Here is a 72,089-nt window from a genome sequence, read left to right on the forward strand (position 1 = left end):
GAAGATTATTTTCCTTTGCTCTTCCTTTTTGCTGCTTTTTGTCTAATTGGGCGAGACATGGGCGATGATGTATCATATTCTTCGACTTCAATGGGTGTCTTTGGGTTAGAAGACGACGAGTAATTTTCAGAAGCAGAAACCTTTGTTCTTTTTGAACACTTTGACATAAATTCCGCACCAAATTTTGGTTGATCTTTCAATAATAACCAAGCATGTTCAACCCCAAATTTTGTACCTATATCTTGTGAGTAAATCATATGAGCATCAGCCAAAACATCCTTCTTTGAAATTCCACATCTCCTATGTCTATCTCCTTTTTTGTAGAACCTGTTAAACTTTTGAACTAGAGGATGGATGTTGTTCCATCGAGATTTTAATTAAGTCCATCTTCTTTCACAAAATTGTCAGCTTTGATGCACATCGTCATTGTTGTATGCATGTTTTATCCTTACCCAATATTTCTTTGATGTTTGGTCGACTCCTATAATTGAATCCTTTGATACATTGAGCCACGATCTTTTGTCACTAAGAATGTGCTACAACTTTTTTTCCACCTGAATTTTGATCTTCTTCATCTAGTTGAATATTATCTACACCAATTGGTGATTCAATTTCATCTCTAGGGGGCTCAATATTAGATAAAGAAGGCCTATAACACGTGTTTAGGTTGGTGAAGGTTGATGGTTAACTATAAATTTATGGATTTTGAGAACTATCATTGGTAGGTGGCTCTGTATTGGATGAAGGATGCATATACCACATGTGTGGGGGTGGTGGATACATAACATATTATGGTGGATTTTGAAAATTTTCACTAATAGGGGATGGTGGTGGATACATAATATATTGTGGTGGATTTTGAGAATTCTCACTAGTATGGGGTGATCGATACATAACATACTGTGGTGGATTTTAAGTATTTTTACTAGTAAGGAGTGATTGATTTTGTAAATAACTATAATAACATTGATAATTATATTGATTGAAATCCATTTTAGAGAGAATAAAAAAAATTAAGACTTGATAAGAACAAAAAAAAAAAAAAAGTAGTAAAAATGTTGTGTGCAAAACTCCATCAACAATACACAAATTTATAGTGAACAGTATGTGTATAACAACACAATGAAAAAATGGGTCACAACGGTCATGTCTGCATATCTAACGATAACATTTTCAAATCAACAGTAATAATCAACGTAACATTTTGATCAACGTTCTAGATCCTTCCCCATTAATTAACTGTGCTAATCAACGATCAAAATTAATCCACACTAAATAAAATGGATGTTCCAAATCATTCTGCACCTTTCTATCTTCCCCGCGTTCCCCACGTTCACAAAAAGTGTCCAGAAGCTTCCTCACCAACCTCAACACCTTTCTATCTTCTTCAGCATCTTTCTATCTTCTTCTTGAGAGAAACTTTTCTCTCCAAAACAAAAAGTGTCCAAAAGCTTCCCTCCTTGCCATTGCAGCCTCGGTCGCGCCGCTCATTGCCACTACAACCACCGACGCGTCATTCCTTCACCTTTCTATCTTCTTCAACATCTTTCTATCTTCTTCTCAAGAGAAACTTTTCTCTCCAAAACAAAAAGCGTGTCCAAAAGCTTCCCTCCTTGCCATTGCAGCCTCGGTCGCGCTGCTCATTGCCACTACAGCCACCGACGCATCATTCCTTCCCACTTGCGGCTTGCACCGTTCTTTCCCACCACGGCTTGCACCGACACTGGTCATCGTGCGTCTGGCGCCAACACCTCCAGGCATGGTTGCATCTCCATCGCGCCACCTTCGTTGGGCTTAGAAGTCTCCATCACCCCTCTGGCCATCTGGTTTTCCCCTTTTCTCTATTTTTCCTCTTTACTGTATTGTTTGAATCTGGATTTGAATGACATTTTTTTTTCAAATTTTATGATTTTTGGAATTTATTGTGGTTGTTCTTTGATCAATGAGTTTCTATTCACTGTTCTTCTCTTGGGATAGTTATTTTCCCTCGTATTATACCTATTCTGTTTGTGAAAATATTTTTTTAATGGTTATATAAGAAACGATTCTCAAGAGTGAAGGAACACACCCTACCACATGGATTTGTTCCAGTGTCAAAAAAATTTAAGAAACGGTTGCTTCCCAATAAGCACCTGAAAAGAAACCTACACTACTGGAGATGCTCTTATATAAGCAACTCCACATCATATTCTTTGATAGGAAGAAAAAAAAAACTTAAACAACATTATTTAAAATTAAACAACTCATATAAGCATCCCATTGGAGATGCTCTAATATTAACCAAAGTACAAAAGTAGCACGCAATGGAGTAGATCAAGAACTCTATTGATGTCAATTGTTTGCGAAGAAATGGAATATGATACTTTCAGAACCGATAATCGATGTTTTGCTGTTCTGCCTGTAAAGGTGTAGCTGTAAGTGTTTATCAATTATTACAAACTTATTTCATGTTTTTCTAATTATAAATATCATATATATTAAAAGCACAAAAAATGTTAATGACATTTGATTTGTACAAACTGTTATGCATAAGCAATTTTGTGGTCCTCTCCTCCCAGTGGCAATTTATAGGTAGAGTTTCAGTACTACCATTACTTTAGAACTTCGAATTGCTTTATAGACCAAATTGGATGAAACTGCATGTTCCCTCAGCATACCGTATAAATCCATACTAGCCCGAGATATATCTCTCATCTTCCAGAGAAAAATATAGACACAAATTTCTTCAGCTCGAATATAAAATAGTTTTAGCAATTCTGAACCTACATTATAGCTTTGCTGCAAAATGGTTAAGACCTAGGGTCCAAGAGTACACAAGATGGAAACTGTGAGAATATACATAATCTATCAGATTCTATCTCCCTATTATTAATTATGCATCTAAACACAGTGGCGACAAAGGGGGAAATCGATTGAAAATATTAGCAAATTCTGCATAAGCTATATTATAGGCAATCACAGAATCTTTAGGGATATCTTTAAGTATGGCAGAAACATTATAAACACTGGATTGGTATGTGAACTGGTTAAACGAACTGCAGGCAAAATCGGTATATATCACAACTTGATTAGTTACAGACTTACGTCCCTTTCAAACTTAATCCCTTGTATTTGTTCCCAGGTGATTAAGATCAGTGACATCTCCACAAATTCAAATCAAAAGGTGCAAAAGCACATTAACTTATTAAGACCAGTAATTGTTTTTACTATAAAAAAACCTAAATACTGTCAAATAATCAAATAAGTAGGCTTGAAAACTATGTAAAAGAGCATAAGAGAAACAAACTGCAAACATAATAACATTAGAAGGAAAAAACATACAGGCACTAAATAGCATGTACAACTAAGATTTGCAAACTTCAACTTTAAAATACAGTTAAATTGTAACGTCTGATGACACTCCAACTTTACTGAAATCACTAAAACAAATACTAGTTCTGCACTAAACTAGATGATTTAATATCATAAGAGCCATTCTCTTCCAAATTGTATGCCTTCTGGTGGCATCAAAGTAATTGTATATAGTATTGCATATTTCAGGGCCTGCAGGAAACATGAGCTTATTGTAAGTTTTAGAATGTTAATTGGGCATTCTCTAAGATTTCAGCAGTAAAAACAGTGATATTGTAAAATGTCAAGGAAAATCTTAACTGTTTCACTGTCAACATTAGTCGCCTTCCTTGTACAATTTTCCACTCAAATTGCCTTTGATTATTTTGGCTTTTGTGTAATCAAGACATCAAATATTTTATCTAACCAAACTGAAGCCAACACCAAACCTCATCTTTCCATCCAATCTCATGTACCATTTAATTTTAATATATATATAAAATAAGTACCATTAGCAAGGATGGGGATAGTAAATAATAGGTGAAAGAAAGATTTTTCACATACTGCTCATTCTGTACATAACTTTTCAATTCTCATAATGCAAGGTGGATAACAGTATAATGGCGAAAACAATTGGAGAACAATTCGTACCTGTTTGTTACTGTACTTGGTCATCTCCACCTCTTAGAACAAATGACAGTTGGGAGCGGCATTAGACTCTCTCTATACATAGCAACCTGTAGGTTGGCTTTGTAATTGTATTCATCTCGACCAAATTTGGAATGCTCAAGCAGCTCTCCTTTATCATTAAGTTTCTCTAATCTTCCCCTCCTATTTGATCCCAAAATTCCACCATCTTTGGGGATGCATATCGGGGAAAAGAGATTGTGAGGAATGTTATTAGTTACGATAACAATGGACCTAGTTTAAGATGACTGCACTTTATATTCTTCCATCACCCATATTTGAGTCATTGCATGGCGTTGGACGAAGCAACACACACAGAGACATTCCCCGTTAACCTTAAACCATAAACTTGGTATCTTTTCCTAGTGAACTGATCAAACAGAGGAATCTCTGATAAAGTCCTTTGTATGAGATCAAAGGAAGCAAGGAAGGGAACTTTTTTATCATCGCAGAAAACCAACCAATGAAGAGCTACATTCAAGAATGACCCAGCTCCGAATTCCAGGCCGAGATGCTTATATGGAACATTAATATTGTATCTGCTCCTTAAATTGGTTTTGAATGAGAAAACTTGGATTTCAGGTTTGCATTCATCAAGAGAATCAGAGAACAGTTGAAATAATAACAAGCAAGTAGACTAATCATCTGTTAACTCATCATACACTAAACCATATTGAAACTTTTTGGTTAACATAACTTTAAAATCTGATAATCATTTGTAGACACGTATAATTGGATTCCACATAATGAGATCACCACTTCTCTCGTGGTATAAAAGTATGAGCCCTCTGCATGAACTCAAAATATGAGGTTGATTGTTAAGAGATTGAACAAAGGGATTGCGTGGGGGAAAGGAAACGCACGGGAACAGAATCTTTGTTAAGCAGTGCTTCTATATCAATGGATTGAGCATAAACCGTGTTTGGTGTGAGAAGGAGTCGATGTGTTGGTATGCCAGCTATGTCATAATGGGAAATACCAAAATGTAGAAACCAAAAGGTGTGGGAGAATTAAAGTTCAGTCTTCTCAATATAGGACATAGATAAAAGCTGATTTTACACATACCACTTATTCTGCATATATAACTTTTAATTCCCATAAGACAAAATGAATAGGAATATAATGGTGAAAAGGATTGGAGAACAATGCATACCCTAATTCTTCTGTTAATGTTGGTCATCTTCCCTTGTTTCATTCCGATTGGCACAGGGGAGGGACAGTAGACTCTCTTGATACATAGCAGGATTGGCACAGTACAACCTTTGACCTTCAGCACTGATGTGATAGTCAAACAGCTCTCCATTGTCATCGTGTTTCACTAATCCTTCACAATTTGATCCAAAAATTCCACCATCTTCAGCGGCGCATATCGGGTAGAAGTCAAAAGTAGGGATAACAGTGGACTTAGTCCAAGATGATTGCATTTTATATTCTTTCATCACCCATATCTCAGCCGCTTCGCGGCCTAGGACCATGAGGCAGAGGCATCCTCCCACTACCCTCAATCTGCAGACATGATAATTTTCCGTAGTCAAATGATTGAACAGAGGAATCTCTGAAAAACTCCTTTGTATCAAATCAAAGGCAATAATCACGGGAACCTTTCTTTCCTTCGAGAAAACCAGCCAATGAAGAACCCCATTGAGGAGTGACCCAGCTTTGAATTCATCCCCAACACTGAATATATCATCGAGATCGTTGTATGAAGCACTAACAGGAATGTCTCTTTTCCACGACCCAGTTTTGAAGGAGAAAAGGAAGACTGCAGTTTCGCCGAAGCTAAACTCGGGAAATTCAATAAGAATTAGCCCGTAGTCATCTGTTGATGCGTCAAACCCGAAACCATATACATATTCGTCGTGTATCCCATATGGAAAGTATGTTTTTGGGAATCGTTTGTGGACGCCTAGTGAGGGATTCCATAAGATGAGTTCTTCGCTGCTCCCCCAGTAGTGTAAAAGTACAAGCCCTCTGCAAGAACCCAAAATCTGGGGTTGATTGTGAACATCATAATATTCACCATCATCATGGTGGTCGCGTGGAGGTGATGGAAAATACACTATGTGCTGGCGACATGTTTTAATCAGACTTTCAATATCAATGGATTCAATATAGTTAAAGTTATCATAATAATTTGATCTGAGAATGAGTCGATGGGTGGGTGAGGCAGCTAGGTCAAAATGGGTAAATTGGGGATCTGAAATTAGGGAAAGCCATGACTTACAAACACACTTGAAACGAAGAACGGATCTCACCGGCGATCGCAGAAGAATTTCTCTGATCAATTCCAGAGGCAGAGTCACAGACAAAGTGTGCTTCTCCATGCTGCTTCTCTGCTACGAGACGGAGAGACAGAGAGAACCCGATATATGTAATGTAAGGATTCCGTAAGAGATTCTGAGCTTTACAATCGTCAACTTAATGTTATGATTGTTTGAGAACTTGAAATGCCACATGAGTATTTTTATTTTATTTTAACTTCAATACTAACCTGTTTATATTTAATTTTGAAATAATAAATATGTAAAAATAAAATATATTAAAATATTTTTAGTTAAGAGTAATACGAAAAATACATAATGACTAATAAAATTTAATTTTTATTATTCTAACATGTCAAATGCACATATATTATGTATACTTTTTATCTACATGATTTTGACATGCAAGTCACATATAACAGCCAATTAAGATTGAAGTATTTTAAAATCCAAATGTACACTAAATATTCTTTGTAATGGAAATCTTTTACATCTATAATATAATTTTTATCAATATTATTAAATGAAAAAATATAATTATAAACATTTTTTTAATAGTTATAGATTATGTTGAGAAATAATTTAATTTAAACAAACAAATAAATAAGCTACGTTGAAAGGAGCATGGTAAATAACTTCAAGGTTTTTCAACTTTTTACACTTGTTTAAAAACATAGTAAAGAGAGTAAGAGACAATTATTTTCATATTTTGCATTTCATTAGTCGGTCTTTCATTCAAAAAAGGAAGATACTCTCATATGACTTTATGTTTAGTCGATATCTTCTTATATCATCTTAAATTCTTAGAATGTAAATTTAAGTCTAACTCAACTCCAAAAGTTAGTTCAAGGAGTGTGAGGGTTGTCCCTCAGTTATATACTCTCATATGACTTTATCTTTAACCGATGTGAGAATTGAGTTTTTCCAATAAAGTGTTTGATATTTACAATTCACTTATACAAAGAAGGCCAAAAATTACGAAACTAGTTTACCAACAGGAAGAAAACAACCATAAATTACAAACAAACTTATTAGATTCTATCTCATAGTTGTCAACTATGTAGATAAATATAATCTTGACAAAGTGGAAAAAATTGATTCGAAGCGCACTACACCAAAATCCATGTCAATGGAAACAACGGTAAAAGAAGAATTATTTGATTTGATGAGGACTTGATTAAACGCACCGTTTCACTTTTTTTTATAAATATATATAAAACTAACCACCTTACTCCCTCACTTTTAAACCACCTGAGACCCCCTCCCCCATTTTCCAAACTTCCTCTTCTTTTCAATAACCCACCCCATCTCTTAAACCCTATCTCTTTGATGTGAACTTGACTAGGAGTGGATCGTTTGATATAGGCTACGGAGTTTTGGAAGACGCCACTTCCAGTGAAGGAAGATAAGTAAGGATAGACGCCACAAGGATTACCTTGATAAGTCTGAGATTGGTTCAACAAGGAACCTAGAGAGAAGCTCTCACCAAATTTTATCAAATGCCAAAAGTTTCTTTATTGAAAATAAAAACCAATACTTATAATGTATTTGAACAAAAGATAAAAATAGATATGGGTCTTCTAAACAGTTTGAGCCAAAATTATAATAAATAAAAATTATAACTAAAAAATATATTTAACTTGGGCCTTCAAATTAGTTTGGGCCTTCAACAACAATTAATAGTCTTGATAATGTCTTTGCCTCTGGGCCTTCATCCTTCTCCACTCGGGGGCTTTGTCTTTCTCCACTTGGGCCTTCGTCCTTCTCCACTTGGGCCTTTAGCCTGTATTTGACCAGTTTCATGATTCTCATCATTCCCTCCTTCTTGGAAAACATTTGCCCTCAAATGTCCAGGATCATCACTGGGTTCAAGTACCACTTCCTTCCTTTTCTTGTTGGCTTGCTTGGCATACTTTCATTCTTTTTGCAATTTGCACCTTCACTTGGTCATACAATCTTTTCACATACTCAACTTTGGCATGTGCATCCTTATGTTGAGTCTGTTGGGGATTGCTTTTGTAAGTTGGCCTGTTAGACAATGAAGCTCTAGGAAGGAGATCAACTTGATGTTCTATGCCTCTTGAAAGTGACAGTCCATGAGAAATCTCCTTAAGAAAGACATTTTTAAATTCCTGCAATAAGGGTTGAACACTAGGAGAAATAGTAAGCTCATTAGAATTATCAGTAGAAATTTTACTGTCTTTGCAATACTGTAGATAGAGTGGTTCATGAGCAGGTAACACTTTTCTCACTTCACTCGCCTTTGCAAAATAATTAAATTTTCTCTCATGTGTATCACTCTCTCTCTTATGTGTATCACTCTTTCCTCGGGTGCATCACTCTTCTTTTTCCTATTCCTCTGTGGTGCCTCACTATTTTTTTCTCTTGTTCTCTCTTTTCTCTCATCTGATTTGGTCATCACACACTTCTCTAGGGGATAGAGGTTTAAGAATAAACAAGAAAGATTTGACTATTCGCCTGTAGAGCTCTTCATTGTTACGGTTCAACAAACATTGCATTTGTGTAGTCATCGCGTCCAGTAATAAGCGTTGAGATCCGTCCAGTTGATGATATACACCACTATTGTCACCAGCTCCTGCCATGATTAAGGAACAAAGAATTTTGCAGTAAATTAAAAAAAAGATTCAGGACCTCACTACACTCTACTCATGTGTTTCTCTCTTTGATGGTAGTTCACTCGTGTTTGATGCTCTTAATATAGGCTTTAGTGTGATGCTTTCACTCTTGCCTTTTACCACTCACTCCATCTTAAGTTCCTGGATGAATCAAATTAGACACACAAAGTATATAACAGGAAAGACAATTTAATTATCACAAACTGTGTAGCCGATTTAATTTGGATAACAAATCAGATTTGATTTTGGTTAATAGATTAGACTGATTTGGATTTAGATTTGATTTGGATAACATATTAGACTTGATTTGGATAACAGATTGGATTTGATTTGGATAATAGATTAGACTTGATTTCGATAGCAGAGTGGATTTGATTTGGATATCAGATTAGATTTGATTTGGATAACAAATCTGATTTGGATAACAAATTTTGATTTGATTTGATTTGGATAATAGATCAGATTTGGATAACATATATGATAACAAATAAGATAACAGATAGGATAACAGATAAGATAACAGATATGACAAGTAAACTTCAAATGCTCATAACTTTTGCTACGGTTGTCCGTTTGAGGCCCACTATATATCAAAACGCTCAAAATTCAGAGGAGAATCTAGATAAAGGGATTTGATCCACGATTTTCTTTTCCAAAAAAACACCTCTAAATGCCTCAATTTCGTGTTCAAAAATCAAACACCCACTTTTTTTTTCAAAATTTCTGCAACTTTTTTTTTGACACAAAGTGTGAAAGACACAAGAAACAAGAACAAGAATGTGACAAGAACAAGAACAAGAACGCAAATAACAGAACACAAGACGCTAACAAGAACGAAACAAGATGTAAACAAGAATGCAAATAACAGAACAAGGACAAAACACAAACCTGGACAAATTACAAAGAAAAAAATAGGATAGGATAGGATAGAACCTGTATCAAGAGCCGAAGCTCTGATACCAGATGATGTGAACCTTACGGGCAGAACGTTTGATACAAGCTACGGAGATTTGGATGACGCCACTTCCAGTGAAGGAAGATAGGTCAGGGTAGACGTCACAAGGATTACCTTGATAAGTCTGAGATTGGTTCAACAAGGAACCCAGAGAGAAGCTCTCACCAAATTTTATCAAATGCCAAAAGTTTCTTTATTGAAAACAAAAACCAATACTTATAATGTATTTGAACAAAAGATAAAAATAGACATGGGTCTTCTAAACAGTTTGGGCCAAAATTACAATAAATAAAAATTATAACTAAAAAATATATTTAACTTGGGCCTTCAAATTAGTTTGGGCCTTCAGCAACAATTAATAGTCTTGATAGTGTCTCTACCTCTGGGCCTTCATCCTTCTTCACTTGGGCCTTCATCCTTCTCCACTCGAGGGCTTTGTCCTTCTTCACTTAGGCTTTCGTCATTCTCCACTTGGGCCTTTAGCCTGTATTTGACCAGTTTCATGATTCTCATCACTCTTCTTCCGAAATTTTTATCTCTCAACCTTTCACTCATCTTCTTCCATTGTTTCAAAATTTATCATGTTTATTGCATCCTTATATCAGTCCCAAGCATGAGAATGTGATTGGAGAAAAAGGGAACACCACTCATTTTTATAAATTTTCTATTTGATCTCTTTAAGCTAAAAATTTATAACTCATTGTGTTAGATTATTTTATAGCATAATTTAGTTATGGGTTGTGTGAAAAGGGTTAGAAAATTAAGTATTAGGGATTATTGTGTGTTTCCTCAAAACCCTAGGTTTGCTAAATTTGAGGATTTTGCCTAATCTCTTATTCCTTTATTTTAAAATGCGCAGATCTTGTGGAAAAGACGGTGGTTGATCCTCCCGACAGCATAAGAAGGCGTTGATTGCATTCTTTTGTGTGAGTAACTAATCTACTTATCGACATTTTTTTAAGTTCTTTTAGGAGAAGCAAGTAAACTTCAAAATATATATTCTTTTGTGATCTTTGAAGTTTTAGAAGTACTTGAGAGTAAAGGAAAAATATTTATTTTCGCTTGATTGAAATTTATTTTGAGATTTTTTATAAGATATTTAAGAATGAATATTGGATTATAGTTTATTTTATTTATTGTGAGTTCATGATTGATTTTCGTTTGCTACAACGAAGAGATAATGTAGCCTATGAGTCAATTACTCATAGTATATTTATATTTTCCGTTTTGCTGCAACGAAGAGATATTACAATCTATTGGTTGAATATCCATACTTCCTAAAGATTAGTTCGCTGCAACAAAGAGTTAATGCAGTCTACGAGCTAAATGTCGTAGTTCTATAATTATCGTTCACCACAACAAAGAGATAATGTGGTCTATGTGCACATAGCAGAATGAAAGTTTGATTATAAAGTTATTATTCTTAAATACAATTTTATATGTAGTTTTAAATTTTTTTAAGGGAGTATACAATAGTTTTTAAAAATAAGTTGTATTTATTTTTATTTATTTAATGTTATTTAAATTCCTTTGAATGTAAAGATTCGTGCTATGTTGTGTTCTCCTTTTTGCCTGCTTTGTATTTTATACTATCACTAAGTCTGTCTCCTGGTATACCTTGGCTTGTTATTGTTGTTTTGGTCTATGCTATGAGATAGATGTCAATTTTTGAGATGAATGTTCGTGATATTAATAGTCATTGGTTAAGCAGTTGGGAGCTGTGTGTTTTGGATATGATTCTATTTGTTTGAAATTTTGAACTTGCTTTTATGGGATGCTAAGGAAGTTGAAAGAAAAATATTTTTTGAAGCATTATTATCTATATTGAATTCAGGTGAGTTATTTTGCATCAAATTGACATGCTAGGGTGGTATACCTAAACTTATTTTGGGATTTAACTGTATTGGTGGCAATGTTGCTTCTCTAGTACTCAAAATTTTTAAGGTATGACATGAGATATTGGGCGAAGACTTTAAGAGTAGAAACATTCTTTTCTATTAATATATATCATTACTATGATGATAATTTGAGTCCATACCTTGCAAACATGGAGGAAATATGGTGACTTATGGTGGAATGTTAAAAAACATGTCAAGTGTGTCAACATCAGCCTTCATATTTAAGGTCAGGCAATAATTTTTTATCATTGTGAACATTTCACAAATATTGGATTTATTATATCCCTAAAATAAGTGAACGTTTCACAAATTATGATTGTGTGTTGTGTTTTGTGGCCGTGGTGTGGTTCTGCATCGTTTTATTTATTTACTTCTTTTATTTTCATTGTTTATTGTTTCTGATTTGCTGTGCCTTGTGTTGTATTGCTATATATAAGATTTTTTTTCTTTTAATATTGATAAAAAGTAATAATTAATTTTTATCAAAAATTACGGACATATATATTCTTATTATAATATAATTTATTTCATATTAAAAATAAGTGGATTTATTAAAAATATTCAAATCAAAAGAATATGTTATGTTATATTATATTGTAATTATAATAATATAATAAAGCTGTCTAGGGATTGATTATTTGATTTGCTCCTTGATTTTTTGCTTTTTTAAGTTAGAGTTTATTTATTTTTCAGATTTTTTTTATGCATATGTGGTTGGAACAGGTCTAATAATATGGAAGAGATAAAGAAGTAACGATTTTAAAAATTTATATAATATAAATTTTTTTAATTAATAACATACTTTTACTGTAATAATGTATTAAAATTAAACGAAATTTTTAATAAGAGTTTTCTATTATTATTTCCTTAGTTAGTACCTTAAAAATACGAGTTAAAAATAATTTTTATATTATAATAAGTACATTTTTTATGTTTTACACTGTATTGAGTTAAAAAAATTTAATTAAAATATTTTTCAATATTAATATTTAATATGATGATGTGTTTATGATTAATTAGTAAAATAATACTATGATATTTTTTTTATAAGAAACAAGTTTGAGGGTATTTTTACACTAAAACTTATTTGTTATAATAAAGATTATTGTGTTAAGTAAATTAAATTTTAAAATAGAAGAGATATTTGACAATAAATTTGTGCTTGTTTGAAGATATCGTCATAAATACTTAAAGTATGACGTTCTCCCGTAGATAAAATATTTATAAATTAAAATTTTAAATGCTTTGAATTTTATCATTTAATTTATACTTCATTGTATGTAATATGTTTTTTTTTTTAAAACTATGTTAAAAATAGTTATTTAATATAACTTGTAAAAAATAAACTACTCGCTTTTAGAGTACGTATGTGAGCACGTGGCACCTAGGCAAGTGTCTCTTTTTTTTTTTTTTTGTGCCGGCATGTGTCCCCTTCTTGTTAATATTGTAGTATCAATTATTTGACTTATGAAAGGGTTTTGCAGAGGAACATGATGTAGCCACTTATTTTTTTTAAAAAAATGTATTTATGTATTGTTTATATTGTTTCATTTAATCATTACAAGGTAGGTTTTCAGCTTGCACGGCCTCAGTGGATGAAGTGTACATTGCCATATTTACATAGTTATATATGCTTCAAGTTGTGTAGTAGAATTATGATGAAAAATCTTATGAGACGAAAAATAATTAGTTGTGATGGATCACGGAAGGGACAAGTTACATGATTAGCTTTGATAAGCTTTTGTTCTGCTTGTGGACCAAATAGTATGAAGATGAGGCTGTTTTCATATATCAGCTTTGTTTTTAAAATCCATATGAAAAAATAAAAAATATCATATACATTATATATAATATATGAAAAAATACATTCTAAGACGATTCTCTGAAAAATCGTTTTAGAATGTCTACATTTTAACACGATTTTTTGGTAAAACTTTCTTAGAAACTTTAATATGTTTTTTTTAAAATACATTCTAAAATGATTCTCTGAAAAATTGTTTTAAAATGTACATCTTTCTAATACGGTTCTTAATTAAGACCCGTCTTAGAAATATATCCTTCTAAGACGGTTTTGGGATAATAATCGTCGTAAAAAATATAAACTTTCAACGACATTGACTACGACGACGGTTAATAACTGACATAGAAAGTGCAAATTAACCAATGTAGAAAGTGTTTTTTGTAGTAGTGACATGTTATTTAATATAGGACAGACTAGTCAGACTCAGGAAATTATAGTCTATGCATTAGTCATTGTCAATAGTGGATCGTGACACTCGATAAGAGGGTGGTGAGGCAGCTAAGGCAAAAATGGTAAATGCCAAATTGAGGATTGGAAATAAGAAAAAGTCATTCTTTGCAATCTAAGAAGAATTTCTCTTATGAGCTCCAAAGATAGAAATTGGTTGTTCATGGTCCTTGGCATATGGGTAGGTGTGAGAAGTTTAGAATGGTGTTGAGAGGTGAGTGAGCAAGTCAGTGACTTCGGGGCTCAGTCTCAAGTCTGAACAACGTCTTCAAGGCTCGAGGTAACACTCAACTTTATTCAAATTGAGACACTACCAGCTGAACTCTGTCAAATGTGAGTTTTACTTCTATTCATATCAATTTTTTAATAGGAATTAAAATTAAAACTTCAAAAAATAAATAAATTAAAAGAAAAAAATCATAATTATCCTTATTTAAAATCATCTTACTTTTTACTCCTTTTCTTATCTTTTCATTTCTTTCCTTTCACACTACTAGAAATATGGCTTTTTACGATAATCATTCTACGACGGTTCTTTTAGAACTGCCTTAGAAAATGAATCGGTGACATTTTTGTAATTATCTTATTGAAAAAGCTTTATACGACACACATTCTAAGACGATTATTAATAAACGTCTTAGAATGTGTGTTGGTCATAAAAGTTACGACAGGTTCTATTAAAACACCATCGGTGGCTCATGGTCTTCAACCTTTTAAACCCTTCACTCACTCTCTTCACCATGGCCGAGTCCCGCCTCATTTATTCTCCCTCACCAAAACCAAACCCCTCTCTCTTTACACCCCCCTCCAAGCTCGACCCCTTTGTCGTCCACGGCGTCACCAAATTGTCCGATCACACTTCGACCAAGTTCCACTCGCACGTCTACATCTTTGGGCAGTGGCTTCTCTTGAAGTGGTTCTTCACGCAAATCACTGATTTCAGCGACTGAAACCGTTGGTGGAGCTTGTTCCGTTTGCATCCTTCAAACGGACACGAGAATCGCGTTGCGCGCCACTGCGTAATGGTCTCTGAAGGCTTTGCCATCGCCTCCATCGTCTCGAACTGTTCTCCGTGCGCGCGCATGTGCATGCAGAGGTTTGAGTCGCACAGGAAGCCTTTCTCGTAGAAGTGCAGGTGCTCGGTGAGGATTTCTATGGCGTTGAGCTCCACTATTTTGCTACCATCGTCGAAGTCTTCGATGCCGCCATCATCGTCGTCTTTGAGAGGCCCAAATTTGGAATCGAGTATTTGCTTCGCTTTATCGGTGACTTTAGTGGATGCATGGCTTCTCAGCAACCCTATGCGGTGCCCTGGAGCGCTTCATTTTTTAGAGAGAAACAACACCGTTATAAGCTACGGTCTTCAGACCAATTCCACCAGTCTTTAGTGGCGAGGGAAGTACAAGGGTCCTACGGGTTCGTTTTAGCTCCCTCTTCAGCTTGTTGCCGAGAGGGAAATTGTCAGGTACCTTATTGGAGGTGTGAAAATTTTCAAAATTACTCATTATATTTGCGATAATTGAATTGTGTTTGTGTTTCAGAGTTTGGAATTGGTGTGATCTAATTATTGATGGATTGGTGGAATTTCAAATGTGGATTTCTTATAGTCTTACTGTTAATAGATTTTGTTTGTTCATTACAATTTGTATGATGTGTAATATGGCTTCCCTTTTTATTTCAAGACTGGCTTAGCCTTCATGCTATCTGCTTTCATTCGGAAATCATCTTCCGCAACAATAGTGGGGTTCTCTATATATATTGTGGGCTTTGTGACTCAGGTATGAATCCTTTTCGTGCTTTGTAGACATGGCTTATTTAGAAGCAGAAAGAAGGAATGCTCATGTTCTTTTTGTTTGTTGTTTTTCTGTTTTCCGCTTGTGGTACAACAAGGATTTCCTTACACAAATAGCTTCTCCAAAACTATACGAAATGTGTGGTTGTTATTCCCACCCAATCTTTTTGCTCAAGGTATAAAAGTACTTTCAGATGCAGTTGCAACTTCTGAAGACAAAGGCATTAGCTGGAGTAAACGGGGAGAACGTGCTCTTAATGATACAGACTGTGTGATAACTATTGTATGCAATTGTCATACCCTAATTTCGTCTGGGGACCATCCGTTTGTTGGGATGCGACCCTCGTTTGACCACTTCGAGGTACTTGGCACCCATCATTAGGCAATTCGTGAAGTTCCGTGACATGCCGGAAGTCAAAAGAAAGCATTGTTGCACAATCCGTGAAGTTTCGTGACATGCCGGAAGTCAAAAGGAAATGTTAATGCGCAATCTGTAAAGTTCCGTAACATTCCGGAAGCCAAAGAAGGGAGGATTGCGTAATCCGTAAGGTTTCGTGACATTACAGAAAGAAAACGAGTATCATCGCGAAATTCGTAAAGTTCCATAACGTTACGGAAGAAGAATCAGCAAAAAAGGGCAGGGGTGTATTTAGTAAACAGGGGGTGCAAATAGCAATCAGGCCCACTTGGTCCTTCCAGGAAGTTCCCTAGAAGGCGGTGCCTTCTGGAGGAAGAAACCTAGCTCGCCTGGGCGAGCTGGGTGGCAAGCTTCTCCTTCTTTTCCCTGTAAATAGGGGAAGGAGGGAAGAACAAAAATGTTCAACCCTCCTGGTATTTGAGAATCACTTAAAATTAGTGAGAAAAATTGTTTCCGTGAAGAAAATCCGTGCCGAGGCGCTTCGTAAGGCTTCCGAGACATTTCCGTGAGTGATTTCGCGAAGATTTTCTGCCGTTCTTCGTCGTTCTTCGGTCTTCAACCAGTAAGTTCCCGAAATCGAACTTTTTAATTCAGTCTATGTACTCTTAGTGGTCCTCATTTGTTTCGCATGCTTTTATTTTTATTTCATTTACTTTCCGTACCCCCTTTTGACGTGCTTTAGTCATTTATTTAAGTCATTTTCTCGCCTAATCAAAAAATAAAATAAATTTTCACCGATCATTTGAATTGTAACATCTTTTAATTTCTGTTAAAATAAAATCTGACCGTTCGGTCATGCCGTAACCACGTTTAAAACAAAAAAAGAGGCAAAATAATAATATAATAATCAAAAAAATATATTTTAGTAAAATAATAAAAAAAAATTAATCGGACGTTTTTTCTTTGGGATTTTCCTTTCTTAATCGAATTGACTAATAACCAAAGTGAAACTAAGGCTAAAATCAATTCATAAATCAAACTTTTGTCATCACCTAAAAAAGCCATTTTTAAGGTCCAACACTTTAAAATGGTCTTTTCCGCTTTTATTGGTTAAACGTAGATTTTTAAAAAAGGCCTAAAATCAACACATAGCTTTATTACCTTTTTTCAAAAATAACAAAAGATCATTAATGGTCCAATGCCTTAATGTTTTCTTTCTTTTCAAAAGAATCGAAAGATTGTTTAATGGTCAAATGCCTTAAATGACCTTTCATTCAATAAAAACATATTTTGCGAAAGAAGGATAAAAACAATTTAACCAACGTTTGGTTCTCAAAGAACTACGTAGGTCTGATTTCCTTATCACAATTGAGGAATACATAGGAGCAAAGGAAACACCCTCGTCGACCATAAAAAGATAAAAAATATATAAAAGGCATAGGTACGTGAAAAAAGGGAAGATAACATAAATTGAAGTCATATTTGTACATTTGATTAAAGGCTGTCGTCTCTTGTGACGGACGTGTAGGGTGCTAATACCTTCCCCGTGCGTAAATACAACTCCCAAACCTTTCACTTAAAGTTCGTAGACCACGTCTTTTCTGGTTTTTCTGACGTTTTCCTCAAATAAACGTTGGTGGCGACTCCGCGCGTATTCCTTTCCTGGAAGACGCACCCGCGAGTCGCGCGTCGCCCTCTCGCTGAAGGGTAGGTTGTGACAGTTGGCGACTCCGCTGGGGAATCTTGTTAGAGAGTTAGACCAATCAATCAGTGTGTTTTCCTTACTATGACTTTCCTTTTGTTCTTTTTCTTTGTCTTTTTTTTTCTTATGTTCTTGTATATATAAACTCTTTTGATGCTTTTAGTGTGTTTTAAAATGTATGCATGAGGTAAATATTTATTCATTTGATGCACACAAACACCAACACTATTTGCACACACGGTGAGTTGAAAAGGGGCCCTATACCCAGGTCCATGGGAACATAAGGAGTGGAGGTGAATCTGTGGTCATGCTAGGTTTGCGACTTGCTTGATTACAGTGAACCATCATCTAGAGTTTTTCTCTTTGATAACATATTGTTGTTAGTAGTCCCTACTTCCGTAATATGTTCTTTGAAGGGGATGATACCTCTAGAGACCATCAAGAGAGATATGATCACCTTGGAAATTATCACTAAAAGCCCTTTTAGCTCCCTCCCATCTAGGTCCCTAAAATAGGGGCACGAAGCAAACACGCTGCGTGCCATTTTTTCACACTGCCATGCATGTAGTCAAATGTCGTGTACCCCTTTGATTATATTTGTTTATGAATATTGTCGTACTATGTACATCCCCGTATTGTGCCTTTCGCATATGCATCATGCACGGGTTTCGTCTTGATCCCCTCTCTTTGGCAAAACCAACGGAGGGTCCATGTCACCTTCTTAAATACATACGTTGGGCACCGTGCTACCCCATGACGTTGTATCTAAGAAGGAGGCAGTTTCCCGGGCTCCCGTATTCATAAATTGCATCTGTGTCATATGCATTTCTTCATGCATTCATCCATTCCACCCCATGATAGATGTCGGAGTTTTGATTCGCACTGGTTTTTTTTCACTTTAGTAAACATGGGAACAAATCAAACTGGCAAAAGGTTTTATCAAGTCAAGATTAAGGGCCTAGATATCACCAGCATTAAGGAGTTGGGGCGGTTGATGGGACCTCTCCAAATGCAAGCCTTCCGCAAGGCGTACGGAAAGATCTTAGATTTGACCGTAGCAGAGATATCCACAGAAGCCATTGTATCAATCACCCAATACTATGACCAGCCCTTGAGATGCTTCACATTTGGAGAATTCCAATTAGTACCGACTGTTGAAGAATTTGAGGAGATTCTAGGATGTCCTCTTGGGGGAAGGAAACCGTATCTTTTCTCCGGATTTCTTCCCTCCTTGAGCAAGATTGCAGTTGTGGTCAAGGATTTGGCGAGAGGATTGGATCGTGTAAAGCACACTCGAAACGGCATAGTGGGCCTACCACGAAAGTACTTATAAGACAAGGCGAGGGATATGGCGAATCAACAGGAGTGGGTCTTGTTTATGGACGTATTAGCATTGCTAATCTTTGGGGTTGTCCTCTTTCCAAACGTGGATGGTTTGGTGGACCTAGCCACAATTGATGCTTTCCTTGCATATCACCATAGCAAAGAGAGCCCGATGGTAGCTATCTTGGCGGACTTATTTGACACATTTGACCGAAGATGCGAAAAGAGTAGCGCATGGATCATCTGTTGTTTACCCGCTCTTTGTGTATGGTTGGTTTCGCATTTATTCCAACAAGACATAAGGCATCCATGTCCGCTCCGAAGCCATCGCTCGTGTGTCGAAAAGATAAGAGTAGATTGGAACCAACACTTGGCTGGGATAGGAGGCAGAACAGTCAACTGGTTTCCACGATGGAAGGAAGGAAAAAAGGGAGTTCTATTCTCATGTGGGGGCTACCCAAACATCCCGTTGATAGGAACGAGGGGTTGCATTAACTACAATCCCGCACTTGCTATAAGACAGTTAGGGTACCCCATGAGGGGAACACTGGCGGAAGAAAGCCTGTCTCCTTTCCTTGTGAGAGATTTCGGAGCGCAAAGTTTCAAGGGTATACAAAGAGTCCATAAGGCATAGGAAAGCCCGTTAAGGAAAGATAAAGAACTTAGGGGCATTCGTAATGGCATCATCGGTGGTTATCATGAATGGATGAAAGTTCGTACACGAGGGTTAGATTGGCTCTCCAAGTTAAAGATTATCAACGAAGAGAACTTCGAAGCTCCGGAAGAGGATGACGAAGTCCGAGCTCTAAAAACCGAACTAGGAAAAGCGAGACTTGCCAAAGAAAAATTCAAGTTGGTTGCTACAGACGTCCGGAAAGAGTGTGCTGGGTTATGAGAAGAAAATGCAGCTACCGCAAGAGTCCTTGAATAAGAAACCAAGACGGCTCGCAAGGAAGAGCATGGCCGTGACAAATTTCGTGGAGCTTTGTGAGGCAGCAACAGTGAGCTCAAGCTTCGAAGGGAAGAGAGAGACCAATCACGAGCACATAGCATGGTCTTGAAAGAGGAGTTAGCCGCTTGCTCAAGGTCCAAAAGAAACTTGTCTCAGCGTTTATGTGAGACAGAGACCAACATGTTAGCCATCGTCAACAAGTACCAAGAAGAACTAAATCTAGCCACGGCCCACGAGTATAAAGTGGCGGACGAGTATGCCCAAGTGTACGCGGAAAAGGAGGCTAGAGGAAGGGTGATCGACTCGTTACATCAAGAGGCAAAAATGTGGATGGACCGATTTGCTCTTACTTTGAATGAGAGTCAAGAACTTCCCCGATTGCTAGCCAAGGCCAAAGCGATGGCGGACACCTACTCCGCCCCCGAGGAGATCCACGGTCTTATCAGCTATTGTCAGCATATGATAGATTTAATGGCCCATATAATTAGAAACCGCTACGAAGTTTGTACGGTCACTCGGATCGTGACTAGTTATAACTTTCTGAATAAAATGAGTTTATCCCATGTGTTTACTCCAAAGATCGGTGTGAATCAAATCACTCCTGCATTTTATCTCTAGCATGCATTCATTTTTACCTACTCCTCACGTTTGGTTTTTTTAGGAAAAAACACCATAACTAAACGCGCCCCAAGGCATCCCTATCGCACTAGATCCAAATCTAGAACGATGGGTGATCAAAAGGAGACACAGGAACAGATGAAAGCCGACATGTCGGCTTTGAAAGAACAAATGGCTTTCATGATGGAGGCCATGTTAGGAATGAGACAACTCATGGAGAAAAACGTGGTCACCGCTGCCGCTGTTAGTTCGGCTACCGAAGAATACCCAACTCTCATAGCTACCGCGCACCATCCTCCCCCAAACGCGGTAGGACGAGAAAGAAGTACACTGGGGCACATCACCAACCCCCATTTGGGATACAATTGGGTGGCTTACCCTTATGGGTTACCGCCTAATTACAGGCCTCCAGTCATGCATGATGACGCGGGTCATGTCTCTTCCCCCATCCTTGAAGGGGAGTCTCCTCGACAGCCCGACGAGGTCCACGAAGATCATCGAGAGTATGCCCAAGGGATGTCGATTTCTACCCCCCGATCCCCGTTGAGGGGCCGGCACCCAATACATTGCCTCAGCACAACCTCACAGCACAACCAATATTCTCATCGAGGAGAGATTGAGAGCTGTTGAAGGCTTTGGTGACTATCCGTTCGCAGACATGACGGATCTTTGCTTGGTACCGGATGTCGTCATCCCCCCAAAATTCAAGGTACCTGATTTCGAAAAGTACAAAGGGACGACTTGTCCTAAGAACCATCTCAAGATATATTGTCGCAAGATGGGGGCACATTCTAGGGATGAAAAGTTGTTAATGCACTTTTTCCAAGATAGCTTGGCTGGAGCCGCGGTTATTTGGTACACTAATCTGGAAGCTTTCTGCATCCGTACTAGGAAGGATTTGATTACTGCCTTCCTTAGGCAATATCAGTACAATTCCGATATGGCTCCCGATCGCACTCAGCTGCAGAACATGGTTAAGAAGGAAAGTGAGACCTTTAAAGAGTACGCTCAGCGGTGGAGAGACCTGGCAGCACAAGTGGCCCCTCCCATGGTCGAAAGGGAGATGATTACCATGATGATAGACACCTTGCCAGTGTTTTACTATGAGATGTTGGTAGGCTGCATGCCTTCCAGCTTCGCGGACTTGGTATTCGTCGGGGACAGAATCGAAGTAGGGTTGAAGAGAGGGAAGTTCGATTACGTCTCCTCCACAAGTACCAATGCTAGGAAAATCAGAGCAACTGGGGCAAAAAGGAAGGAAGGAGATACCCATGCCGTCACCTCGGCACCCGCATGGGTCAAGCCACCGCAGACCTCTCATGGTACCCATCAGTATGCGCAACATCATCCGAGCTTCTCAGTTCGCGTCGGGAACTCCTCCAATTCAACACCCGTATAGCCTAGAGCGCCCGTCCCCATCCAGAGGAAGGCCTCCCAAGCTCTGGCTCCAACCACGACTCGCCCGGCCGGCAATGCCCACTTTGGTGTCGGTTTCAACGCGATGGGGAACTTTCCCTCGAGGCCAATTCCAGAATTCACCCCGATCCCAATGACGTACGAAGACCTCTTGCCGTCCCTCATCTACCAACATCCTTTCCCAAAGTGGTATGACCCTGATGCAACTTGCGCGTACCATGGGAAAACCCTGGGCCACTCCACCGAAAAATGTCTGGCCCTTAAATACAAGGTTCAACATTTGATAGATGCCGGATGGATGACGTTTCAAGAGGATCGGCCCAACGTGAAAACAAACCCGCTCACCAATCATAGAGGGGGAGCAATTAATGCCGTAGAGTCGGATAGGCCGCGCAGGTCTAAGCCTTTAAAGGATGTGACAACCCCTAGGGGGTTTATCTATGAGGCCCTACAAAAGGGGGGCGTAATTCCCCATGGTGGGCATGAAGAGGATTCTTGTTTGTTTCATCCCGACGAGCTACATAAATGGAAACATGTTTAGCAGTGGAGGACCTTTTGCAACAGATGATAGATCAAGGCCGACTGGAAGTCAGCGATGAGGGGAGGGAAGAGCAGCATATATGTATGCAGTTCGCAGATGAAAGAAGTTTTGGGAGGCCTAAACCTTTGGTGATATATTTCACCAAGGACGCAGCTCCACAAAAGCCCTGATATCCCTCGGTAGTTAAACCTGTTCCTTTCCCATACCGAAACAGCCACGCAGTCCCGTGGAGGTATGCACCTCCAAGTGAAAGGAAAAAAGAGGCCACCGACATCAGCTCGTTGTCAGCCAAGGTGACCAATATCACGGGGCTAAGCGGTGTGACCCGCAGCGGTCGCGTGTTTGCACCCCCCGACCTACCGACTCAACCCGCAAACGTTAAGGGGAAGGCAAAGGTGATGGAAGAACAAAATGACAAAACGACCCTCACTCCGAACGAGGATATTCCAGTGAAAGGTCTTCCGGAGAAAAGGGATGGTTGTGGCAAGAAGGAAGTGTCGCTAGAGGAAGCAAATGAGTTTCTCCGCATTATTCAGCAAAGCGAGTTCAAGGTCATTGAGCAGCTCAACAAAACCCCGGCCAGGGCCTCTCTTTTGGAACTACTCATGAGCTCTGAGCCTCATCGGGCTTTGCTAGTAAAGGTCTTGAACAAAACACATGTGGCTCAAGATATCTCTTAGAGGGCTTTGGGGGACTCGTCAATAATATCACCGCCAACAACTATCTCGCCTTCGCCGAAGAAGAAATCCTTGCCGAGGGGAGAGGGCATAACAGGGCTCTGCATGTATCATTCAAATGCATGGACCACGTCATGGCCAAGGTGCTCATCGATAACGGTTCCAGTTTAAACATAATGCCCAAAAGCACCTTGGAGAAATTACCGTTTAATGCTTCCCATCTAAAGCCAAGTTCCATGGTGGTTCGTGCCTTCGACGGCACCCGCTGAGAGGTTAGGGGAGAGATCGACCTCCCTGTACAGATGGGACGCCCGTTGATCCACTCGGTGGGAGTCGTTCCCTCTACACTCCACCAAAAATTGAAATTTGTAGTGGAGAGTATTTGGTTATCATATTAGGCGAGGAAGACATCTTGGTGAATTGCCCGTCCTCTATGCCATATGTGGAAGCCGCGGAGGAGTCATTAGAAATAGCTTTCCAGTCTTTTGAGGTGGCAAGCATTGCCTTCGTAGATTCCTTCTCTGGGCAACCTTGCCTGTTCGATATGGCTGTAATGGTGGCCCGGGTGATGTTGGGGAATGGTTACGAGCCCAGAATGGGTTTAGGCAAGGACAGCGGCGGCAGAACCATCCTGATAAGCGCCAGAGGAAATCGTGGGAAATTTGGGTTAGGCTATAAACCCACACAAGCGGGCATAAGGAAAAGCATTGCGGGAAGGAAGAGCGGAGCTCAAGGCTCGCGATTGGGACGAGAAGTCGAAGGGGGCCCGCCCTGCCACATCAGTAGGAGCTTTATAAGCGCGGGTCTAGGACACGAAGGCCAAGTCGTTGCGATATGCGAAGATGATTCTCCGAGTGGGTCGGATTTGGTATGACCATGCCCTCCTAGTTTCCTACTAGGAAATTGGCGAGTGGAGGAGCACTCGAACATTTACGCGACAAGCATAATGTAACCCTTTGTGGCTCTTAAACTATACAGTTGGGCCTAGGCTTTAGAGTTTCCTTTTGTTAAGGCTTTATGTCTTTTGTTCTTGAATTTATAATACAAAGATCTTTCTTCATCTGTTCCTACGTCTCTACCCATTCTCATCCATTTGCATGTTTATTTCTTTACGTTTAAAACGCCATATCCGATGACGAGTCCCTCGAAGGTACTAATACCTGGGACCTGACCATTGATTTTGAGCAAGAAACGGATCAGACGGAGGATGAAAAGAACAAAGATGTGGGACTTCCCCCGGAGTTGGAGAAGATAGTCGCCCATGAGGACCAAGAAATGGGGCCTCATCAAGAAGAGACGAAAGTAGTGGACTTAGGAACCGGCAATGGGGAAAAAGAAGTAAAGATAGGCACGGGTATGACCGCTCCCATCCATGAAGAATTGGCAGCCCTGCTAAAAGACTACCAATATATCTTTGCTTGATCTTACCAAGATATGCCCGATTTGAGTTCTGATATCCTACAGCACAGATTACCTCTAAATCCTGAGTGTTCCCCGGTAAAACAAAAACTGAGGAGGATGAAGCTCGAGACATCCTTGAAAATAAAAGAAGAGGTAAAAAAACAATTTGACACTGGTTTTTTGGCTGTCGCTCGGTACCCAGAATGGGTTGCCAACATTGTACCAGTCCCTAAGAAAGATGGGAAAGTGCGAATGTGTGTGGATTATCGGGACCTGAATCGAGCCAGTCCCAAAGACAATTTTCCTCTGCCGCACATCGATATCCTCGTGGATAATACGACCAATTTCGCTTTGTTTTCCTTTATGGATGGGTTCTCCGGTTACAATCAGATAAAAATGGCGTCGGAGGATATGGAAAAGACTACCTTCGTCACCCTGTGGGGGACGTTCTATTATAAGGTGATGTCCTTTGGACTTAAGAATGCCGGGGCAACTTATCAACAGGCTATGGTGGCTTAGTTCCATGATATGATGCACCGAGAAATCGAAGTCTATGTGGACGACATAATTGCCAAGTCTAAGACCGAGGAGAAACTCCTTGTCAACCTACAGAAGTTGTTCGAAAGGCTTAGGAAGTATCAATTGAGGTTAAACCCCGCTAAGTGCACTTTCGGGGTTAAATCAGGGAAATTGCTAGGTTTCATCGTGAGCCAGAAAGGGATAGAGGTGGACCCCAAAAAGGTGAAGGTCATCCTTGAGATGCCGAAACCCCGTACCAAGAGGCAGGTCCAAGGTTTCCTGGGACGTTTAAATTATATTGTCAGATTCATATCACAGCTCACCGCTATTTGTGAGTCGTTGTTCAAACTCTTACACAAAAACCAATCCGTCCGCTGGAACGAGGATTGTCAAGAAGCGTTTGGAAGGATCAAACAGTGTCTCATGAACCCTCATGTGCTTATGTCGCCGGTACCCGGAAGGCCTCTCATCTTGTATATGAAGATTTTGGACGAATCGATGGGATGTATGCTGGGGCAACATGACGAGTCCAGGAAGAGAGAACGCGCTGTCTACTATTTAAGTAAGAAGTTCACGGCCTGTGAAATGAATTACTCCCTGCTCGAAAGAATGTGTTGTGCTTTAGTTTGGGCGTCCCACCGTCTAAGACAATACATGCTGAGCCATACCACCTGATTGATATCCAAGATGGACCCGGTTAAGTACATCTTTGAGAAGCCTGCTCTCACAGGACGGATCGCCCGGTGGCAAGTTTTGCTATCCGATTTTGATATAGTTTACGTCATCCAAAAAGCGATAAAAGGAAGCGTCTTGGCAGATTATTTGGCTCAGCAGCCTCTCAACGACTATCATCCCATGTATCCCGAATTCCCGGATGAGGACATCATGGCCTTGTTTGAGGAAAAGCTAGACGAGGACCGGGACAAGTGGACCGTGTGGTTTGATGGAGCGTCAAACGTTCTAGGCCATGGCATTGGAGCAGTATTGGTCTCTCCAGACAATCAATGTATACCTTTCATAGCCAGGCTGGGGTTTGACTGCACCAACAATATGGCTGAGTATGAAGCGTGTGCCCTGGCCGTGTAGGCGGCAATTGACTCTAATGTCAAACTACTCAAAGTGTACGGGGACTCAGCACTGGTGATTCACCAGCTCAGAGGGGAATGGGAAACTAGAGACCCCAAGCTGATGCCCTACAAAGCCTATATCAAGGAGTTGGCTGATTCCTTTGATGATATCTTCTTCCATCACATTCCCCGGGAGGAAAATCAAATGGCGGATGCGCTTGCTACTTTTGCATCCATGTTCCAGCTAACACCGCACGAGGACCTACCATACATTGAGTTCTGGTGTCGTGGCAGACCCGCGCATTGTTGTCAGGTGGAAGAGGAACGGGACGGTTTCTTCATGAGCGGGAGCATACTATATAAGAGAAACCATGACATGACCCTCCTGCGATGCGTGGATGCCAAAGAGGTGAACCACATGATCGAGGAAGTCCACGGGGGTTCATTTGGAACACACGCCAATGGGCATGCTATGGCCAGGAAGATCCTGAGAGCAGGTTATTACTGGCTCACCATGGAAAGTGATTGTTGCACCCATGTAATGAAATGCCTTAAATGTTAAGCGTTCGCTGACAATGTTAATAACCTGCCACATCCTCTGAATGTCATGTTCGCCCCTTGGCATTTTTCCATGTGGGGGATAGACGTCATAGGGGCCATCGAACCCTAGGCTTCGAACGGTCATCGCTTCATTCTCGTGGCAATAGATTATTTCACCAAATAGGTCGAAGCGGCTTCCTACACCAATGTCACGAGGAGTGTAGTGGTCAGATTCATAAAGAGGGAGCTGATTTATCGGTACGGACTCCCTAGGAAGATCATTACTGACAATGGCACCAATCTGAATAACAAAATGATGCAGGAAATGTGCGTGGATTTCAAAATCCGGCAACACAATTCCACGCCCTACCGACCGAAGATGAACAGAGCCTTGGAACCAGCCAATAAGAATATTAAGAAAATTATTCAGAAGATGACAATGTCGTACAAAGATTGGCATGAGATGTTGCCTTTTGCCCTGCATGGATACCAAACTTCGGTACGAACTTCTACTGGGGTAACACCGTACTCCTTGGTTTATGGAATGGAAGCGGTACTCCCGTTTGAGGTAGAGGTCCCTTCCCAAAGGATACTAGCAGAATCAGGCTTAGAGGAATCAGAGTGGGCTCGAACATGCTATGACCAACTCAACCTTATTGAAGGTAAGCGCTTGACGGCCATGAGTCATGGGCGCCTGTATCAACAAAGAATGAAGAACGCGTTGTACAAGAACGTGCGCATGCGCAAGTTCCATGAGGGAGACCTTGTGCTGAAAAAGATGTCCCACGCTGTTAAAGATAATCGAGGGAAGTGGGCCCTGAACTACGAAGGGCCTTTCGTTGTGAAAAGGGCTTTTTCCGGAGGGGCCCTGGTGCTCACCATCATGGATAGCGAGGAGCTACCTTCACCCGTGAACTCCGATGTTGTCAAGCGATACTACGCTCAAGATCTGGGGCAATTAAGGATATCACTGCATGTTATTTTATTTTTGTGTGTTCTTCTTGGTTTCCCCCAGGGATTCCTGTCCGCTGCAATTTTCTCGTCACAGTCTTTTAAAAGAGGAGAACATGAGATTGATGCTTCAGTCCTCACTTTGTGCTTTAAACCATGTGCAGTTTGTGACAACCTGAGCCTTTTCGCTCAGTTCATGGGATGCCCCAAGCGCTTAATTAAAACTGAACCTGACCAGCTTTCACTAAAAAGATTGTTGCATTTGAAAAAAAATTCATGCATATGCATACACATGCATATTATGTTATCTTATAATAGGAGCAAAATCGTCTTAGACAGTGGTCAAATGTCGGGATGGGGCTAAAGGCAGAAACCAATCAAGGTAAAACGGTAACGCAACCACAATTTGTTGCGCATTGTCGTTCCCCGCTTTCAGGTACTTAGGGACAGACGCAAGTAGAGGCTAGGGTCACGACCGATAGATTGTCGTCCCTTGCCCAGCTCTGGACAAACGGAAAGCGCCGTTGGAAGGCAGCCTAGTATCCTTTAAATTCTCAGTAACTATTACCGTTGTGTCTTTAAAGTAAATATTGGATGCCTAATCTACCCTAAGGGGGTTCGAGTAAGCGAACGCCGACCCGTAAAGAGCCATACTTATGTCTTCCCTAAAAAAATGCAGGTTAGCTCGCCTAGCATCCCCTGCACGAAGGTGGTTAAAAAGGGGGAGGGGGGAGTTTTCTACACCAAAAAACTCTCCCCCCTCATTAAAAAAAAAAAAAAACGAAGGCTCACGGGATTCCTTGATTTTCCAGCCTTAGGTCACCTTTTCTCTACATTTTTTATTCCATTTTGCGCTATTATTCATCTCCAACAAGTAAGTACCTCATTCTTGGGCTCTCTAGCTTTCCATTGATGTATTTTGGTGCTCTAAGTTGCATGTATTTGCTCAAAAACGTGAGGGATTTATCCTTGAATTGTTGCTTGTTTTTGTTGAATTGAGGGGTTGTAAGGGATGGCCTTAAGCCTAGGTTGTGTTCTGAAATAATGGGGCATGCCACATTGCCCCCATTCCCTTGCTATTCATGCATAAACATGCGCCCACCAAGTGCTCGGTGAAATGCCTCAATGACATTTGGGCATGGTTTTGTGAACTTTGGATTGTGGGGTTGTTTTGTGTGTATAGGGACAGCATGTAGAGTTTAAAATAAGTGCCCAAATTAAGGACTTAGACCTAGGAATCCAAGCCTTTAGTTTTGAGTGCAAGAAAACATAAAAATGAAGGCATTATGATAGGGATTTCCCTTTAGGCCAGCGGCTGTTTTTTTTTTTTTTTGTTGCACCATGATGTTTGCCTAGTTTGTTTGAGATGTTATTCACCATGTACGTGTATATATAGAATAGGTAGCAAGAGACAAATACCCTTCAAATAAAACGTGTATATGTTGAATAGGTGGTCAAGCGCTTTATGAATGTACACATGTTTGAATGTGGCACGAGAATGCTTCTCAAAATGAATATATGATATGGAATTGCCTTTCAAGTGTAGATAGATGGCATGAAAATTCCTTTCCAAATAAATGCAAGTGTGTGCATGACATGAGATTGGCTCTCCAATGTGCATATATGTATAAATAAATGTGAATGAAACAACAAAAAATTTTGTATGTTAATAAAATACTTCAAATGTGTGTATGTAATTTTTGGTAGCAAAATACCTTGAATATGGACATGTGTATTTTTGGCACAATACCTTGAGCATGCATATATGAATTCTTTTCAAAAGAATATGTGTGGTAGCTAGAATGTTTTTGTATATTGATATAAATAGCAGGATATTTTGCGTGTATGCACGTTCATGAATGTTCTTCTTTAAGGAAATGTGTGCACAAGTTTGTTCTAAATCGAAAAGATTAGCATGTCATTTTTGCTTTAAAATAACATTTCCTTGTAAATTAACTTTCCAAATGTTTGTCCTCGCAGGAAATGGCTCCGAAAAAGCTTTCCGCGAAGAGATCTAGGAGGGACGCCGCGACTGAAGGAACCAGTGCCGCCCCCAAGTTTGATAGCCACCATTTCAGGAGCGTCGAGCACCAGCAGCACTTCGAGACCATCAAAGGATGGTCATTCCACAGAGAGAAACGCATCCAACTCAGGGACGATGAGTACACGGATTTTCAGGAAGAGATAGCTCGCCGACATTGGACGTCGCTGGTGACTCCAATGGCTAAGTTTGACCCTGAGATAGTCCTGGAGTTTTATGCTAATGCTTGGACCACAGAAGAGGGAGTGCGAGACATGCGGTCATGAGTGAGGGGTTAGTGGATTCCCTTTGACGCAAAAGCCCTCAGCCAGTTCCTGAGTGACCCGCTAGTGTTGGAGGAAGGCCAGGAGTGCGAGTTCAGTTAGAGGAGGAACAGGGCCGATGGGTTCGACGAGGAGGCCATTGCCCAGCTGTTATGCACCCTGGGGAAGGATTTCGCCCGGACCGCTGCAGGGAGGCGGGTGCGGATCATGCGCACCAGCATGACCACCTTGACCTAGATGTGGATGACATTGCTGCTTAACAATGTCTTGCCTAGTGATCATAACTCCGATCTCCCTCTGCCGAAGTGTCAGCTGGTGTATGCCATCCTGACACGGATGAGCGTCCACGTGGCTCAGTTGATTGCTGACGCCATCTATTTATTTGCAGGTATGCCACTCACCAGGCACTCTCTAGACCCGGATAAGTCTAACAGGGCCCTGGGGTTTCCGGCATTGATCACGGGCCTCTGCCAGTCATTCGTGGTTCCCGTCACCCCTAGTAAGGTGATCTGATTGCCTATCACCCGGGTCTTCATTGAGAAGTATTGCACGCCTAGGCAGGCGCAGAGTGATGCACCTCAAGCCGTAGACGCACCGCCACCACCTCATCAGGCCGATCCCGCTGGATCACTAGGCATGAAGCGTTATCTATAGCACTTGGTTCGCCAGCAGGCGGCCAACCACCGGGGGCAGGTGCAGATACATGAGTGTCTCTACCAGCTTAGCCTCAGTCAGCAGGGGCAGGGTTTCGCTCCTTTTGCGTGCCCTACTCCAGAGCAGTTTAGGGCTAAGGTCGCATGGCCCGGAGATTGGCCTGAGGCCCAGGCAGGGGAGGCGCCTGCAGGATCTCCTGGCGATGAAGAGGAGGCCCGTATGGATGAGGAGATGACAGACTTGCTCGGTTTCTTGGGAGGAAGCGGAGCCACGTGACCGAGGTCACCGCACCTTTTTATTGACATTATTGTTTTTTGTTAGTCTGCTATTGACGTTTTCTGTTATTTTCTATATTGCTGTTGACATTACTATTTTCTATTTTTGTCTATATGGTTACTAACATTATTATTATTATTTTTCGTTTCTGCTAGAAATTTTTGGCAATATGGCTCTCAGTTATTTTGTCACCGTTTGTGCGACTTACCATTTCGTGCGTTCTTTTCGTTTACCTTGTGGTTAGACGTAAGTAGGTAGTGTGCACCCCCGTCCGCGCGATCTTTTTAGAGAGAAAAAGAAAAAGGAAAAAAATGAATAAATGATAAATAACTAAAAAAGGGAAAGAGAAAAGAAGAAAGAAGAAAAGGAAAAGAGAGCAAGCAAGAAAAGAAAAAGAAGGAAGAAGAAAAGAAAATAATAAGAATAAAAAGTTGTCTAGCTAATAGCTAAAAAACAACATGCTTGTGAAAGGAGATAACTTCCAACTTTTCTTTGAAAAAAAATTTCATTGATCATAACCAGTTTTGAAAAGAACGTGTATACGCCTGGAGGGTGAATGCTATGAAAATTTTCCCGAACACCCAAAAATAGACTCGGATGAATGCCCGAATTGATAAAAGAACATATTTTGGAAATACTGGGTTGACTAAAGTAAAGAAAATGAATTATGAGCCCTAGCATCGTGTGACCAAAATTTTTTCGACACTTGAGTGTCCACATAGGTGCATGCATGACTAGTTTTACATAAAATTTCCAAATCATCATTGTTGCATCTGTGTCATGGAAATTATGTGGGACATCCCCTTTTATCCCTGAACCAGACCAACACCCTGACATATATCATGTCCATCCGTTCTACAAGCCTTGAGCCAAAGTCCCAACTCACCATAAACCTTGCCCTCAAAAGAAAACAAAAAAAAAAAGAAGAGAAAAGGAGAAAATTCCCGATCAAGAATTGGAAGAAAGCAAAAAGAGAAAATTCCCAATCAAGAAAAATGGGAGAAAGCAAAAAAGAAAGAGAATTCCCGATCAAAGATCGGAAGAAAACAGAAGAAATACGTACAAAGGTCTTAGGACCAGACAATATCTGAACAATACAGAATTGTCACCAAGTAAACAAGAAAAGAAAGGAAACCACGACCTAAAGTGGTCCTCTCCCTTTGATTGCCAACCAAAATCTTGTGTGTCGGTGACTTGTTCGCCTCATGCTAAACAAAAAAAAAAAGGAAAAGGCCAAACACTCAGAGCCAAATTCCCCACAAAAAAGCAAACCATTCCCGAGGAAAAGTCCTATTGATCCATGATCACGCATATAATCTTTAATTTGATAGGAAATGATTTGTAAAATCAAGTCATGACATATCTATGGTTCGAAATTAGGATGAAACACTTACCCGTGTGAGATTGATACACTTTGAGTGATTTTCTTCTATTTTTGTTGAACCCAGTGTTTCCTCTAAATGGTCATTTAGAAGCGAAATGCTAAATATCCAAATCTCATTTATGGTTACGAGAAAATTTCATCAGCATACTCTCCTTCCCCGGTAGACACATTGTTTTTCATCCAAAAAAGCATATGTTGCTCTGATCAGTTGGAAGTTTTGTCTCTTTACTAAAGCATGTTCGCATTTTAGTAAAGAAAACACCGAGGCTATTTTAGTCTCACAAGTTATCCAGAACTACGTAGGTCTGAGTTTCTCATTGAGGATACGTAGGAGCAAGAGTCTCGTTTTTGTCGGCCACCCCACAATCTCTGTCATACTGACCCTGGGGTCATGTGACATGCGGATAAAAATTATGGTCATTTCGCTCACCTTTTGCCATTCAGACACAATCGTGTCCGATGGCACGCAGAGACAAATTATGGTCATTTTGTGCCCTTAGTCATTCAGATTTTGCAAGTCGAGTAATAAACGCGCAGAGACAAATTATGGTTATTCTACGCCCTTTGTCATTCAGGCACAGTAAGTCGAGAGGTGGGCAGAGACAAATTATGGTCATTCCCCACACCTTTTCGCCATCCAGGCTCGATTGTGTCCGAGGGCACGCAGAGACAAATTATGGTCATTCTGCGCCTTGTGTCAACCAAGAGGAACGAACTCGGCAGTATCAGGATGATGTTGGTCGTTCGGTACTGATCATTTTCGAAATTTTTGCAGGTTCCGTTGACAGGAAGATTGACCGACCAAATGGTGTTTCGCTCGAACGAAATTAGTGTCTTATCTTTACTTCCCTTTTATCTCCAATAAAAGACAAGTAAAGAAGGGCAACTGTCATACCCTAATTTCGTCCGAGGACCATCCGTTTGTTGGGATGCGACCCTCATTTAACCACTTCGAGGTACTTGGCACCCATCATTAGGCAATTCGTGAAGTTCCGTGACATGCCAAAAGTCAAAAGAAAGCATTGTTGCACAATCCATGAAGTTTCGTGACATGCCGGAAGTCAAAAGGAAGTGTTAATGCGCAATCCGTAAAGTTCTGTAACATTCCAAAAGCCAAAGAAGGGATGATTGCGTAATTTGTAAGGTTTCGTGACATTACGAAAAGAAAACGAGTATCGTTGCGAAATTCGTAAAGTTCCGTAATGTTACGGAAGAAGAATCAGCAAAAAAGGCAGGGGTGTATTTAGTAAACAGGGGGTGCAAATAGCAACCAGGCCCACTTGGGCCTTCCAGGAAGTTCATTAGAAAGCGGTGCCTTCTGGAGGAAGCAACCTAGCTCGCTTGGGCAAGCTGAGTTCACCTGGGCAAGCTGGGTGGCAAGCTTCTCCTTCTTTTCCCTATAAATAGGGGAAGGAGGGAAGAACAAAAATGTTCAACCCTCCTGGTATCTGAGAATCACTTAAAATTAGTGAGAAAAATTGTTTCCATGAAGAAAATCTGAGCCGAGGCGCCTTCGTAACGCTTTCGAGACATTTCCGTGAGTGATTTCGCGAAGATTTTCCGTCGTTCTTTGTTCGTTCTTTGTCGTTCTTCGGTCTTCAACCGGTAAGTTCCCGAAATCAAACTTTTCAATTCATTCTATGTACCCTTAGTGGTCCTCATTTGTTTCGCGTATTTTTATTTTATTTCATTTACTTTTCGTACCCCTTTTGACGTGCTTTAGTAATTTATTTAAGTCATTTTCTCGCCTAATCAAAAAATAAAATAAATTTCCATCGATTATTTGAATTGTAACATCTTTTAATTTTTGTTAAAATGAAATCTGACTGTTCGGTCATGCCGTAACCACGTTTAAAACCAAAAAAGAGGTAAAATAATAATATAATAACCAAAAAAATATATTTTAGTAAAATAAAATAAAAAATCAATCGGACGTTTTTTCTTTGGGATTTTCCTTTCTTAATCGAATTGACTAATAACCAAAGTGAAACTAAGGCTAAAATCAATTCATAAATCAAACTTTTGTCCTCACCTAAAAAAGCCATTTTTAAGGTCCAACGCCTTAAAATGGTCTTTTCCGCTTTTATTGGTTAAACGTAGATTTCTAAAAAAAGGCCTAAAATCAACGCGTAACTTTATTACCTCTTTTAAAAAATAACAAAAGATTATTAATGGTCCAATGCCTTAATGTTTTCTTTCCTTTCAAAAGAATCGAAAGATTGTTTAATGGTCCAACGCCTTAAATGACCTTTCATTCAATAAAAACATATTTTGCAAAAAAAGGATAAAAGAAATTTAACCACCATTTGGTTCTCAAAGAATTACATAGGTCTGATTTCCCTATCACAGTTGAGGAATACGTAGGAGCAAGGGAAACACCCTCGTCGACCATAAAAAGATAAAAAATATATAAAAGACATAAAAAGGCATAGGAACGTGAAAAAGGGAAAGATAACATAAATTGAAGTCATATTTGCACATTTGATTAAGGATTGTCGTCTCTTGTGACGGACGTGTGGGGTGCTAATACCTTCCCCGTGCGTAAATACAACTCCCGAAACTTTCACTTAAAGTTCGTAGACCACGTCTTTTCCGGTTTTTTCGACGTTTTCCTCAAATAAACGTTGGTGGCGACTCCGCGCGTATTCCTTTCTTGGAAGACGCACCCGCGAGTCACGTGTCGCCCTCCCGCCGAAGGGTAGGTTGCAGCAGCAATCATTTGACCTCTAAATCCCTACTCCATACACCACTTCATTTTAAGAAGTCTTTTGGTTGCTTTTACCTTTTACTTTATGTTCCTTAGTTATATTTGCTTTGATTCCTCTCTTTCCTTCAGCCTTAGTTGTGTTACTGCAACAGTACTCAGTATTTTGTTTCTTTTCATTGACAGGATGACATTTATAAATGGCTTGCGGCTACATTCTTTCTTTGGTTTGTTTTGACCATTTACTTTGATAATATAATCCCAAATGCATCAGGTGTGAGGAAATTAATATTGACAGCGTTGATTTATGGGCATTCAATCAGAAGTTCTACTGGCATGTCAAACATTCGAAAGCTTATAGGAGTTTGTTATACTTTGATTTATTTTTATTTAAGCTATCACTATGAATGTATCTTACTTCACTCTTCCATGCATCAATAGGCAACTTGAAAGTTGAAGTACTCATTTCAGAGTTTTGGGATGAAAATTAATTTGTAGTGATTCGTGAGCATTACTACTTATTATGTTGTTATCCATCACAAATGACACTTTGGGCTTCTGAATAAATTTGATACAGGATATTTTCCGCTTTAATTTTGCATAACACATAAATCATATTTACAGCAGAGAATGAAACAAGAAGTTATTTCCATCAATTAATCAATGTCGTTGATTATTCGTGTACCACAGAGATTAGAAGGTCTATCATCTACCATAATCCTCTCCTGTAATTTAATTAATCGATTGATTGATAAGTCAATTGTGTGAGAAGGAATCAATTAATTTTCTTTTTGAGTTAAATTAAGGATCAAACTCATTAAATTTTCAATGTATTTTGCAGCCAGAGAATCTTCTTCTGGACTTAAATGGTGTTCTGAAAGTTACAGATTTTGGATTGAGTACATATGCGCAACAGGTATGATTATATATGTATATACGCTCATATCTGACATACAATTAGCTTATGCATGTGCATGTTATGAATTTCTTCTGATTTGGCCATGAGAAACTATAAGTATTGAAACTTGAAAGCATCCCCTATTTGTTGCTAGTTGTTACTGACATAATGGAATTCCTTCTAATGTCTCTGCTGTCTAATCTTTGCTTTCATTTGCATGAAATTATGACCTTGTTTAATTCTTCAATTATTAATTATTGATAACAGGAGGATGAACTTCTTCGAACTGCTTGTGGAATTCCAAATTATGTTGCTCCTGAGGTACCTACTTTATATTTTTTTGGATCAGATTAAGGACTAGATTTGACCCTAAAATTGCAGTGAATGTAGTGTGGTGTGCAATTTGTGTTAGGTGCTTAATGATAGAGGTTATGTTGGTTCTACATCTGATATCTGGTTATGTGGAGTCATCCTCTTTGTGCTTATGGCCGGGTATTTGCCCTTTGTTGAGCCAAATCATGCGAAACTGTACAAAAAAGTAAGTAATTTCAGACTATAATCCATGAGAAGAATGAAAGAAAAGTTGCTATGTCTAAATCTGAACATATTTTCCAGATTGGCAGGGCCCAATTTACATGTCCATCATGGTTTTCTCCTAAGGCAAAGAAACTATTGAAGCTTATTCTTGATCCAAACCCTCTAACAGTGAGTTCTAAACTAAATGCTTTCTTCTCAGTCTTGTATATAAGACTTTTTTAATTAATTCACTAAATTAAAAAAGTTAGTTAACTTAATTAGTAGCTTTAAATTTATTAATAATTTGTATTTTTTTTTCAAAGTTACCTTAATTTATTAGGACTTATCTCATTCTTTTCATCTAATTACTTTCTACCTGATTAATTAATGTGCTACTAATTATCTTTTCCAATACTTACAACAGAGAGAATGAACTTATCTTATTAAATATTAACATTTATTGTTTATTTACTATAAAAATTGTAAGGTAATTAGAAGTATTTCGGTCAAAAAATAATGCACGAAACAATTTGAATGGAGTGTTATAGAAAGGGACAAGAAATTTTTTCAAAAATGACCTTACATACTGGGATGGACGTAGTATTTTTTTTCCCTTTTGTGTTGATTTTGTTCTTTGTAATTCTAATCCTGTAATTATCCTTCAAGAGTATACTTTTTTAGGAGGTTAAAGAGTATCTTGCAGTTGCAATATAGTTTTATTAACATTAATATTGGGTTGGTTTTTGCAGAGGATAAAAGTTCCTGAACTTTTAAAAGATGAATGGTTCAAAAAAGGATACAAACAAACAACTTTTATAATGGAAGAGGATATCAATGTAGATGATGTTGCTGCTGCTTTCAATGATTCTAAGGTGTTGTGTTATGACAATATTTCTATCCTTTTTTATTTACTTTGCAAAGATTTGCTTATTATACTTTGGAAATACAAGAAAGATTCTATAGAAGCTGTTTTCTATGTGTAATTTATTTGTTCTCTTTGATATGTAGGAAAATCTTGTGACGGAGAGAAAAGAGAAACCAGTGTCAATGAATGCTTTTGAGCACATATCTAGGTCACAAAGCTTCAACCTTGAAAATTTGTTTGAGAAGCAGGTAAATATTAGAATTCTTTCATCATGCTAAAATGTTATGCATTATAAAGATTTTAACCAAATTACAAGGTCACTTTGAAAATTGTGAACTACTTAGTTTCTGAATCAAATTTTGGTTGATTTATGTTTAACTAAGAGCTTGATCTAAATTCAGTCGATTTCTCTAGGTAATTGGCTAACAAAATACTATTGATAATGAGATATAATAATTCTTTCAAGCTAATAATGCTTTGTTCTCCATTTTGTTTAAACTCAATACAGCAAGGGTCTGTTAAGAGAGAAACACATTTTACCTCACAGCGCCCTACAAATGAAATCATGTCAAAAATTGAGGAAGTTGCCAAGCCTCTGGGATTTAATGTTCACAAGCGAAATTATAAGGTTATAATATTTCTCAACACAATTAATACCTACATTAGTCTACATTATCTCTTTTCCAAGATCTATCTTTCATGTGATCGATTTTTGTAAAGAAGGAACAGTAATACACAAAATTAGTCTCTAAAATGATAAGTATTGGTTAGTTTAATTTTTATATTACAAAAAAAAAATGAATCCTTGCCTTTGACAAGTATTAATTAGTTTATCCCTTAGAAAGGGCACTACTAGTCAGTTTTGTCCCTAACACTATAAAATCAGACAATTTAGTTCTTGAATATGACAAGCATCATAAGTTTAGTCTATATTTGACAATCATTTGCCAATAGGGATCAAATCGGTTGATGCATAACAATGTCAAGGACTAAACTGATTGATCACGTATACCAAAGTTAGGGACTGAAATCACCGTATTGTCCGATAATTGCTAAAGTCAGGATTAAATCAGTAACTAAAATGATTGGTAATTATTAATTTCAAGAACTAAAATTTCTTGATGAGCATTAATATTTTTTTCATTAATTACTATTTTGTGGCAATAAATAAGCATTACTATTTTGTCATTGATGAGTTTTTTCCATCTGCTTTCCTCTGACCTTCATCATTTTTGTTTTAGATCATTTTCTGATGTTTCTGTGTAAGATGCTTTAACAAAAATGCTCATATGATCATTTGGCTTTTGTTTTGGGATTGGTCATAGAGAAGATGAAGGATAATGACAGATGATTTTAATGACTTTTCCCACTAGATTAATCAGTTTTCAACTTGAGCTTCTTTTTTTCTTTCATTTTTCCTCTTTAAAGATTTTTTTTCATGTCTTTAATATTTTCTCCTTTTGAATTACGGAAGAGAGGAGATTATGTTTTGTTCTACACTCTAAACTTTGCTCGAACTAATTTTTTCACCTTGTCCATGCTGACAACAACCCAGCTAGGTAAGTAACTTCATTATGCAAACAAATTTGTTTAATTAATATATACTCATTCACCATCATTACGAGTCTCTAATTCTTTATTCTGCCAGTCTTTTTGCAATTGCTCAGGAGACCCTAGTGAAGTTCCTTTCCAAAGCTACTGGAACTACTATCAACTGGGTCCAAATGATTGGGATGAAGGTATGACCTATTCAAAAACTCTTCTTCATGGTCATTGCTTGCATAAATATATTGGTATAATTATATTTTGCCTCATTTTTTCTATCTTAATGTAGCCTGGTCCGAATTCTATTGGAATTGTTGTTTCCCGCAACTGTAGTGGCGTAGCGGCAAGAGCCTATGGACTTGTGAGGCTAGAGCCCACCAAGGTATTATGCTGTAATGAAGCTTATTCATTGATGAACAATGAAACCTTGTTTTATTGAACTAATTGCTTTCCACATCATCTCAGGTTGCCGAGATTCTCAAAGATCGTCCATCATGGTATTGTGACTGTCGATGCCTCAATGTATTGAGTGTAGTCTCAACAGGGAATGGGGGCACAATAGAGCTTATGTACATGCAGGTCTACTGATTATTTTATACAAAAGAAAAGTTGAACTATAGTTTAAATTATTTTTTAATTATTCCTATGTTGTTTTCTTGATATTTAAATTTGATTTTTTTTCTAGACATATGCACCAACAACATTGGCAGCTGCAAGAGACTTCTGGACTTTGAGATACGCTACTAGTTTGGAAGATGGAAGTCTTATGGTATTGAGTGGAATCTTGATTGTTGTCTTTTTCTAGATTTAGGATGTGGTTTCTTTCTTAGGAAGAGTTTGTCTCAACATAATGGCTACTTTTTTTTTGCCTTGCAGATTTATGAGAGGTCCTTGACTTCTTCAACTAGTGGCCCCACAGGGCCAGCTGCTTTAAACTTCATACGAGCTGAAATGCTTCCCAGTGGCTATCTAATTAGATCCTAATTATGCAATTTGATGTGAATGATTTTTATTTACCTTATCATGCAATTTGATGTGGCAGCTGTCCAGTGGAATTGATGAAAATGCAATTGAAGCGTGTGCATAGCTTGTGTTTGCGCCTATTGATGAATCATTTGCAGATGTTGCTTTCTTACTGCCTTCTGTTTCCGCATCATACCATTGGATCCTAGAACAGTTAGTGACATTATTTCTCATTACCTCGATTCATAGTTTTGAAAGGAATTGGTCAAGAAGTGATTTTGTTAGATTTTTTATTTTTTTTATTTTTTATGTTTAATTGCCATTTCAATACTTCATTTTATCTTTAGTTTGAGGGTCTAAAATTAGCATGAACCATCCAGGTTGTAAAAATTCATAATTGTCATATCTTGGTGCTACTTTATACAATTTATACCTAGATTGTCGAATTGGCTGACTAAATAATTGTCTATCTTGAAGTCTTAGTTCACATTTGTTTCAATGAAGTGATTTGGGCTTTTAGCAAAACCAACCCTTTCTTACATATGCTATGCTACTACATATGAGCATGCATTGACTAACTTGATTTCTTTTTTCTATATGTTTTGCATTGCAGGATGGTTCGGCTTCAACTAGGACATTGGACTTAGCATCAACACTGTAATGCCCACTCAGCTGGTGAAAGTGACTTGAATGACTACAACCTTAGGTTGGTCCTCACAATTGCATTCCAATTTACCTTTGAGAACCATTTGCGGGACAATGTGACTGTTATGGCTCGCCAGCATGTGCATAATGTTGTGCGATCTATTCAGAGGGTTGCCATGGCAATTGCTCCCTCTAGGCTCAGTTCACAGTTGGGGTCAAAGTCACTTCCTGGTCCACCCGAGGCTCTTACCTTAGCGAGATGGATCTGCAAAAGCTACAGGTTTGCATTCTTCCGTAAGTCTATTTTTGTTATGATTAATGTAGTTTCCTCAATCATTTTATATCCTTGTCTTCAAGGTTATTTAAAGTACCTATAAATAACTTACCTTTTATTTGTTAAGTTGGTTATTCCCCTTGTATTTGTTATTTTTAGTTGTGTCCTGTAATTGTCTGAAAAAGGCTCAGTTTCAGATACAAATTGCACAAATTTTACAATCTTATTTCCTGTGTTTGGTATGATATAGTAAAGATTGTTTCTTTCAGGCTCCACACCTGGACAGAGCTTTTCAGCGTTGAGTCTACATCCGGTGATGCAATCTTGAAACAAGTTTGGCACCATCCAGATGCAGTATTGTGTTGTTCTGTAAAAACAGATGTAAATCACTTGCTGCCTCTATATAATCCTAATCTGCCTCAATTTTTATTTATTTTCCAAAATTTTCTTGTTTTTAGTCCAATAAACTCTATCAAGTAAGACATTTGAGTGGCAAAATTATGCAGGCATCTCCAGTGTTCACCTTTGCAAACCAGCTGGACTTGACATGCTTGAAACCACTCTTGTTGCTTTTTAAGACATAATGCTGGATAAAGTTTTTGATGACATTGGCAGGAAGGTTCTCTGCATTAAGTTCTCCAAGATAATGCAACATGTGATTCACTTGTAAATAAACTCATGTAAAGGCTCCAAATACAAAAAATGAAAATAAAAAAATTAGCATTTTTACATCGGTTCTAACATTACCGATGTAGAAATGCTAATCATTCTAAGACGGTCGTGTTTGAAAGACCATCTTAGAATGTTCAGCATTCTACATCGGTTCTTCAACGACCATCGTAGAAAACTTAGTATTTTACATCGGTCCTTGACAACTGTCATAGAATAGGTGATCACTTTTGAAAATGTCCCCTACGACGACGGTCGTAAATCGATGTAGATGGTCTCATATAATCGATGTAGATTGTCTTTTTTCTAGTAGTGTCACTTCCTTTCTCAATCCAAACATGCATGCACCAATGAAATGTGTTTTGAAGGGATTTGTGTCTACAATTTCCTCTGGAAGATGACAAATATATCTCTAGCTAGCAAGGATTGATATGGTATGGGTCAATATTTGATTTTTTTCCTTTTAATATATATGATATTGGAATTAAAATTAGAAAAACATAATTATATTATATATCAAAGGGTACCAAAAGTACCATTATCCATTACATGAAAAATACAAAGAGAGCCATCAAATTACACGGTTATGTTATATTTATAAATATTTGATAACCATGTATCTGTTACTCCTATTGTTACTGCACAAACTATTGACATCAATTAAGGTAAATTTTTTTGCACGTGAAACATCAATGTATAGTAAGCATAAAAAAGCATCAATGTTTAGTACACGTATTTTGTTCTCTACAAATAAAAAGAATTGCCTTTTTCTACAAACGATAAAAGCAATATTGAGAAGATTATGAACCATTATTCATGAATTTGTATTCATCGTCGTTGTATTTTGATAACAGTGTGCGGGATTCCATAGAATGATATCATCGCTTCCCCTATGGTATAAAAGTATAAACCCTTTCCATGAATCCAAAATCTGATGTTGATGTGGTTCCTCATTCTCCTTAGGTCAACTCAACTCTTGGGTTGCCTCACTTGTTCTCTGTCAAATCAATTTTAAGAATCCCAGTTGCTGTACTTTTTTTCTCCCATTTCACCCCTAATCACTTCAACATTGAGTTCATTTTCTTTTGGATAAATGTTTACTTTTATTCCTCAATTTGTAATTCAATAACAAATGTGTTCTTGAAAAATAAAAATATAAAATTTAATCCCCGAAGGTATAAAAGTGTGACAAATATATCCGGACGCTAATAATAGATTGTGACTAATTGTTGTTGTTGTTGTTATTATTATTATGTGTTTATAATTTACTGCTCTTGTTGGTTGAATACTTATGCAACATATTTTTTAAATTGTCTTTTAATATATATATATATATATATTTTTATTATTTTGATTTCTTTGTCTAACCTTAACATTTGCTGTTAAAAAAAACTTTATCTTATATCTTATAATTTTATTAAATTTCTACTAAATTTTTCACTTTTAATCTTTAAAATTATTTTATATCTCAATTTCAACTTAAGTAGCCTTATATTTAGATTAAAAATAATATGTTGAGAGTTTTGAGTAGAAAAAATACAACCGGATGTGGGACCAAATTAATTTATTTTAAAAAAATAATTTAATAAACTATTTTTTTAAAAGTCTCACAAAATTTAAACTAGATAAAACTAAAGTAGAATTATAAGTCTTTTTCCTTAATCAATAAAATGTATGTGTGTGTGTATATATATATATATATATATATATCCTTAAATATGAAAGAATCCTTGGATAAATCTTATGTGTTTTCACTCGAGACAACACTTATTGTACATAATATGAATGAAATGAAAATAATTACTAACAAATAAAGAATCCAAATAAATTTAAATAAAAGATACATTAATGTTCAAACTAATACAGATGTTAACTTCAAAACAAAATAAAAAAAAAACTAATACAAAGGTTTATTCTTGGACTTTCAAACGTAGAGTTATATTTCTCGCTAATTTAGGGACTATAGCGACCTTGCATTCTATTTGACATACTTTGACATAATAAAAATTAATAATTAATTGAAGAAACACAAATTTCAAGAAATAAAAGGCTTTCATTTTTTAAATGGTAACTCAATTTTTTTATATCATAAAATTAAAGAAATTTATTTTATTTTGGAAAATAAGAAGTTTCATAGATTAATTAAAAAACTAATTAAAAATTTGATAGATGGATAAATAAATAGATAATCAAAGTATAAGAGTTAAAATCTTAAGTTGTATTCTACTGTTTTTTAACCCCTTTTTCCCTAACTTCTATCCTATATAATTCATTATTAACATCCGGTGATATTTGTCACACTTTTTATATTTTGGGACTAAAATTTTCACTTTCATTTTTTCAAAATATTATGGCAAATATGTTCATATACTGGCAATCCACATTGACAATAATTTCAGTGACAAATTTATCCCTTGGTGTCACGTAGGCTATTTTATTAACGATTATGGACGGAAGTTAACGGTTGAATATATTTGTTACACTTTTTACACTTTCAGGGACTAAATTTTATATTTTCATCTTTCAGGGATACATTTGTCATCGAATTATACATTGAGGGACAAAAATAACTATTTACCCTTTTCTTTTTTAGTTTTTACTATTTATATCAAGCCACCTCCATTTTAGTTTTTTCAGATTTTTTAAAACAATTTTTTCCTTCATTTTAATGTTAATACCTCCTTTCTTATATATAAAAAATAAATGGAAACATTTTTTCCTAAATATAAGAAACATATGATCACCTTCAAATGTATTAATTATTAATTTCTTTCTATATCCTTATTTATTATAAAAACTACCAATGAGATAAGTTAAACTCATTTGATTCAATGACTATTTTTGAAATAAAATTTAAATTTATAATACTATTAATTAAAGTTAACAAATTAACTATTTTTTATGATCTTGATGAATTGAGTATTTATTTTTTTATATATAGTAACAAAGAGGTTGTATAATTCATTCATTTCTTTAAAAATAAATCATCAATTTGGTTGTCACAACATTATTCATATTTTTTTAAAATAGTCCTAAAATAATAACTTACATAAGTGATTCCTCATATATTGAATATTAATTTAAAGGATATTCAATAGTTGAAAGACTATTTACCATAATTTTTTAATTTTATAGGAATTACATATATCGTTGCTTTTTCTTTAAATTTTGAAACCATTTAAGAGAGTAACTTGTGCTTTAAGAATAAAATTGCTATTTTTTTCATTAATGTTATAATTCTCTTTTAGAACTTAAAATATCATGTGTATATTTTTTTATTATCTATATTTAACTTGAAGCATGAAATTTCCTGTGTGGCTCGTTTAAAGCAAAGCAACATTAAATTGAATTTGTTTCTATTAAATATTTTTTTCATTTATAAAAAGTTTTAAAGTATTTTTTAATTTTATTAATTAAATATATTTGAAAAATATTTTTATATTAAAAGATAAAATAAAATTAAGAAGATAAGGAGAATAAAATAGTTGTTTGGCAAAAATAGTTTATAAGTTAGTTAAAAGTAAAATAATATTTCTAATTGGTACTTAAAACTTGTTAAGTTAGTTTACTGAATTATAAGTAAATATTAGACAATTTGACACAAAAGAATTCATATAAAGGAACGTGTTTATAATGCCTTTACAAAAAAAATTATTTTATAAAGAAAAATAGAATTTTAAATGATTATATGTTTAAGTTTTTTAGTTAAGATATGTTAAAGCATGAATGGTTTTAAATAATCAATTTCATTTGGACTCTCACAAATAATTAATTTCATATAGTAAAATTATATTTAAAAACGTGAAATTACTTGGCATGCTTAGAATTTGCATATAAAAAAATAAATGTTAGTTAGAAAATAAATTATTAATTTTTGAAAATGACTAAGACTTTAGAAATTATGATTAATTGAAAGCAATAGATAGCAAGCTAAATTCTTCTTCAATTAGGGGCGTGTGTTTACGAGTACGGGTCACCTGCAAATCCAAATTGATCCAAACAGTTTGAGTTGGGTTGTTATGTATTTGAGTCAAAATCAAACCGATCAAAACCGTTCATGTACGAGTTGAGTCACGTGTTTAGATTTATAGATCCGATCAAAATCAAACCAAAACAATCAAAATCAATAAAAAAAAACTTAGAACTATTTAGTTTGACTTTAAATACAGTTAATATTGAGACTTTAAGTGTTGGAACTGCAGGTGTTTGTGACTATTAGTCTTGGAATTTCTTAAGGTATTACTTTCAGGTACAATGCTATTTGTTTCACCTTTTTATATATTTATTTTTTGTTGCCATGTTTATAATATTCATGTATCATATTTTGTTAATTTGTTTTAGCAAACCTGGTTGCAACAAATTTGGTTGTAGCCAATTTGGTTGCAAGAAAACTTATTGCAATAAATTAATTTGTAGAAAATAGTTATGATTTAGACTATTATAGTAAATCTAGTTGATGAATATTTTATTTTAATTTGTATTAGTCTATTTCAGAATATTATGTTGATAGCATTAAGTGAATCAATTTTATTACTTTCAAACATTTGAAAACATTGTGTTAATTGTATTGAATATTTGAATGAATCATGATATAAAATAGTAATTATCAGAAGAAGAAAAAATATCAAATTTAAATAGGTAACTTGACCCAAACCAAATCGTTCATGAATAAGTTGGGTTGGGTTTAAAAAAGATTATGAAAATCAAACCAAACCAAGTCAATCAAATTTGATTAAATTGAACCCTGAATTTGCTCAAAACCGACCAAAATCGGCCCATGAACACTCCTATCTTCAATCCTACTCGTTAATTTTTTACGGAATATACTAAACGTTAATTGTTATTGATGTAAAAAATACTTGAGGGTTAATTCTTTTTTAAGATAACAATGGCCTTAGTCCAAGATGAATACACTTTATATTCTTTCATCACCCATGTCTCGATTGTTTCACTTCGTTGGACGGAGCAACACACATCCTCCATTACCTTCAAACTATAAATTTCATATTTTTCCTTAGTAAAATTATTGAAGAGAGGAATCTCCGTTAAACTCCTTTGTGTGAGATCAAAGGCAATAATGAAAGGAGCATATTCTTCAAAATAGAAAGGAAGATCATCATGTTTGATAGGAAAGAAAATATTTGATTGAATAATTGATTTATGTAGAAGCAAAGTTTCATGGTGAATCAAAGGTGATTCAAAGGTGTTTTGATGATAACAATGATGATAACAAAAGATGATGACAAAGGTGATGACAAAAAACTCAAAGATCAATCAAAGAACAACTCAAGTGAATCAAGAACAATTCAAGAGTTCAAGATAGAATCAAGAAAAATTCAAGACTCAAGAAGAAAGTTAAGAGTCAAGAATCAAGATTCAAGGTTCAAGATCTCAAGAATCAAGATCAAGATTCAAGACTCAAGATTCAAGAATCAAGAGAAGGCTTAATCAAGATAAGTATGAAAAGTTTTTCTCAAAAATTGAGTAGCACATGATTTTTCTCAAAACATGTTTACCAAAGAGTTTTTACTCTCTGGTAATCGATTACCAGATTGGTGTAATCGATTACCAGTAGCAAAATTATTTTGAAAAAGTTTGCAAACTGAATTTACAACGTTCCAATTAATTTCAAAAAGTTGTAATCGATTACAATGTTTTGGTAATCGATTACCAGTGCCTTTGAACGTTGAAATTCAAATTCAAATGTGAAGAGTCACATCCTTTCACATAAAAGCCTTGTGTAATCAATTACACTGATTTGGTAATCGATTACCAGTGATTGTTTCTGAATAAATCAAAAGATGTAACTCTTCAAAAGGTTTTTGACTTTTTCAAATTGGTTTTAAGTTTTTCTAAAAGTTATAACTCTTCTAAATGGTCTTCTTGACCAGACATGAAGAGTCTATAAAAGCAAGGCTTTGTTTTGCATTTTCATTTTTATTCATTCAATCAATCTTGAATACTTTTCCAATCAATCTCTAACAATCCTTTACAAGCCTTGAATCTCTTTGAACTTCTTCTTCTTCTTTGTACCAAAAGCTTTCTGAAGTTTTCTGGTTTTCTAAACCTTGAAAACTTGTGTTATTCATCTTTTCATTCTCTTCTCCCTTTTCCAAAAAGAATTCGCCAAAGACTAACCGCTTGAATTCTTTTTGTGTCTCTCTTATCCCTTTTCCAAAAGAACAAAGGACTAACCGTCTGAATTCTTTTGTGTCTCCCTTCTCCCTTGTCAAAGAATTCAAAACGACACAGTCTGAGAATTCTTTTGATTCTTCCCTTTCCCTAATACAAAAGTGTTCAAAGGACTAACCGCCTGAGAATTCTTTTGTATCCTCATTCACAAAGTATCAAAGGTTTAACCGCCTAAGATCTTTGTCTTAACACATTGGAGGGTACATCCTTTGTGGTACAAGTAGAGGGTACATCTACTTGGGTTTGACTAAGAACAAGAGAGGGTACATCTCTTGTGGATCAGTTCTAGTGGAGGGTACATCCACTAGGGTTTCAAAGAGAACAAGGGAGGGTACATCCCTTGTGGATCTTTGCTTGTAAAAGGATTTTTACGTGGTTGAAAGAAATCTCAAGGACCGCAGGTCGCTTGGGGACTAGATGTAAGCACGGGTTGTTGCCGAACCAGTATAAAAACTCTTGTGTGTTTGTTTCCTTCTTCCCTACTCTTTTACTTTCCACTGTGCACTTTAATTTCCGCTTTTACTTTTGGTTAAGTTTCTCTTCTACTCCTTATTCTCTTAACAACATAAGTAAAAACCTTTGAAGAGTAAATTTTTAATTAGTAAAGGTTTAGGAATAATTAATTCAACCTCCCTTCTTAATTATTCTGAGGCCACTTGATCCAACAATTTAGTCTTTATATCATTCATTTATTCATTCCTTGATTATAGCCTCTAGATTGATTTACTCATTCCTTAATCGTAGGCTCTAGACTTTTTGTAATCTCTATTTATTGTACGTTTTCTATTCTCTAATGCTATCAAAAGAACAATTATACCAATCATTACATGGTATCAGTCATACTTCGATCCTAAAGCCATCATCATTCTTTTGAATTTCCTCATGGCCCACGATGCATCAATCTCTGATGGTGCTCTATCCTTCAACATCATGATTCATATGTTGAATATTCGCCTCACCCCATCAAACTTTATACTGTGGCGTCGCCAACTTCAAGGACAAGCCTTATACGGTCATATTGATGGCTTCACTCCCGCCCTTCCTGCCATGTTAACCTCTGCCGATGGTTCTCCATCCTCTATTGTCAATCCCGCATTTACCTCTTGGAAACAACAAGACCAACAACTTGTCAGTCTCCTCCTAGCTTCCCTCAAGGAAGAAACCTTGGCTGAGGTTCTCCATTGTGAGACTTCTCAACAAATTTGGACTACCCTTGAATCTCTCTTTGGCGGTGATTCTAAAATACGGGAGATCGCAATTCGCGACCAACTTCTGCATCTCAAAAAAGACTCATCCTCCGTGTGAGACTTCTCCAAATCCTTTCGTGCCCTTTGTGATCAACTCAGTCTCATGGGCAGACCTATAAATGATCTTGATCAATTGCACTGGTTCCTGCAAGGATTGGGTCCAACTTTTACTAGCTTCGACACATCTCAACTGGTCATGCTCCCACTCCCCACTTTCAGATATTTAGTATCTGCTGCAGAAAGCTTTGAATTTTACATAAATGCGATGGAAGTTGTTCCTTCTCAAGCTGCTTTCTACTCCTACACTCATCGTCCATCACACCCTTCTCACACACACTCATCGTTTGGAGATCATTCCTCATATGGTTCTCGTGCTCCCTATAGTGGTCAAAAGGGACATGGGCGTGGTGGTCGTGGATGTGGAAACCGTCATCCAATTTATTGTCAAATCTGTCGAGGTGAGGGTCACTATGCTACCTTATGTCCCCAACGGTATAATGGTGCTCCCCCATCTTCTGCTAATATTGTTGAATCCTTTGTTGTGTCTTGCAATATTGCTTCTCCTAACAACTCGGATTGGTACTTGGACACCGATGCTTTTGCTCACGTGACGCCAAGTTCTTCAACGTTGGATGCCATGGAGCCATATTCTGGTAATCACAAAGTTCTTGTTGGAAATGGTAATGTTCTGCCTATCTCTCATATTGGTTCTCATCGCTTCAATTCTACCCTCCATCTTCTAGATATTTTGGTTGTTCTTGGTTTGCAGAAGAACCTCATTTCTATTAGTAAACTCACTCGTGACTTTCCAGTTGATGTTATTTTCACTAACAACTCCTTTCTACTTCAAAAAAGGGACACAAAGGAAATCTTGGCCCAAGGGAGGCGTGAACACAACCTGTACGTTCTGGAGCACGGTCAAGCTACTTTTATGACTATTTTAAATTCCAATAAATTACGAGGATCCTTTGAATTGTGGCATTCTCGTCTAGGGCATGTTAATTATGATACAATATCTCATTTGAGAAAAACTGGTCATTTGTCATTATCTTCTGTTTTACCAAATCCATCTCTTTGTGCTTCTTATGAACAAGCTAAAAGTAAGTGATTACCCTTTTGTCTCAATGAGAAACGTGCCTCACATATTTTGGACTTGGTTCATTGTGATTTATAGGGACCTTCACTTGTTTGCTCAAATTTCGGATTTCAATATTATGTTATTTTTGTCGATGACTACTCCCAATTTACTTGGTTATATCCCCTACACCTCAAATATGAGTTTTATGATATTTTTGTGCGCTTTAAGAGTTTTATGGAAAATCAATTTAATACTTCAATCAAAGCTTTTCAAAGTGATGGAGGAACTGAATTCACTAATAATAAGATGCAAGAACTTTTACAGCAAAATGGAATTCTTCATACTATGTTATGCCCCCATACCCTTGCTCAAAATGGCAGGGCCAAATGCAAGCATCGCCATATTACTGAGACAGGTCTTGCAATGCTTTTTCATTCCCACATGCCCACTACGTATTGGCTCGATGCTTTTTGTTGTGTTGTTTATATTATAAATCGGTTACCTACTCCCTTGTTAAAAGGTATATCTCCTTTTGAGCTCTTACATGATGTTTCTCCAAATTATGCTCACTTTCACCCATTTGGTTGTCGGGTTTATCCTTGTTTGCGAGATTATGCTCCTCATAAATTATCACCACGGAGTATTCCATGTATCTTTCTTGGATATAGCAGTATGCACAAAGGTTTTTGGTGCTTGGACGTCTCAACATCCCGGATCTACATTACTCGCCATGCCAAATTTGATTAATTTTACTTTCCCTTCTCCAACACAGGACCTATTTCTTCGATCTCACACTTGGGATTCTTTCTCTTTGATGAACCTTCTAAGCTTGTCGTTATCTCTCTGCCTGCTCCTTCCAAACCTTCTTCATAATCGTCTATGCCACTGTTGTCTCGCCCTTGTGGCTTATGTCCTTCAGAAGACACTTCCCCTATTGTTCTTGCGCCTCCAGATGAGCCTCAATCTGATATGGTTCGTACCGTTCCAGCAGGTCACCCTATGGTGACTCGTGCTAAAGATGGTATCTACAAACCTTGTCTCTTTGTAGATATAACTACTTATTGGCCATCTTTTCTTTTACATGCATTACTCACCACTTTTGAGCCTAAAGGTTTTAAATCTGCTGCCAAGCATCCTGGCTGGCTTGCTGCCATGAATGACGAACTCACGACCTTACACTGCAACAAGACTTGGGAACTTGTTCCTTGACCACCTAACACTAACATTGTTGGCTCCAAATGGGTATTCCGCACTAAGTATCTTTCTGATGGTTCTATTGATCGCTTCAAAGCACGATTAGTTGCACAGGGATTTACTCAGACTCCTGGTCTTGATTATGATCATACATTTAGTCCTGTGGTGAAGGCATCAACTGTTCATGTTATTCTTACTCTAGCAGTCATGCAACATTGGCCCCTTCATCAACTGGATGTTAACAATGCCTTCTTGAACGGACTCTTGTCAAATCCAGTCTACATGGAGCAACCTCCTGGATTCATTGATCCTCGCTTCCTTCACCATGTTTGTCATCTTCAGAAAGCTCTTTATGGCTTGAAACAGGCTCGTCTAGCATGGTTTCAAAGGTTTGGCTCCTTCTTACTTCATCTTGGTTTTGTTAGCAGCAAGGCAAATCCATCTCTCTTCATCTATCATCATAACACTGCAACTCTTTACCTTCTTGTCTACGTCAATGACATTATTTTGACCGGTAGTAATCAATTTTCCATCCAAACCATCTTGGCTAAAATCCGAGTCAAGTTTGCCATCAAGGATCTAGGCCGTCTGAGTTATTTTCTTGGTCTTGAGGTACATTATGGTGCTAACAGTATTTTTCTAAGCCAAGCAAAATACACCTATGACATTCTGGACAGGGCAAATTTGTTGGATGCCAAGCCCATTGCCTCGCCTCTTGCTTCTGGTATTCAATTGACAAGCACTGGAGACCCATTTCCTGATCCAACCCTTTATCGCTCTCTTGTGGGAGCATTACAGTACCTCACAATCACTTGTCCGGATCTCTTATATGTTGTTAACTCTGTCAGCCAATTCCTGCCAGCTCCCACCATTGATCATTTCCAAGCTATCAAGCGAATATTGCGCTATGTCAAGGGCACCTTATCCTACGGCCTATCCTTCACTCGGGGATCCTCTCTTCTTGTTCTTGGTTACTCTAATGTCGAATGGGCTCATTGTGTTGAGACGCGTCACTCCACCTATGGCTACTCGATATTCTTGGAAGGTAATCTTGTGTCCTGGAGTGCTAAAAAGTAGCCTACTATTGCTCGTTCCAGCTCTGAATCTGAATATTGGGCTATGGCAAATACAGCAGCTAAGCTAATGTGGTTCACTCATTTGCTGCGCAATCTGCATGTTTGCTCTGCTCCCCCTACTCTTCTTTGTGATAACAAAAGAGCTACATTTCTTTCCCAGAATCCGGTTGCTCACAAGCGTGCCAATCATGTTGATATTGACTACCACTTTGTTCACGAGTTAGTTCTCTCCAAAAGGCTCATTACTCAATTCGTTCCTTCCCATCTTCAACTCGCCGACATCTTCACCAAAAGCCTGCCTCGACCACTTTTTCAGTTTTTTCGTTCCAAGCTTTGCGTTGGCCCAAATCCCACGCTTTGCTTGAAGGGGGATGATAAAAAAGAAAATATTTGATTGAATAATTGATTTAGTCTTTACATCATTCATTTATTCATTCATTGATTATAGCCTCTAGATTGATTTACTCATTCCTTAGTCGTAGGCTCTAGACTTTCTGGAATCTCTATTTATTGTAGGTTTGCTATTCTTTAATGCTATCAGAAGAACAATTATACCGATCCTTACAATGTTCAACAATACGGTGAGAGAAAACCAACCAATAGAAAGCCTCGTTGACGAGCGTCCTAGCTTGGAATTTCACTGTCAGGCTTCGCATATTGAACATTAAGATAGAATCTGCTCCAGGAATTGGTTTTGAAGGAGAAAAATTGGGCAAATGAACCTTAATAAATCAGAATAAACAAAGATACATAATCGGAATATGGTGATGATGAGCGGGGAGAGGGAAATGGACTGGACTGAAATTCATATCAATGGAATGAATGGAGAATCCATTCGATCTGAGAAGGAGTCAATGAGAGGGTGGTGAAGCTGAGCTAGGGCAAAATGGGAAGTATCAAATTGGGGTTCCGAAATCAGAAAGAGCCATGATTTGGTGACACACTTGAAATGCATAACAGATCTCCCCGGCAATTTCAGAAGAATTAGCTCTATCAATTCGATAAGAAAAGTATCAGTGTGGTTCTTCATGCTACGAGAGAAGCAGATTGGAAACCCTAACTAGGTGCAATTTGGTGATTGAATCAAGAAATGCTCGATTGTTCAGAATGGCGATGGAGCCTTAGATGTTGAGACTGTATGAGAGAGAAACTCAACACTGCAATGTTCAATGTTCACTCTGAGAGAGAAAGAAAAGTTTGAGTCTTACAGCATAATGGTGCAATTTAAAAGAAAATTGTCATAATTGATATATTTTATTTTCAAAAAATTATTACACTAAAGTTATATATGTATATATGATCGATCTCAGTTTTTTAATTTTTATTATTATTAAAAGTTAAAATCTAATATTAAAATACGATTTTAATGTTTTTATAATTACTTTAAAAAATAATATTTTAATATATATTTTATTAGAAAAAAGAAAAATAACTAAAATCATAATTTAATGTACCATTTCAGTTTTTAATTAGAAGAAGAAAAATGTTTTAAGCAAATAAGAAGTAAAATCTATTTTTGTAATTAAAATAATACCGTTTATGATTTTTTTTTATAAATTTAATCTATTTTCCTAATTAATCTAAAGTCTGAAGAACGTCACCCAGTTGGTGAAATTTTGTAAAATGTGAGTTTTTTTTTTAATACAGGGTGGGAGTTCTGATATAAATAAAAATTGACTGGTCCCAATTGTATGGCCATGCTATTGCTATCCTCACCCCACATTCCTCTCTTCCCTGTTCTTTTTCTTTTCTTTTCAAAAAAGAGGTAATATGTATTATAGTTAATTTGACTACAGTTTTTTCAAAACAAAATGATAATATCTATTTTAATTTGACTACAGTTAAAAATGATACATTATATTGTATCTTAATTAATTAATTTCAATTAAAAAATATAATTTATATCAACATTAAAATATTAAAGTCAAGACTCTTAAGAAATTTGATACATATAAGAATGAAAAGAAAAACCGATGGAAGCACTCCATAAACAGCACAGCAGGTAAGGAGTTGCAAAACATGCATATTAGAGACCCAAGTGGAAGCCAATAATAATAGAGGGGAATAAGTTTGGCAATGTATCAAATGCAGATAATGTGTTTTGTGCAAAACGGCCAAGAACTTTGTCTCTTGAAAGTGCTATGAATGCATGTGTGCAAAGAATGAAATATCAATGAAACCACTGTAACTGTTTCATCTTGTAATGTTTGAGGCGAAGGATTCAATTCCAAATTCAGTTACAGTGGTTAGCGTGCTTCAAGCAGCTTGAGCAGGTCTTGTTGCATTGGAACAAAAACATCTGATTTGTGGCTGTATCCTTAGAAGGGGTCTTGATTCTATACTGCAAATTCTTAGCACCATCTCTAACAATGTGTGATGAGAATTCAATGGGACAAAGAGTGATTGATATTCATATTATACTTATATCAAGAAGACCAAATATTAAGAAACAAGTAAGCTAATTGAGAGAATATAGCAGCAAATTATGGATCTATCTTATTCTATCCCACTATTATCGGTCATACAGTTAAATAAACCATAACGCAGCGGGAAAATGAAAGGAAATATTACCAAATTCTGCATAAGCACTAGTTTATAAGCAATCAAAGCATCTTAAGGGATATCATTAAGATATGACAGAAACATTATCAACACTAGATCAGGATGTAAACAGATTAACCCGGCTGGCATGCAAGATCGGAACATGTCACAACTTGAATAGTTACAACCTTTTCACCTTACCCCTTATACTAGGTCCCAGGTGAACAAGATCAACGTCTCTGCAACTTCAAGTTAAAAAGAGCAACAACACATAAACTTATAATAACCAGTAACTGTTTTTTACCAAAAACAAAAGTCACCTAAATACTACAAAATAATCAAATTAGTAGGCTTTGAATCAGAAAAACCATGTAACAGAGCACAAGAGAAATGGCAAACTGCAATACATAATAACATTTAAGAGAGATAGAGATAAAGGCAAAACGAGAAACTGCAAAACATATATGATATAACACCAATTAAGATTTGCCAAATCCTACACTGAAACAGTTGAATTATAAAGTTTCTTCATACTCCAACTTTATTGAAATAACATTAAAACTGACACTAGTTCTACACTACAACACCAACAACAAAAAAGTTTTATCCCATTAGGTGAGATCGGTTACACTAGTTCTTTCTACTGACAGCTTCACTATTTGTAGGAAAGTGACATCAAGATACTGCTACATTATTGGGTATTTCATGGCCTGCAGGAAACATGAAAATATTGTAAATGTTAGAACATTAATGTGACATTATCCAAGATTTTAGCAGTAAAACGGAGATATGATAAAATCTCGTAGGAAATCATAATTGTTCAACTCTAAACAACTGTTGTTTCTCTTGTATAATTTTCCACTCAAACTGCCTTTCATGACTGTGGCTTCTGAGTAATCAAGACATATCAAATATTTTATCTAAGCAAAGTGAATTGAATCCACCACCACCGGACCCTTTCAATCCATACAATCTTAGGCATTATTTAATTTAATTAATATAAAATGAAGCATTATTAGCCTGGTAATTTCAACCCACCACCAAGCATCATCTTTCCAAGCAATATCATGTACCATTTAATGTAATATATATATATATATATATATATATATATATATATATATATATATATATAGAAGTACTATTAGCTAGGTAAATTGGATCCAGCAAGCACCACCAAACCTCATCTTTCCATGCAATGTCAAGCATCATTTAATTTCAAAAATATAAAAAGTATCATTGGCAAGGATGGAGAGAGTAGAAAATAGGTGAAAGCCTAATGTTTCACACGCATACCATGCATTCTGCATATAATGGTGAAAAGAATTGGAGAACAATGCATACCCTGATTTTTGTTGTCTATTACAATTGGTTATCTTCACTTGTTTCCCAAAATGACTATGGGAGTGGCAGTAGACTCTCTGTATACATAGCAGACTGTAGATTGGCACAGCTGAACCGTTGACCTTTGTTGTCCATGAAATGCTCAAGCAGCTCTCCTTTGTCATTACATTTGTCTAATCTTCCGCTTCTTGCACAATATGATCCAAAAACCCCACCATCTTTGGTGGTGCATATTGGGGAAATTCAATTAGAAGTATGGATAACAAAGGCCTTAGTCCAAGATGACCACACTTTATAATCCTTCATCACCCATATCTCAGTCATTTCATGGTGTCGGACAGAGCAACTCACACTGAGACACCCTCCCATTATTCTCAAACTATAAAGTGCATATTTTTGCACAATACAATGATCAAAGAGAGGAATCTCCGTTAAAGTTCTTTGTGTGAGATCAAAGGCAATAATCACATAATCCTCTTTACCCTCAGAGAAAACAAACCAATGAAGGGCCCCATTGAGGAGCGACCCAGCTCTGACTATTTTATCGTGAACGTTGTATCTAACTAATGGATCATTAGCAATAGTGTCTTTTCCAAGACAGTTTTGAAGGAGAAAATGCCAGCTCTAACTTCAGGTCTAAACTTGGGCAATCCAATAAGAATTAGCAAGTACTCATCTTTTTATGCGTCATAGCCAAAACCATATGGGAATGAGGTTATGTCTTCTCTGTAGTTTGGCACTCGTTTGTGATGGCCCAGTGATCGATTCCATATAATGAGATTTGTGCAGTCCTTGTATGGAATCCATCACTAGGCCGTCACAAACGAGTGCCAAACTACAAAGAAGACATAACCTCATTCCCATACGGTTTTGGCTATGACGCATCAAAAGATGAGTACTAGCTAATTCTTATTGGATTGCCCAAGTTTAGACTTGAAGTTAGAGCTGACATTTTCTCCTTCAAAATTGAGTCTTGGAAAACAGACACTATTGCTAATGATCCATTAGTTAGATATTCACAATAAAATAGTCAGAGCTGGGTCACTCCTCAATGGGGCCTTTCATTGGTTTGTTTTCTCTGAGGGTAAAGAGGATTATGTGATTATTGCCTTTGATCTCACACAAAGGACTTTAATGGAGATTCCTCTCTTTGATCATTGTACTGTGCAAAAATATGCACTTTATAGTCTGAGAATAATGGGAGGGTGTCTCAGTGTGAGTTGCTCGGTTTGATACCATGAAATGACTGAGATATGGGTGATGAAGGATTATAAAGTGTGGTCATCTTGGACTAAGGCCTTTTTTATCCATACTTCTAATCGGAATTCCCCAATATGCACTACCAAAGATGGTGAGGTTTTTGGATCATATTGTGACAAGGAGCACCGATATGCATCAATTCCACACCCTCGCTATGATGATTTTTGCATTCGACCTAAGATTTTCGGTTCATGTAGAGGCATTATACCTTTTGAATTCGTGATGTACTTCCTCTCCCGATTCCATGTCAAGCTTCCAAAAGTATCAAGTTAACCCTTAGCACATCTTTGTAGTGGGTTCTTCTCACATGTTCCTATGTCGAAGAGTTGTTCTTCAAAAGAACTCCCACAAGAACAAACAAGACGTTCTCCACGGTGGAAGATCCTTACTTTCATAATAACCTTAAAGAACCTTTATTGTAGATCCAAATTGATGAAGATGAAAAAAATAATATATTATAGCAACTCAAAATCAAGAGGCACCATCTCAAAGCATCTAAATCAAAGAAAAACTCAAAAAATACAATAGATTGTGCATACTACCAACTTTTATGATTGAAAAAAATTACCAAATCAGCGAACGAGGAGAAGAAAATCAGCAAAAGAGACTTCATTTAACTAAATAGTCAATTAATCGTCGTGTTGTCCATGCATGTAATGCTCATCGGAGAGCATTGCCCTGTGTGCTAGGGAGCATTGATCTGTATCAATAAGCACATATCTGTGCCAAGGAGCACTGATCTGTGTTGGGAGCACCGATCTACTATGGAGAGCATCGATTTGCGTTGGGGAGCACTAATCTACTACGGAGAGCACCGATCTAAGTCGAAGAGCACCAATCATTGTCAGGGAGCATTAATTTGCGTTGGGGAACACCAATCTCCTATGGAGAGCATCGATCTGCGTTGGGGAGCACTAATTTACTATGGAGAGCATTGCCCTATGTGCCAGGGAGCACCGATCTGCGTCAAGGAGCATCGATCTATGTCAGGAAGCATTGATCTGTGTTGGGAGCCCCAATATACTATGGAGAGCATCGATTTGCGTCGAGGAGAACTAATCTACTTTGGAAAGCACCGATCAATTTCAAGGAGCATAGATCTATGTTGGGGAACACCGATCTACTATGGAGAGCATCGATCTGCGTTGGGGAGCACTAATTTACCATGGAGAGCATCGATCTATGTTATGAAACACCAATCTAAGATGGAGAACATCAACTTATGTCAAAAAGCACGATCTACACCGAAGAGAAGAGGTGTTGGAGGTTTGGAGAGGAAATGTTACATTGCTGAGAACGGATTGGACGTTTGTAGAGAGGGAAGTTTGTGCTTGAGTGTGAGAGAGGAGAAAGGTTTGTGCGTCAATGTAGCGTATGAGGATGTTTACGTATGAGTGTGAGGGAGACAAAAAGATTTATGCATTTGATGTGGGGGAGGCGTAAGGCAAAACACAAAAGGAAGGTTTTGTGTGAATGGGTGTCGGTGAAATAAATTGGAGAAGTGAAGAGTAGAGAAGGAGAGAATATGGAGAAAAAGAAAAGGGTAGGACTTGTGGAGAAACTTTTTAATTTTTCCAAATTTCTACTATTGGAAAAGTGGTTGGGGTCACTTAAGAACCCAAACTGGGTTCTAGCATTATAGCAAAAAAAAGATAAGTTATTTTAACCAATGTGTGAGGCTATTGTTTCTTGCATTCCTACTAAATTTATATTCCAGAATTGACATTTCAAAATGTAATGGGAAATGTAGGGTGCAATTGTGGGTGTGTAGGAAACAAATGTCAATGTGTCACTAAAAGGTCCATTTATAAGTGGTTAAGAATCCAATTTGAGTTCTACCACTAAAGATGTTGTCATATCTTTTTACTTCTTTTTCAAAATTAAACACGGAAAACTAAAATAGAAAGGGGACAAAGTAGACAATTAAATTTTTTAAAAATAATGAAAAATCAAGTTGATATATTTTAATAATATTCCATAATTAATTTAAAATATTTTCCAAATACTCAAAAGATTCTTTTAGGATAATTTACAATATTTAAGGAATTACTTAAATAGCTATTTTCTTTACTTTAGAGACTATTTAAAAGGAAAAGTAGCATATTAAGAATAAACGTGATAATTTATTCTTTTTTAATTTTAATACTATTTTCGTTGTGTATTTTTATTTTTGCTTTTCAATACTAGAATATTTTTGTGCCATATATTTTATTTTTCATGAATGGTTTTTACAATGAATACATGCATTGAAATACAACATTTATGATGAAGTTACACTGCCTCATGATTTTGGAAACATGTATGATGATAGCCAAAATGATTTTTACCATCCCAATTAGTTAAATGAATGCTTGCAAATCAATCAAATAAAATTCCTAAGATACGCTTTTGTTGTGAAAATGGGAGTGACAAAAAATAGCACAACAGAAACATGCTTCCATTGTGTAACTATCAATGTACAACAGAAACATGTTTCTGTTTTGCAAATGGAGGTGAAAAAAATTAACAACAAAATTGTAATTATGTTGTACACGTATACAACAAAAACGTGATTCCGTTGTTAAACTTTTGCATCCCCATTTGCAAAAAATTTATGGAAAGGCACCCATGTGAGTAGTGCAAATAACAAATTAGGTAGTACCAATAGCAATACCCAAGAGATAATCAAAATCAAATTAAGAGCATCTCCAATGCTCTTTGCTTAACAAGTTTCTTATTTTTAAACATGTTGCTTAATCTTTTTTACTACTAGAGGTGATCTTTGAGACATTAGGTTTCTTATTTATTGTCATTTAAGGAAGATAATTCAACAGATGCTTAAAACTATAACATTGGAGAAAAATATATATGAATTGTTTAATTATGACGTGGGATTGTAGGGACCAATTAACATAAGGTAAACAACTCAAAATAAGTTGCTTAAATTGCATCCATTGAAGATGCTCTAACAAAAAATATGCATTATTAACCTGGCCCTAGTTTAAGATCCCCTTCTTAGATTGATAATAGTGTTGGAGTACAAATATGAGGTAAAGTCCCATAAAGAATTAAAGTGTAAAAGTTGAGCATCATATAAATGAGGAGAAGACAATTTGAGCCTTAAGTTTTGGGTTAAAGTGTGGTGTCAAATTCTCTTATGTGGTTACTCATGGCTCATTGGTGTAAATTTCCCCCGTGTTTATTCCCCTTACCTTGTGTTTGGATCAGGAATTTCAAAATTTCAAGAAATTTGAATTGCTTTAATTTTAATTTCCTTCATTTTTTAAATGCTTTGTTTGGATAAATCAATTCAAATTTCTTCAACTTTAAATTCTTTGTTTGGATAGGGAAATTCAATTTTCTCCATATGCAAAATTTCAATTTTATATTTTAAATAGATGAAATTTTAATATTAAACTTTATAGAAAACAAACAGAATCTAATTTTGAAATAACAATTAAAAAATATTTTAAAATTTTTAATAATTTTAAAATACAAAATATTGATGACTTTAACTAGGGTTATTTTGCCTAACCACAACCAGTGATGTTTTTAAACCAACATCACCTAAGACTATTTTTTGGTCGACATCAAATAGGATTTTTTTTTTCAAAGTATACCGGGAATATTTGTCAACTGACGTCAGTCGAGACTATTTTCAGCTAACATTGGTTGAGTCTATTTTTCAGTCGATGTTGGTTAGGTTTTTTTACCAACGTTGGCTAGGGTTGGTTTGGCCGACACCGGCTAAGGTCTTTTCGAATAACATTGACAAAGGCTATTTTTAGCCAACGTCGGCCTAAAAACTCCTAGCAGGCGTTGACAAAAAATCTACCCAACATCGGCTAAAAAATAGTTTGGTCGATGCCGACCAATAAAAAATATCCGATGTCAGTCGAAATACATCATTGGTCAACGTTGGCCGAAAAATCCCAAGTCAAAGTTGGCTAAAAATTAGCCCTGATCAATGTCGGAAAAAAAAAACCCTACCCAACATCGGCTATAAAATAGTCTTGGCTGATGTTGGCTAAAAAATAGCTCTGACCGATATCTATCAAAAAAACTCTAGTGGATGTCGACTAAAAATAGTCATGTCCGATGTTGGTCAAAAATACCAAGCTGATGTTAGTAGAAAAACCCTAGCCAACATCAACAAAAAAACCTAGCTAATGTGGTTAAGAAATAGTTATGGTTGATGTCAGTCAGAAAACCCTAGTTGATATCAGCAAAAAAAATCCGATGTCGGCTAAGAAAATCTGGTTGACATCAACCAAAACATCCTAGCTAACATCAACTGAAAAATAACCCTAGCCAATATTGGCTAAAAAATAGCTTTGACTGATGTTGGCTGGAAAAACCTATCTGACGTCGACTGAAAAACCCTAGCAAGTATCTACTCAAAAGTTAGTCATGATTAATGTCAACCAAAAAAATCTAGCCAGCATCGACCAAAAAATCATTGGTCAACAACAACTAAAAAAACCTGAATAACAACAGCCAAGAAAATCCTTGGCCGACGTCAACAAAAAATTTCCATGACTGACATTAGTGAGAAATAACCCTAACCAACATCATCTAAAAAAAATCTTAGCCAATATTGGCAAAAGATAGCTTTGGTTGACATCATACAAAAAAATTATGACCGAAAAAACCTTGGCCAACGTTAGTTAAAAACAACTTATGTCGATGTCGGTTGTAAAAACTGTGGTCACCCGTAGTTGCAAGTGTTGAGCGAGAAAGAGTCGCGAGTAAGAACGTGAATTAGAATGAACATCTCCAAAAAAAGAATTTTAATTTTTTTATTTATGGAGAGAATTTGAAATCACACTATTTTAGTCAATCAAAATGATTCATAAAAATACCAAAAATTAAATATCTTTTCAAATATTTTATCCAAACAAACTATTTTATCATAAATCCTTTTAAATTCCTTGAAAAACTGAATTTTCTTGCTGAATTGCTTCATCCAAACACACTATCAGTCTTGAACCTTATCATAGGACCTCCAATATATTGTAAAGGATCATTAAACAGGTTGGTTGCACCTTCATCATAGATCTTATAGGATTCAATGTAACGTTGAACTTGAAAACACAGCAAACACTATGCTTTTTGAGACTAGGAGTTCTGGTAATTATGTGCTTATAGTATATAATTATGCAGAAGCTAAGATGTGGAGTGAAGCAAATAGCATGAAGAAAGTATTGGAATATCACGGCCTGCAGAAGTTCCCAGCTGCAGCTGGATTGAAGTGAAACGGAAGATATACTAATTTTGACTCTGCTGACTGGTATAAGTATAACCCGCAAATTGAAAATCATCGTGCTTTGATAGTGACGATTAAAGAGATTCGATCATTTTCATGATAAAAAAAAAAGAATAAATAGTTGTTAAACTTATCGATATGTACAATCAGCATGGGTCTATTGATAATGCTCGCAAGTTATGTGATGAAAACGGGAAACAATCATACATGTTATATGCTTTAAGGCCTGAGTTGTTTCAGAGCTGTCATTCTGTCCTCTCCAAATGGCTAGGGAGATTGATGCCCATATTCTTCAATATGATTATGAAGCAAATATCCATCTTATGACAACTCTGCTAAAAGTATATGCTGCCAAGAGTATAAAAATATGCAGGTTGTATTTTGCGCAATGCTGCCAAGAATATGCGGATTGAAGCAAATCACAGCAACATTTTCAGCTAATGATGCTTGAGGCATAGGATTCAACTCCAAATTCAGTTACAACTTACAATGGTTAGCATGCTTCCAGCAGCCTAAGCGGGTCTTGCTGCTTTGGAACAAGGAAAGTTGATTCGTGACAATAACAATGTATGGAAGATGCCATGCCATGATATTTCGACAGGACAAAGAATGATTGATATTTATATTTCACTTATATCAAGACCAAATATTAAAACAAGTTGGCTAACTTTGAGAAAATTATAGCAATAAATTATAGATCCATATGATTATATCTTACTGCTATGAATCATGCAGCTAAATAAATCATGACAAAGGAGCAAAAATGAAAGAAAATCAAAGTATTATGCATAAGCTCTAATTTATAGGCAATCAAAGTATCTTGACGGATATCAATAAGGTATGATAGAAACATTATCAATACTAGATCAGGAAGTAAACAGGTTAACCCAGCTGCACGCAGATTGGAACATGTCACAACTTGAATAGTCACAGGTCCCCTTCTATTAGCTCCCTAAGGAATACGATCAACGTCTCCGATCTTGACGAAGAAGACATAAACAGATTCGAAACCCTAACAACCTATTTATTTAAATTTTAAACTTTCATAAAAGAAAAACACCAGTCTCATTAGGGAATTGCTTGGGGCACCCAGCAATTTTCCAAAATACCCAAACTACCCTTATGGTATTTTTGGTTATAAATAGTAGTAGGATTTTTTTTATTTCTGTAGCGCCATATTTTTTATGTAAAATTTTCGTCACTTAGTGTAATTTGCTTTCCTTAAGGGTGGTTTGAAAGCATATTTGGTCTTTGGTGGTGTATATGCGTTTGTTAGGAGTATACGGTGATTTTTTATCCGTTTTCGTCATCGGAGAATGAAAGGTAACAAAACAAAATGATATGCACATATGGGGCAAATTGACCCCAGGGGGTTAGTTTTACAAACTAATTTCCCAAAAGGGTCTATTTGCTAAGAAATTACGCGGGGGTCCGTTTTTAACGTAACTTGCCATGCATGTTGGCGAAACATGCATGCGACGCGCCACGTGGCAGCGAAATCGCCACTGGCACTTGCAAAGTAACCTCAGTTATTTCGCCAGTCAAACTAGCAATACATTGCAGTAGGCCAGTGTAGGGGCGTAGAGGCTGCAGTCTAGGCACGCAGAGGGGGCAGGAGCAACAGGGTGCCGCCAGCAGTAGTGGCGAAATGAGCCATGCTGGTTTCGCCAGCAGTATATGCGAAACAGGCATCCCTGGTATTTTAAAATGCCTCGTTGGTGGTCACAATTGCGTGTTCCAAATCCAAAATTTTGTTGCCTTCCCTCCTCGCTCACAATGGTGTTTCGCTAAAGCTTGGAGCGAAATCCTTCAAGTGCAGGTATTGTTTTGTTGTTGTTATTTATTTTTTTTTATTATAGACATATATTTATTTTGCATTATTATTATGTATGAAAGCTGTGAATAGTCTTGATATTAGTTATGGCCAAATAAGTAACGTGAATTGCATTCTAAATATTGAAAGGTGGTGTTTCGCTAAAGCTCAGAGCTAAGTCCTTTAAGTGTTGGTCAGTATCCCTTCAAGTGCAGGTATTGTTTTGTTGTTGATATTTAATTTTTTTTATTATAGACATATATTTATTTTGCACTATTATTATGTATGAAAGCACTATTATTATGTATGAAAGTTGTGAATACTCTTGATATTAGTTATGGCCAAATAAGTAACTTGCATTCTAAATATTGAATTGTGGTCACTCTTGATAATGTGTGTGTGTGTGTATATATATATATATATATATAGAGAGAGAGAGAGAGAGAGAGACAGAGAGAGAGAGAGAGAGTATTAGATATTGAGGAAAAAATTATTCAAAATTATTTCGTGACTAAATTTATTTATTTATTCTGTTGTATGAATTTTTTACAAATATAATTTTGAAGTATTTTTTTGTAAAGGTTATTGTTATTTTTGTTAGATAATTTCTTTTGTTTGCTTGTTTGCAAGTTTTTTTATTTTATTTTATATAATATATTTTTGGTGTAACTAATAATTTGTAGATATATTTTATTTAATTTTTATAAGTGTACGTAATTTTTTGTACAGGTTGTTGTTTTTTTAGATAATTATAAATAATTTTTTGTTTGCATGTTTTTTTATTATTTTATATAATATATTTTGGTGTAATTAATAATTTTTAGATATATTTAATTTAATTTTTATAAGTGTACTTAATTTATTGTACAGGTTATTGTTATTTTTGTTCAATAATTTATTTTGTTTGGTTGTTTGCATGTTTTTTTATTTTATAAAATATGTTTATGGTGTAATTAATAATTTGTAGATATATTTAATTTAATTTTTATAAGTATACTTAATGTTATTATATTATGTATAAAAATTTTATAAAATATTTTATAAGTGTACTTAATTTTACAATATAAATGGCATCTTGTTCATCATCTTTGTCAAATATGCAAATTAAATCTGGTTTAGTTGATGGTGACGTGTTATGGATGCAAGATAAGCATGTTTCACAGCATATTTGGAATGAGGAATAAGATAGAAAATTACACATTAAACGAGTTGTCCCCACGTATCAAGGTGAAGAAGAAATACCAGAAGAAATTATTCATCTACTTCGGCAATATGATTTTTACTGGATTATGAAGATGGGATATCTAAAAATAAATGTGGCATTAATTAGTGCCTTGATAGAAAGATGGAGGCCAGAAACACATACTTTTCACATGAGATGCGGAGAGTGCACTATTGCTCTGCAAGATGTCTTTGTTTTATTAGGTCTCCGTGTGGATTGGTCACCATTAATTGGTCCAACAAACCTTAATTAGGCTGATTTATGTATAGAATTGTTAGGAGTCAGACCAGAAGAAGGTGAACTTCAAGGTAGTATAATTAAATTAAGTTGGTTGGCTCACCATTTTCCACAATTAAATAACCATGACGGTAACCTACAACAATTAGAAAGATTTACCCATGCATGGATCCTAAAATTCATTGGAGGTGTCTTATTTGTTGACAAAGCCAGTAGCAAAGTTTTCCTAAGGTACTTGTAATTTTTTATGGGACTTTACAGAGTGCAACACGTATGCATGGGAACTTGTCGTACTTGCATATTTATATAGAGAGATGTGCAGCGCCACTGATTATAGAATTAAATCAATCGGAGGTATGTGCATCTTAATACAAATGTGGGCATGGGAACGATGTACAACTTTGGCTCCAAAGAGGACTCCTCCCCTAATAGAAAATAAATCACTCGAACACAGGTTAGTCGTTTAAAAAATTATATTTCATTTGAAAATAATTAATAATGTGACGTATATTAATTTATAATTTTTTTAGGTGGCTGCGACATAGAAATCAACATATTGGCAATGATGATCTGAGAGTTTTTCGTCACAAATTAGATATTATGAAACGACATGAGGTAAGAACATGTTAATTTATTGGTTAAATAGTAAATAATATGTCATATTTCACTAAAAATAAACAATTGTGTTGTTATATGCAGTTTCTGTGGGAACCTTACACAGCAAATGTTATGTCATTGTTGCCTCCAATTTGTTTAATTGGAAGTGTAGCGTGGTGCACGGTGGTGCCACTAATTTGTTTTCAAGTTATTGAGTGACACCAACCCAATAGAGTATTGAGACAATTCAGAATGCAACAACCAATTTCAGGTGTTCTTCGCAACCCTTGAATATACATGGCATAACACTGAAAGATAAACATGAAGAAAATTGGGGGCAACTGTTTGCCCCAATGATGTCAATGGAACAATCGAGCTGATTTTAGGGTCAACGGTTATCCTCAACCAGAGGACCTAATGAGCTTTAACCCCGACTATATGATCTGGTATAGGCGAAAAACGATGTTTGTTGACCCTAAAAATGCAAACACAACTACATTGGTATTTTTTTGTATTTTGAATGTTTAACTTCCAATTATCTTTGAAATCATCACCATTAATTTGCTGACCCTAATAATTACAGGTTGAAGTTGCAAAGACATTACAGTACATGGTGTCACCGCAAGGGAGGAATATATGGACAGTTGATGATCTCGTGCCTTATGTGGAAAAAATAACCATTTTATTTGAAGAGCAAGAGAGAATCAATGAGCCTGTGTCACATGGTCCAGCAACAGAGCATCAATTAGCACCACAAGAGTTTCATATTCTTCACTCAAATGTTGAAACTCAAGGCATAGGCAGACGAAGGGAGGCTGTTGAAGCGAAACCATATTTGTACCCACAGATGGTGGAGCATGGCCATGAGATGTATTACACACCACCAACATTTTCTGAGTATCCGACACAGATGTATCAGTATCCATTCCAAGGTCATCAAAGTGATACTTCTACAAGCGAACATTCGTTCAGGGTGTTGCGGAAACACATCCTAATTTTTCATGGCCTACTATGACCCCTTCACAGCAACATGATGCTACAATTGCAACACCTAATGCCCCATTAGGTATTCAATGGAATGTACCAGGAGCAATACCTGATATGGATGGCTTATTAGGTGTTGATTTACGTCACCAATTTGCTGCTGAGGCTGACCAAGTTGAAGCGGAGACACATCGGGGCAGAAGAAATCCGGATAAACAAGCACAAAGATGGGAACAACCATGCGGAACATTCTCGCGTCATCACGGGCATCATAATGAATGATTTTTATGTCTCTATTTAAATATGTTGTTGTATGTTTGTCATTTCAATTTGAGACTTGTATGATTGTTTATTTTATGAAGATTTACTAATGGATGCAGTTTATGTCGTGCACAAAAATAACATAATAAATAACTTCAAAACAAACTAATCATGGATAGCTACGATTTCATTGAAGAACACAAACTAAATACATAAATCAATTAATTTAGCAACTTCCTCGTTCATATTGCATTGGACATTGACGTCTATTGTGTCCTTCTGTTCCACATCTACTACATTGTTGTCAGTGCTCAGATGGTTCGAGCCAATCCATCACATTCCTTATCCTAGTTCATTTTGGCTGACCTTACACACGAATTGTAGTTGGATCAGGGATAAGTGTCCATGAGTCTTCAAAAGGAGAAATTTCCTCTTCATTTCCAAGAGGTCACCATTGTGCGGAGTAAGCTTTTAAGATGTGCTCATTTATGTAAACAACATCTACATATTGCAAGTAATCCATGCTCACGTAACCACAAGCAACAATAATGTGTGAACATGGATAGTGAAGTGCAGAATACTTTCCGCATTGACAATAATGGTCATTCAAGTTAACTGCACACTTTTATCTGCCACGTTGCGTTATAGGATTGAAGGCCTCCTCTACTTCAAACCTTGTCGAGTGGATATCATAGACGCGGACGATGTGCGAACAAGCTTGTTCTTGATTTTTTCGAAGTTCTTTAACAACCTTAGAACAATATACTTGTCCTTCATTTAATTGTCTTTGGGTTTACCGACCACAATCAACAAAGTACTTTCGACACCTATTATATGTTGATTTCACCAACGTTGTTATGGGTATGTTGCGACAATCCTTCAATACCTTATTTACACATTCTGAGAGGTTGGTTGTCATGTGACCATATCTACATCCTTCTTTATCATAAGTCATGGTCCATTTTTCCTTTGAAATGCGATCAATCCATGTTCCTATGGCTGGACTCAATTGACGAAATTTTTTTAAATTTTGATCAAAGATATGCTTGCAAGGAGTGTAGCCTGCATAAAATTAGTTAGCAAAAACAATTTTAACTATATATATGATACTTAAATTAACTTCATAATGCCCCATTAAATCTTACCCAATTTCTTCAACATTTCTTTTGGTTTAGCATTGTTGAATTTGCGATTGAAATTGCTTGCTATGTGTCGGACGTAGTAAACATGATAATTGTGGGATGGTTGCCAACCAAGTGCTTCGTTAGCAACAATAGACTTTATACTCGCGCGACGATCAGATATGAGACAAATAGCATTTTTATTTGTCACGTGTTCACGCAAGTGTGCCAAAAACCATGACCACACTGTTAACGTTTCACCTTCAACTACGGCGAATGCTAGAGGAAGAACGCCATCATTTTTATCTTGTGATGTGGCCATTAACAGTGTCCCACAGTATTTTCCGTATAAATGTGTGTCGTCAACTTGTATGATTGGCTTACAATAATTAAAAGCCTATTTACATTGACCGAACGTCCAAAATACTCTATGAAACTGACAATGTTCACGATACACCGTATTCCCAACAATAGAATCGTCGTGCAGTATTTGAAAATAGGATCCAAGAGAATGATTTTGCATGTGTTTTAGCCACGATGAAAGTTTCGCATAAGACTCTTCCCAATCGCCATATTAAATTGCAATCACTTTTTGTTTCGCAATCCATGCTTCTTTTATGAAATCTTATAGGAAAATTCACTGTCTATCCTTTCTGGAATCAAAACAACTTTTATTGATGGATCTTCTCTAATCATGCCTGTTAATAAATTTAAAAAATTTAAATAACAAATAACGCAAAAGTAGGATAATATGAACATAAAAAATGTACCTACTACACAAGTGGCAATTAAATCGAAATCAAGTTTCTCATGATCTTGTGTCATACTCATATTCAGACATGTGTGTGGTCCACCTCATTGTGTCACTTTCCATGAATCAATTTTTTTAGATAAAATTGTCCTCATATAAAAAAGGCAAGGACACTATTCACTTTTATTTAGGCAACAGACGATATATTTGTGCGATTTAGTTTCAACAACTTTAAAACTTTAATGCACCTTCATAACATATTGTTTCAGTGCATTTTTTACCGCATCTTTACTATCAAAATCTATGCTAACATATAATTCTTGCCCAATATTAAAACTCGATAACATCTCCAAATCGCAAATGTCTTCATCATCAAGATGACTCCAATTGATATTCTTATAATGCAAAGCATCATTCCAAAATGGATTTTCAATTCCTTGTACACCTAATAGTTAAAAAATTAAAATTGAGGTCAATATCACAATCGTAATTATTTACCATTAAATACAATTGTAAAAAAATGATAAATATATTCACCTATTTTTTTTAATAAAATATATCTTCTGTTGGGTGAACAATTGTAACTGGTTGAATCATGTTGGTGACTTTATCGTCTGTATCAGATATACTATCAATATTATCATCTTCATTTAAAGACTCTTCAACGTATGAGTTACACACAACATAATCATCATCATCTTCATCATCATGTAAATTGCTTACATTTCTTAGCAGTTTTGACTCATTATCAGATAAATTATTTTCACATGATGGAACAGAATTTGCAGAATGAAACATAGAACCACAAGCAACATCATTTTCTATGTACAATTCTAGGCATGAGATTTGTTCTTGTTGTTGAAAACTTTCGATCATAGTTTCAACATCTTCGTCATCACAAATTTGCAACGCAACATATTTTCCTGAAACTAAAAATCTACAACTTATAGAAGAAATAATTTCATTATTTTCTAACTTTACCTTATCTTCAATTTTTTTTCAAAGCATTGAAACTTATCCCACGTTTAATCTGAACCGTTTTTTTACTGCCTTCAAATGTCACACCATCACTCTCTTCGTTTACCCTTCCATTGAAATATAAAACTGTTATAACCGAATTCATCATATACCAAAATATACCTGCAAAAACAATTTTATGAATAATTAATCATAACAACAATAACTTCAAAATAAATTAATCTGATAATAACAAATATTATTTCAGTTAAAATTAAGATTAAAATAAAACTTCATTCTAAAAAATAATTATTACTTAAAATAAAATTTGTGATGCGAGAGAGGATTAGGTAGAAAAATTTTCTTCAGAAATGTACCAAGGCAGCGGGCACCAACGAGGCTTTAAATACCAAAATATACTTGCAAAAACAATTTTATAAATAATTAATCATAACAATAATAACTTCAAAATAAATTAATCTAATTATAATAAATATTATTTCAATTAAAATTAAGATTAAAATAAAACTTCATTCTAAAAAATAATTATTACTTAAAATAAAATTTGTGATGCGAGAGAGGATTAGGTAGAAAAATTTTCTTCAGAAATGTACCAAGGCAGTCGACACCAACGAGGCTTTAAATACCAAAATATACTTGCAAAAACAATTTTATAAATAATTAATCATAACAACAATAACTTCAAAATAAATTAACCTAATTATAACAAATATTATTTGAGTTAAAATTAAGATTAAAATAAAACTTCATTCTAAAAAAATTATTATTATTTAAAACAAAATTTGTGATGCGAGAGAGGATTAGGTAGAAAAATTTTCTTCAAAAATGTACCAAGGCAGCCGACACCAACGAGGCTTTAAATACCAAAATATACCTGCAAAAACAATTTTATAAATAATTAATCATAACAACAATAACTTCAAAATAAATTAATCTAATTATAATAAATATTATTTCAATTAAAATTAAGATTAAAATAAAACTTCATTCTAAAAAATAATTATTACTTAAAACAAAATTTGTGAAGGAAGAGAGGATTTCAATTGAAAAATGAAGACTCTGAGGTAGAAGTAGAAAATATTTTTCCGAAACGCACAAAGGCAAAAGCTTTAAGGAAGACTCTGAGAAGGTAGAAGTAGAAAATATTTTTTCCAAAACGCACAAAGGCAGAAACTATAAATACCATGCATGTTTCGCTAGCCACACTTGCAAAACCCCATGCATGTTTCGCTGGACCCAATTGCAAAACCCCCATGCATGGCCATTTCACCAGCCACACTTGCAAAACCCTCTGCACCCTACACGCCTAGTCTGCACGCTACACTACTCCTGCACACCTAGCCACAATGCACTGTTGTACCGCCAGTTTTGACTAGTGA

General features: G+C 36.4%; 3 protein-coding genes and 2 long non-coding RNA genes across 15 annotated transcripts in view; 3 read left to right on the forward strand and 2 right to left on the reverse strand.

Moving 5' to 3' along the window:
* The first annotated feature begins 1,118 nt into the window (after positions 1-1,118).
* LOC102668215 (uncharacterized) lies at positions 1,119-11,007 on the forward strand. Of its 2 annotated transcripts, none has more exons than XM_041017668.1 (2): positions 1,119-1,826; positions 10,729-11,007. In XM_041017668.1, exons 1-2 carry the CDS (start codon positions 1,281-1,283, stop codon positions 10,768-10,770), a joined length of 588 nt encoding a protein of 195 aa, XP_040873602.1. In that variant the 5' UTR covers positions 1,119-1,280; the 3' UTR covers positions 10,771-11,007. The 2 variants fall into 2 exon arrangements, with proteins under 2 accessions (XP_040873602.1, XP_006585814.1); XM_006585751.4 differs by lacking the exon at positions 10,729-11,007 and adding an exon at positions 3,936-4,270 and having other exon boundaries at positions 1,123-1,826.
* LOC102667753 (F-box/kelch-repeat protein At3g23880) lies at positions 3,278-6,470 on the reverse strand. 9 transcript variants are annotated; one of them, XR_005892440.1, is made up of 3 exons: positions 5,619-6,470; positions 3,982-5,523; positions 3,278-3,543 (listed from the first exon to the last, which is right to left on the reverse strand). XR_005892440.1 is itself a non-coding variant. In XM_006585750.4 (2 exons), the coding sequence occupies exons 1-2, from the start codon at positions 6,339-6,341 to the stop codon at positions 5,467-5,469; spliced, it is 780 nt and encodes a 259-aa protein (XP_006585813.1). In that variant the 5' UTR covers positions 6,342-6,470; the 3' UTR covers positions 3,278-5,466. The 9 variants fall into 9 exon arrangements, 3 of the variants coding, with proteins under 3 accessions (XP_006585813.1, XP_006585812.1, XP_006585810.1); XR_005892439.1 differs by having other exon boundaries at positions 3,982-4,186; positions 5,171-6,467; XR_005892438.1 differs by having other exon boundaries at positions 3,982-4,562; positions 5,171-6,467.
* Positions 11,008-22,474: 11,467 nt separating the features above from the next.
* Positions 22,475-40,604, forward strand: LOC106794280 (CBL-interacting serine/threonine-protein kinase 9). Its single transcript, XM_041017759.1, is given in 15 exon segments — positions 22,475-22,673; positions 35,819-35,869; positions 35,872-35,894; positions 36,036-36,110; positions 36,360-36,413; positions 36,505-36,630; positions 36,708-36,797; positions 37,358-37,480; positions 37,617-37,721; positions 37,982-38,101; positions 39,141-39,212; positions 39,308-39,400; positions 39,484-39,597; positions 39,704-39,787; positions 39,895-40,604. Coding segments are annotated over 15 exon segments (1,437 nt in total). The 3' UTR covers positions 40,003-40,604.
* Positions 40,605-41,149: 545 nt separating this feature from the next.
* On the forward strand, positions 41,150-42,024 carry LOC121172672 (uncharacterized). Its single transcript, XR_005892486.1, has 2 exons — positions 41,150-41,281; positions 41,407-42,024. It is a non-coding gene; the product is annotated as an uncharacterized lncRNA (long non-coding RNA).
* Positions 42,025-70,665: 28,641 nt separating this feature from the next.
* LOC121175253 (uncharacterized) overlaps positions 70,666-72,089 on the reverse strand; it is a 7,398-nt gene continuing 5,974 nt past the window's right edge. The window contains exons 5-6 of one of the 2 annotated variants that reach the window (XR_005892478.1): positions 71,542-71,584; positions 70,666-70,872 (exon numbers count right to left, since the gene is read on the reverse strand). This is a non-coding gene — a long non-coding RNA (uncharacterized lncRNA). The remainder of the gene's footprint in view (positions 70,873-71,541; positions 71,585-72,089) is intronic. The other variant, XR_005892479.1, reaches the window with a different exon arrangement.

The sequence above is a fragment of the Glycine max genome, chromosome 8, assembly GCF_000004515.6.
Source record: "Glycine max cultivar Williams 82 chromosome 8, Glycine_max_v4.0, whole genome shotgun sequence".
NCBI lineage: Eukaryota > Viridiplantae > Streptophyta > Magnoliopsida > Fabales > Fabaceae > Glycine > Glycine max.

Bases quoted from the DNA above. Each gene is read 5' to 3' on its own strand.
- LOC102668215 (XM_006585751.4), top strand. From the start codon at position 1,281: ATGGATGTTCCAAATCATTCTGCACCTTTCTATCTTCCCCGCGTTCCC. The intron at 1,827-3,935 runs GTTTTCCCCTTT...TCATAATGCAAG, and splicing joins ATCACCCCTCTGGCCATCTG to GTGGATAACAGTATAATGGC.
- LOC102667753 (XM_006585749.4), bottom strand. From the start codon at position 6,341: ATGGAGAAGCACACTTTGTCTGTGACTCTGCCTCTGGAATTGATCAGA.